The following is a 65,245-nucleotide window of genomic DNA, read 5'->3' on the forward strand; positions in this document are numbered from 1 at the left end:
AATTACATATAGAATCAGTCAGAAATCAAGAACCAGAATGTCTGAAAAGATGGAAGTGGATTTATTATATAAATAAATAAAACTGATGAGTCCAGCCCTGAAGAAATGTTTACTAGATCTTCAAAGAGAATACATTTGTGTACTGTATTTTTGTCCTATCTTATGTTTTTTTTTCTTCAACAGTATTTGTCCCATCTCTTTTCCCTCCCTTTATTATTATTGATATTCATTTATTATTATCTATTTATTTTTTAATTTCTTTTGATGTTTTTCACTACAAATAGCATAAATGTTGTAGGAATGCTCCAATGACTAAAAAGATATGTACTGGAACATGAACTTGTGCAATCCTGCAATACTATATTTAAAAAAAGTATAAGTAAAGCTAAAAAAAAAAATAAAAAAAATCTTACACTGCCTTTTGAGTCTTTGGCGAGCTCGCGCTTCCCAATCTGTTTTACTTTGAAAATCTGCGCCGGAAGCTGCGCTCGCGCCGTCCAGCTCGACACCGGTAAATGCTTCATTCCCTCCATTCATTTCACTGGCACACAGTCGCATCCCAGCAGCGAGCCCTCCCCTCCCCTCCTGCTTCTCTCCGGCTGAAAGATGGCTGCTCCGGTGGTGGTGAGACGCTCCGGCCCACCGCTCTGCCCCAGCTTTGCGGAGGTCTGCTCGTTCCTGGAGCGATACGGAGCGACGCTGGATCTGCCCGAGATCACTTTCCCACTGATGGAGAAGTATCTGCGGGACACAACGACAGGTGAGGTGTCGGTACAAGTGCTGCTTGGTACTGGGGCCAAGAAGTGGTGGGTAGCTGCGACACTTGAAACCGAAAGAGAAGGGGCTACCACTACCACCACCGCCGCCACCACCACCACCACCATCATCATCATCGTGATGATGAGGATGACGAAAAATGTTGTTCGTGTGTGTTCGCGTGTGTGTGTGTGTGTGTGGGCCGACAGAGCAGCAGCAGAGCGGGAGTTTAGTCCGCCAGCTCCTCCGCTGTCTGACCGGCTGTGTTGCTCCGTGTCACCCCGGCTCAGGCTCGCTGTTCCTGGAGGACAAACTGTGTTTGGTCCAAGTTTGAGCGGAAACATGTTGGCAGAGAAGACGTAGCTGCTAACACAGAGCTAGCCCCCCTCCCTCCCCTCCCCTTCCTCCAAACACCAACCACTCCACACTGTGTGCTGCGTTAGTGCAGAAGTTAGGTGGGAAAGATAGACACGGAGAGCAGGATGTAACACGGCAGCCCGTGGGGTCAGCGTTACAGTCAAGTGACAGATAGTCAATAATGTTGTCAGGTGTGGTGTTGATGTGTTAACGCCATGATGCAGCAGCAGCAGCAGCAGCAGCAGCAGCTAGCTCAAAGCTCCGGACTGTTGTCAGGTGTACATGTTACCGGCCTGGCCTCACAGCCAGCCCCGCCGGAGAGACACCAGAGTTCCCGGTGTGTGTATCATGTGTGTTTATCACGGACTCACGGCGGCAACCCCCCCACTCCCACCCGTGTTTTAGCCGGAGCCACTGGTGTTAGCTAAAAGCAGTGGATGTTATTTTTTGGGCTGTCAACTGTGCACAGGCGCAGTAGGGACTCCGGATGCTGCTGCTGCTGCTGCTGCTGGCTAACGAGCTAGCATCAGGCTAGCATCCAGCTTTCTGTTAACTTTAAGTTCACGTAAAAACACCGAGACCGACACGGAGCTGAGCAGTGTGTTGTGTTATGTTGTGTTGTGTGAGACTGTGTGTGACTGTGTGTTCACACCAGGAGCTGTCGAGTGAACAGGCCGTCCTGTGTGTTAGCTCAGTAACGTTAGTTTTCTACCTCCGTTAGTTGTGTTGCTCACCATAAATTCACTTGTTAGTCATTCTGGCTGATGTTACCACTGTAGCTAACTGGTGTGTAGCTGACGGGTGGACTGGGCCAGGGTTCAGCAGCTGTATGTGTTGTGTTCCTGCTGGAGCTCAGACTGGACAGTGTGATAAAGTAGAAAGTTCTCCCAGCAGACAGACCTAGACCTAGACCTAGACCTGGACCTGGACCTGGACCTGGAGCTAACGGCTCCACCACAGTCTCACCTCCAACACTCCGGTTTAAGTGTCTGTGGCTTTTTCTCTTTTGAAATAATGAAAACAAAAAACAAAATACAGATCACACATGAGGTTTGAATATTACTGAAATTTATTTTATCCTTTGGCTACTCGGTCACTTCTCTACTTGATGACTTAAGTTCACCCAAAATTCAAATTTCACTCATTATCTACTCACCCTCATGTCGACTAAGAGCTGGGAGAATTTTCATAGTCCTCCGTTCCTTCTCTGAGTTACGGGGGGGTCTCGGCATAGCAGTGCATTTCCATATAATGGTTGTCAATGGATACCAACTTTCTTCATCCAAAAAGACACACCAAAAAACATCCAAATACCTCCATACTGCTCGTCTGTAATGTCCCTCTTGTATTGAAGCCCCGACATGAGAAATTGTTCCGCCGGTCACACAGGAAGAGCAGTGAACTGAGACACTGGGATCTTCCGCTACAAACAAGCTTAAAATATAGACTTATTTAATTTCTTTCGGAACAATTACTCATGCCGGGGAAATTTGAATTTTGGGTGAACTATCCCTTTAAACCTAGAAAATGTGAAAAACATGTTTAAAAAAGTCTCACTATTCCCTAAGCAACATTCTCCAAATGCTTGTTTTGACCAACCAACCCCTCCACAAGCTAAGTGAATGTCAGTCAGTTGTGGGAAGCACCGACATAACAGGACATGTATTTACCAGCACTGGGTGAGCAATGTAAGGTATTCATATGGAAAATTAGATCACTGACTGCATTTTAGGTGCACCACTCCTGTCATCCATAAGCCCCTAAAGTTACAGCAGTAAATTCATCTATTACACTGATATTAGTTTGAATAGATTCCAGTCAGTATTAAGACATTTTGCCTTCACATGTGGCATGGTACATTTTCTATTCATTCAGCAGTGGAAAGCTGGTGTAGGACCAGTCTTAATAAAGTAAAAATATAATTAAAAATTTGAAAGGTGTTATTGTCTAGTTGTGTATCTGTTCTTACAAACTATTTTTCACACAACACTTATGTTTCCCTCAGAATTTTTTTTATTCTATTGAAAAGTAACTATTTCAGTTCAAATTCTTGTAGAACCCCCCCCCCAATAGAAAGAATCATACATGAAATTTCAATAAAAATGCAAAAATATGTTGGATGATGCCCTTTAATCTCAAGCTAGAAAGTGGTTTCGGCTCAAATAAACAAAACAAAAGTTGTCTCTTGGTACATGCTGATACTATGAAAAGTGTTGTGTTTCTAATCATCATGTGTTGTGTTTGCTTTCAGTCCCTAAACCCCTCGTGGAGCTCCATGTGAAGCTGCTCAGAAAATTGGGGAGGTCTGTGTCTACTGATCGCTGGGAAAAATACCTGGCTAAGGTGAGGCCTCTGTCTGTCTGCGTGTGTGGGGAGTTTGTAACTAACGTCAGAGTGGGAGCTGTGTTGCTATTCAAGAGTAAGAAAGCACTTCTATTAGAGGAGAAGTGACTGTATGTGATGGTTTTGTCCCGTAGGTTTGCCAGGAGTTGAACAGCACCTGGGCATGGGAGCTGGACCAGAAGGGCTACCAGGAGATGTCCATGGAGTGCAAGTCCAGCATCCTCAAAGTATGATGATGTGTCTGTTTTTACTTCATGTATTTATCCAAAAGGTGAAACCATCACTGTTCGGGGTCTGTTCTTCCATACGCGCATACCAGACTTTCAGATTCACTAAATGATGCAATTTATAAATCGACGGTCGTATTTTGATCAACATTACGTCTCAAATAGATGATTTCACTCGTAAGCCGTGTAATAAGCGGGATGATGTAGAGTTAGTTGGTTGTTATGGAGAAATAAACCCCAACATACTTCCTGTGGGGCTTGACAACACAACACATCTCATGCAGGGGAAGCTAACTAAAAGTAAATGACTAGTTGTAGAGAGCTGCAGCCCAGAAGGAAACAGTTGATCTTCATTTAAAGGTAGGGGAGGGGATTCTTTTCTTTTCTTTTCTTTTTTTAAACTTTCTTTTTAATTTCACATTTTTGTTTTGCGACAGCAAGACAAGCTCATCAGAAAAGTAACACAAAATCCCAGCCTTCCGCTGTCACAAATCCCAACATGCAACACAAGATAATACAACATAACACAAGAAAAAAACACAAACAAAGGACAAAAAGAAAATAAAGAAAAGAGATTATTTTCTAGAGCTTCTTTTACTGGATCGCTTGAAATCCTCTTCACACCCCGATTGTAACCAATTAATGACATTTTTATTGTATTTTTTAGTATATTTTTGGGCTTTTTCACCTTTAATCAATAGTCGATAATCGATAGTATAGGCGTCGCGCTGCTCCTCTTTTCACACAGTCTCGTTGTTTTCCTTTCAGTATCTCTGCGAGTGTCAGTTTGATGACAATCTCAAGTTCAAGATGGCGGTCAACGAGGAGGACCCGGAGAAGATGCGGCTGCAGCCGGTGGGTCGGGACCGCTACGGTCTGATGTACTGGCTGCAGCTGGACCAGGAGCAGAACATCCGGCTGTACACGGAGGAGCAGGACGACCTGGACGGATCCACATGGAAGTGTATAGTCAGGTACTACCTGCCTGAGGAAAAAAAAACTATTTGGCTTTTATTTTCTCTATTTATTTTCCCAAAATGTAGTTTGATTAGCGATTGATCATTCTATTGCTTGAATTGAAGTTGCAGTGGTGTCCTCCCCTCTAAATACCCAGGGGGCAAAGCAAAAAAACAGACACGGAGCTTTGTAAAAGGTTTGACAGCAGAGATGATATGTAGGAACTTGAAGGATTAAAACCTGGGTGGACAACCTGGTCAACTAGCTGCTGGAAAGCTACAGGGGCCAAAACCCCTTTCTTGGGTAGTTTTGCTGGCGAAATGATGTAAATGCAAATATTTAGGTACTACAATGGCATTAATAGTCATACAACTATAACATTTGGCAGAGAGTATCTTGACACATAGGGGGAGGCATGAAAAAAAGATTCTGGGGTTTGTTGCAACTCGATTTTAAGATATCACCCTCAACATCCCAAAAAAGACAAAAAAAAAGTACTGTTCGCCTGACAAATTCTCATGAAATGTATTATTTTTCAGCACTTTATGGAGAATATCTATGCCTAACATGTATATAGAAAACTTCCTTAATTCATAAGCTTCCATTTGAGTCCAAGATAGCCTTTCTACTAGCTACTGGAAAGCTACAGGCTGGCTCCAAACAATGAAACACCTATTGTGAAACAGTGAACAGATAGATAGAGAAGACCGTTGGCCACAGCAAGTGGGGCTTTGGAGATAGAAAGGCTATCTTGGACTCAAATGGAAGCTTATGAATTAAGGAAGTTTTCTATATACATGTTAGGCATAGATATTCCCCATAAAGTGCTGAAAAATAATAATTTTCATGAGAATTTGTCAGGTGAACAGTACTTTTCTTTTGTCTTTTTTGGGATGTTGAGGGTGATATCTTAAAATCGAGTTGCAACAAACCCCAGAATCTTTTTTTCATGCCTCCCCCTATGTGTCAAGATACTCTCTGCTAAATGTTATAGTTGTATGACTATTAATGCCATTGTAGTACCTAAATATTTATATTTACATCATTTCGCCAGCAAAATGACCCCAGAAAGGGGTTTTGGCCCCTGTAGCTTTCCAGCAGCTAGTTGACCAGGTTGTCCACCCAGGTTTTAATCCTTCAAGTTCCTACAGATCATCTCTGCTGTCAAACCTTTTACAACGCTCCCTGTCTGTTTTCCAAAAAACTGTGATTTTGCCCCCTGGGTAAAAGGAATTGTACGGTACTTGTAAAGATGAATTGGTTCCCATTGTTTGAGCCCCTTATCAATCTGTCTTTTCAGGACTCGTAATGACTTGGCTGAAGCTCTGGAGCTGTTGAAGGCTCAGGTTGATCTAAACCAGAATCAGGACAAGGATAAGGACCAGAATCAGGACAAAGACCAGATCCAGGACCAGAACCAGAACCAGAACCAGAACCAGAACCAGAACCAGAACCAGAACCAGAACCAGAACCAGAACCCAGCTGGATCTAGGAGTGCCAGCCCCACAGAGAAAGATGCAGGTATGTCAGGCCAATGAATCCATGTTGCTACATTATGGATGGAAAAAGAATCAGTGCATTGTGGGCCTGTGAATACATGTAGGTATTAAAGCAGATATCAGCTTCACGGCCGTTTCGGCTAATGCTGCGTTCAAGGCAGGCTTTTGAAACCGTAAGTTACAGCTTCAAGTCACAACTACGACTTGGTAGCGTTCCAGGTAACCCGTAGCTCGTGTTTTTACCATCCTGTTGTCTGTGAAAGTTCCCTATAACGGCCACTCGTAACTTCCGACCCGTGAACTCGTACCAGATCGAACTGGTATGACTTCACAGGAAGGAAAAACACAAAGTACGAGTTTCTTTGAACGCACCATGAGTTAGCAGCCCCCGCCCTTGTCAGGCATCAATTGTTCCTCGTGCTACGTCACCACATTCACGCGCATCCCTTGGCTGCACACACAGCCCTTCATGCCGTTCTCTCTCCTCATTGGATAACACTTGTATCCCATAAGGAAAATTTTCTCCTCGGGTTACAGCAGAGCAGAGTGACGGAGAGACTCGTGTTTAGGCTGAAATACTTCATGTAAGTGATTGCTGACGGAAAATAGGACTATTTAGGACTTATATTAACAAAAACATTCCACTGATATCTGCTTTAATGCTGCGTTCATAACAACTCGGAGGTCGTAATTCCCAACTCGGAAATTTCCGACTTCCGACATCATTGCGTTCACGCTGCAGGAACTCGGAAGAGAAAAAACATGGATACCTGAAGGAAGTTTGGCGTATTGTGGCTCATCGCTGAATACGAAAATTCAATGCAGCAGTAAATGATGTTTATTTTGGAGGAGAGGAGACGCTGCAGACGAGTGCACATATAATGTTACAGCCTTGATAACAGTTAAACGTTATTTCCGGAACACAATTTCACACCATACAACAATCACAGCTTAATATAAACGTATTTCATATAGGCTACTGCAATATTACACAAAAATATGCATTCAAACTTCAACAAATAACTTAAAACGTCTAAATTCTAACCGTTTAAGACGAGGGCTGCATGTTTTGATGTTGTTGTGACGTCAAGTCGGAAAGTCGGAGCTCTGATATGATACCCGAGTTCCCGACCTGTAATTTCCGAGTTCGACGCCGTTCAATTCATTTTTTTTTTACAACTCGGAGCTGGTTTTTTTCCAACTTCCGAGTTGTCTTGAACGCAGCATAAATGTACAGTGAAAAGAAAGCAGACATTCTAGTAGTGGTCGTCAAAGGCAACCTGAGTGTAGACAGACTGAAGAGGAGAGGCAGCCGCCACAGCCACTCAACAGTTATTATTATTTATTCCATGGCTCATTCTGATTGGTCTGTTACAGAGCCTCTGACCCGGTGTCAGCTCTCGTTTATGCGACTCCACGACACGAACGCGCCCGTAAACCGCAATCTCTTGTTTATGACAGATACGACTACACAAATACACACATGGTAACATGTGTATGATAATCCATCGATCCACTGATTGATTATCGAAAGCTTCGTTGAAAACAAATGCACATGACTAGATGATGCAATTTATAAATCAACGGTTGTATTTTGATCAACATTACGTCTCAAATAGATGATTTCACTCCTAAGCCGTGTAATAAGCGGGATGATGTAGAGTTAGTTGGTTGTTATGGAGAAATAAACCCCAACATACTTCCTGTGGGGCTTGACAACACAACACATCTCATGCAGGGGAAGCTAACTAAAAGTAAATGACTAGTTGTAGAGAGCTGCAGCCCAGAAGGAAACAGTTGATCTTCATTTAAAGGTAGGGGAGGGGATTCTTTTCTTTTCTTTCTTTTTTTAAACTTTCTTTTTAATCTAAAAAGACAAGCTCATCAGAAAAGTAACACAAAATCCCAGCCTTCCGCTGTCACAAATCCCAACATGCAACACAAGATAATACAACATAACACAAGAAAAAAACACAAACACATGTAAAGGACAAAAAGAAAAAAAAGAAAAGAGAAATCCTCTTCACACCCCGATTGTAACCAATTAATGAAATGTTTTTTTTTTTGTTTTTTAAAGTATATTTTTGGGCTTTTTCACCTTTAAAGGGATAGTTCACCCAAAATTGAAATTTCACTCATTATATCATATCTACTCATCCTCATGTGGACTAAGGGCTGGGAGAAGTTTCAGAGTCCTCCGTGGCTTCTCTGAGTTACAGGGGGTCTCGGCGTAGCAGTGCATGTCCATATAACGGTTGCAAATGGATACCAACTGTCTTCGTAACAAAAAGACACACCAAAAAACATCTAAATGCCTCCATGCTGCTCGTATGTAATGTCCGTCTTGTATTGAAGCCCCGAAATGCGAAATTGTCCTGAAAAAAATTAAATAAGTCTATATTTCAAGCTTGTTTGTAGCGGAAGCTCCTCTTGAAGAATAGACTTATTTAATTTTTTTCAGGACAATTTCGCATTTCGGGGCTTCAATACAAGACGGACATTACATACGAGCAGCATGGAGGTATTTGGATGTTTTTTGGTGTGTCTTTTTGTTACGAAGACAGTTGGTATCCATTTGCAACCATTATATGGACATGCACTGCTACGCCGAGACCCCCTGTAACTCAGAGAAGCCACAGAGGACTCTGAAACTTCTCCCAGCCCTTAAGCCAGGAACACACCGCCACGACGCTTCCCGACGCGTCCCGACGCCGACGGCTTTGGCCGACGAGTCTGTCGCCTCTCGTCGGGAGAAAGGAAAAAGTGAAACACACTGCCCCGACTGCCGGCCAGAGCGACTGAGTGGCGAGGACTCCCCCATAGAAATACAGACCAATACAGACCAGGGGCAGCCCTGCTCACTTTTCATTCAAACAAACTAATGCCACTGCCACAGTTAATTTCATCAATGAGACCAACATTTACCTCCCCAAAACAATTTAACCAGCCACGTGTTAACGGCGCTAAAGCCGAAATTAAAACAGTTTTTAGCAGCTTACTGCTGTGGCTCGGTTGCCGCGAATTGGCGATAGCCGATGCTAATTTCTGTTAGCCCGTCTATGGTGTTTTACATTACACGTTAGCATTAAGCTAGCGGGCTTTATATGCTTAGTTGTGAGCTGTGTGTGTTTTGAACGTTGTTTCAAACTATGTGGGTTTGATTGAACATCTTTGATGTTTAAATATATATATATTGCCGCTTAATATATTGCTTTACTCCTCTTTTTATTTTGTATACCATTTTTACTGTAGCACAGGCTAGGACACAGTTTGTTTACTGTGGTCACTTCCGTTCCTCCCACACACCGCGCTGATTCGCTTAGGGCACCGCCAATCAGAATCGCCATAGCTAGCACACAGCCAATCAGAGTACCTGACGAGTCTACTCTCCCGACGGCCGACGAGTCCCGACTGAGCATGTTCAATCGGCCCCGACGAGACCCGACAAGACCCGACAAGACCCGACGCTCCCCGACGGAGAGGAACACACCAAACAGACGAGCTGCCAACGCCGTCCGACGAGGCCAGACGCCCGGCGGTCGGCTCGGTGTGTCCCTGGCTTTAGTCCACATGAGGGGGAGGAGATAATGAGTGAAATTTCACTTTTGGGTGAACTATCCCTTTAATCGATAGTATAGTGGAGAGAGAGACGGGAAAATGAGAGGCAGAGAGAGGGGGGATGACATGCAGCAAAGGGCTGCCTGAGAATTAACTCAATGTTTTTTCACAAAAATGTCAAGTCACCTGTGGAACGAACACCATCCAATCATATTGAACGCTACAAACCAATTCATTGGATTGTGATGTGTCTATCAAACTTTCAAAACCAATAGTGTATTTTCCTGCTCCAACTTCCTACTTCTACCTATCTCTAAATCTCATCTGGTCATTCTCTGTATCTTCCAGCATCAGTAATAATGTCGTTGTGTGTGTGTCTCCTCTGATGCTTTAGGGGACGAGGCCACAGGAAGCAGCAGCTGGAAACCCAAGGCCTCTGATGATGAAGTCACCATGAAGGATGAGCCTGTAGAGCCTGTAGAGCTTGGAGAGCCTGGAGAGCCAGAGAAAGCCACACAGCAAGGTGGGTACCTGTATGGAAGTTCTTATCACTTGTTAGTGAGTCTAACAGTTAAGCCAGGGACACACCGGCCCGACCGTCGGGCGTCGGGAGCTCGTCTGTTTGGTGTGTTCCTCTCCGTCGGGGAGCGTCGGGTCTTGTCGGGTCTTGTCGGGTCTCATCGGGGCCGATTGAACATGCTCAATCGGGACTCGTCGGCCGTCGGGAGAGTAGACTCGTCGGGTACTTTGATTGGCTGTGTGCTAGCTATGGCGATTCTGATTGGCGGTGCCCTAAGCGAATCAGTGCGGTGTGTGTGTGGGAGGAACGGAAGTGACCACAGTAAACAAACGAAAATGGTATACAAAATAAAAAGAGGAGTAAAGCAATATATTAAGCGGCTATATATATATATATATATATATATATATATATATATATATATATAAACATCAAAGATGTTCAATCAAACCCACATAGTTTGAAACAACATTCAAAACACACACAGCTCACAACTAAGCATATAAAGCCCGCTAGCTTAATGCTAACGTGTAATGTAAAACACCATAGACGGGCTAACAGAAATTAGCATCGGCTATCGCCAATTCGCGGCAACCGAGCCACAGCAGTAAGCTGCTAAAAACTGTTTTAGCGCTTTAGCGCCGTTAACACGTGGCTGGTTAAATTGTTTTGGGGAGATAAATGTTGGTCTCATTGATGAAATTAACTGTGGCAGTGGCATTAGTTTGTTTGAATGAAAAGTGAGCAGGACTGCCCCTGGTCTGTATTTCTATGGGGGAGTCCTCGCCACTCAATCGTTTTGGTCGGCAGTCGGGGCAGTGTGTTTCACTTTTTCCTTTCTCCCGACGAGAGGCGACAGACTCGTCGGCCAAAGCCGTCGGCGTCGGGACGCGTCGGGAAGCGTCATGGCGGTGTGTTCCTGGCTTTAGACGGAGATCACTAAATAAAGTCTGGATGGATAGAATCTGAAAGAAGAAGGAGTTTGGGCCAGTGTGTTAGTGTATTGGAAAGGCCACACCAGAGAGCTGGCAGGAAGTAACAACTGACACACAACAACCACTCCTGTTGTGTCTGTCACTGCACATGAGGATGAAGTATCCACCACTACTAGTTTATTCCACTGGTTAAGCTGCCAGATGCAAGAAGAGCAGAGAACTGGTGATGAAGGGATGGATGTGTTAACCCTCCTTATTGTCCTCCTCGGTGAAGGAAGGAAGGAAGGAAGGAAGGAAGGAAGGAAGGAAGGAAGGAAGGAAGGAAGGAAGGAAGGAAGGAAGGAAAGAAGGACGAAGGGAAGGAAGGAAGGAAGGACAAAGGGAAAGAAGGAAGGAAGGGAAGGAAGGAAGGCAGGAAGGAAGGAAGGAAAGAAGGATGAAGGGAAGGAAGGACGAAGGGGAAAAAAGGAAGGAAGGAAGGAAGGAAGAAAAGAAGGACGAAGGGAGGGAAGGAAGGCAGGAAGGACAAAGGGAAAGAAGGAAGGAAGGACGAAGGGTAAAAAGGAAGGAAGGCAGGCAGGAAGGACAAAGGGAAAGAAGGAAGGAAGGAAGGAAGGAAAGATGGACGAAGGGTAAAAAGGAAGGCAGGCAGGAAGGACAAAGGGAAAGAAGGAAGGAAGGAAAGACGGACGAAGGGAAGGAAGGAAGGAAGGCAGGAAGGACAAAGGGAAAGAAGGACGAAGGGAAGGAAGGAAGGACAAAGTGAGAGATGGGAGGAAAGAAGGAAGGGAAAAAGGAAGGTACAATAGACGGAGGGAGGGAACACCTTGGGTCAATTGGGTCAAGAAGTAAGGACGAAGGGAACAAAGGAAGGAAAGAAAAATGGAGGGAAGGAACAGATTAGGTCAAGAAAGGAAGCAGAAGGACGGAGGAAGGAAGGAAGGAAAAAAGCATTGTGGAAGGAAGGAAGGGAGAAAGGAAGGAAGGAAAGAAGGAAGGAAACAGGTTGGGTAAATTTGAGCCAATAGGACAACAGGAGGGTTAATAGTAAGGCACTACCACGGGCTGCATGGACCACATGGCAGCAGACAGTTTTCTATGTATAGTAAATGAGGTCCGGTCCACTAGGTGGCACCAGGAGAACACCACATCTGGCTGTGGAGCTCCACTCAAAGACAAGTCAGAGATCAGACAAGAATAAGAACAGAGATATGTTTCACTTTTCTCCAGCTGAATGCCTTTTATTGTTATTTACACCAGTGGTACGAATGGAATGAAGATTGCAAGCCCCATGTGGTTAAAGGAGACAGTGAAGGCTCCAACAATAACAAAGTAAACAGTCAGGTTATATATTGCACAGTCCTTTTTGGTGTAAGATCAGTGTAAGAGCAGCAATATGTCAGTCCATGTTTCTGTCCCGAGTAGGGATGGGCATGAATAATCCATGATCCATCATTGATCGTTAAGAATTTTATCATCATGTTAAATTTTTATCGATCTATCTAAAGTTGTCATGTAATTAGAGTGCAGAGATTGTTATGGAGAAATAAACCCCGCTTTTATTTCTTCATAACAACCAACTAACTCTACATTATCCCGCTTATTACACAGTTCACCAGTGAAATAATTCATTTGAAACGTAATGTTAATGAAAATAGACTTTTATGGATTTATAAATTGCATCATTTAGCGCATCTGCAGCCTCCTCCCTTTATAATCAATCAGTAGATGGAACGTTATGAGACAGAGCTGTTTTGGAGGCAAATGCGTAGCCACAACTATGGACTGTATTTGCTTCATGTGTCGTAATGTTACACAATTAGACGTTATTATCTCGTAGCGTGGTGAATGTGCAGGTCACAACTTGTCCACCAGAGTGTTTTGGAGTTGCTGGATTGTGTATTTGATGAAGGAAACCAAAAAAATCCCATGAGCCTCCGTAGCCTAGCTCTGAGCAGCTCGCGGCTCTTTGATGGTAATCGATCATGAAGTCCGTGATCGATTGTTTTGTTTTTCTTCCTTTTTTTTCCTTTTTGACACCGGTTCTCATCGCCTGATTTTGGAGATATGCAGTGTTTTTTTGCCATTACTTTCATTATTTCCGCTACAATCGCGGGATGATACAGGAGTTACGATCGCGCACCCCCCCCCGGCCGCCGAAGCTTCGATTTTGATCGATTTTATGTGCGCGAAGCTTCGATTATCAAAATATGATAATCGGGTCAGCCCTAGTATTTGATGAGTTTGATGAGGGAAACGTAGAAATACCGTGCTGCTCACGTCTCTGCTCCGCCGATCTAAAAATAGCTTGCACTGACAATAAAGGTAATGAACCTACTGCTATGACTAAAGGGATTATGGCAATAGGCCATTTTGCCAAAATGTTGAAATATCCCTTTAAGATGAAGTGTTCGGAGGTCCTCCAATCACAAACAGTGCCTTAAGTGAACATTCAAATCAAAACGGGTAACTTCCTGTTGGGTTAAAGGGATAGTATTATTATTTTTAAAGTGGGGTTGTATGATCTACAAATAGCCCCTAAGTACTTTAATTGCAGTAGAAGACTCTCTGCACTCCTCCCGTTAGCAACGCCAGCCCATAGCCCTGCCCAGAGATTTACAACATACAGTGTTGTGAACAGACCCAAAGAAACGGCCTATTTTCACGGCCTAAAAGAGGTTTTTACCTAAAAAAAAAAATACACAGTTCCATTGTTCGCTATAATATAATTTTTTCCAGCCCTTCAAAGTGCAGGAAAAACACAGTTTTTATTTGGACCTAACCAACTGCTGATCAACAGGCGCTAACCCTGGGCCGGAGGGATACGTGAGTTGGTTAACTCCAAATAAAAACTGTGTTTTTCCTGCACTTTGAAGGGCTGGAAAAAATTATATTATAGCAAACAATGGAACTGTGTATTTTTTTTTCCAGGTAAAACCTCTTTTAGGCTGTGAAAATAGGCCGTTTCTTTGGGTCTGTTCACAACACTGTATGTTGTAAATCTCTGGGCAGGGCTATTATGGGCTGGCGTTGCTAACGGGAGGAGTGCAGAGAGTCTTCTACTGCAATTAAAGTACTTAGGGGCTATTTGTAGATCATACAACCCCACTTTAAAAAAAATGCTACTATCCCTTTAAGAGTCAGACTATGGTGCATCTCAGCACCCTTCACTGTGCTAGTGTGCTCGTGCTGATGATAGTTGTGTATGGGTCAACACATTATCAGCATCGGCCTTTATCATTGATAACCTGCATCAGCTGTTTATGTTTCACCAATAAAATCAATCTATGTTAAACCGCGCTCCTTTGGCTCTGATGCAGTCACCACTCTTGGCCCACAGCCATCACTGATCCAAGATCTGTGTTGGAGTTGGTGTTATTGTCTGAACAGAAAGTCTACTTAGTGTTGTGCGCTCTGTGTGTAGCAGTGTTAACCTCTCACTGTGTTTGTGCGTCTTGTAGTGCTGAAGCAGGAGGCGAGCATCAAGCAGGAAGCGGCCGAGGCCCCCCGGGTCAAAGAAGACCAGATCCCCCACAAACCCCCCGTCTTCGATAACCGCGTCAGCACCATCACCACCGTCCTCAAATCAGAACCCAGGGACGCCGACGCGCCCAAAAACGCCGTGTCGGTCGTCATGGCGCCCAGCGTGACGGTGACGAGACAGGAACCGAACAAGGAGGACGAAGCGGGCCGGTCGGTCGTCAGGAGCAACCAGCAGGCCAAGATACCCCTGAAGAAGAGGGAGCTGAAGCTGGCTGAGAGTTACCACAGCAACCACCTTAACAACAACAACAGCAGCAGCAGCAGCAGCAGCAGCAGTAGTAGTATTATTGTATGCAACCCCTCAGTGATCCAGAGTAAGGACAGTCACCAGCAGCAGCTAGTGGTCACTGCGTCCAGACAGGAGCTGACCAATGGGAGGCCGTCTCTCCTCCTGCCTCAGAAGGAGGGACAGAACGGTGTCCTAGGAGTCCTGGGCCCCGGGGCCACGGTGGGACATGTGGGGGTGATCCGCAGCCACAGGGCCCCGGGGGCCCCGGGGGCCCAGCAGCAGGAACACAACGGACCAAAGCTAGACCACTGGGGGGCCCGGGCCGGGGCCGGGGCCGGGGCCGGGGCCGGGGCCGGGGCCGGGGCCCCCGGGGACGAGGACAGGGACAGGGAGGTGAGCAGGCAGTCTGTCCTGGTGAAGAAGGCTCCTTCTGAAGGAGACACCACCGCTGTCCCTGTCCCTGTCCCTGTCCCTGTCCCCCTCCCTCCTCCTGCAGCCAAACCACCCCCCCACCACCCCCCCTCACTGTCCCAGTCCACACAGGACCCCAAGAGACCGACAGCGGAGGAGCAGGGGAGACGGACCACTGAGGAGACGCTGATTGGACAACAGAAAGAAGAGGACGTGGACGGGGAAGGAAGCAAAGAGGAGCATGAAGACGACAAGAGCACTTTAAGGAAGGGGGGGCCAGCTCTACCAGAAACACTAGAGCAGAAGTCTGAAAAGGAGCACCAGGACCAGCAGGACCAGCAGGAGCAGCAGGACCGGCCGGGAGACGGGGTCAACGGCGGCCTGGCCGTCCAGGTCAGGCTGAAGGACAGCGGACAGACTCGCCTGGAGGAAGCCTCCTCTGAGATCCAGAAAGAAGGAATCCGGCTGAAGATCAAGATCCCCCCCCACCGGAGGAACCGGTTGAAGGGTAAAGCGGTGAAGGAGGAGGGGAAGGAGAAGGAGCCGGACCAGGACCAGGACCAGGACCAGGAGCTGCAGCTGCAGGAGGAGGGCCGGCCGCTCCGCAGGTCGGCCCGGATCTGCAGGTACCTGCATCATCCAACTCATCAACAGTAGTCCAGTCATTTTAGGCCAAAGAAGGGGTCAACCTTGAACAAACTGCAACAGAAGCAAACTCAACTGGTTTTGTATCCTCAACATGTCCTGAGTGAGGGAAAAAAAGCCCAGAAGAATCTCATTAGGGGAAAGTTTAGAAAAAGACCCAAATATAGCCCATTTATACGCATATTCATTATTTTTCTCACGTGAATAGGGTCAAATTTTTAACCTTTAGATATCTCCATGAAAATTACTGTGTTGATTACTTACATTAAGACAAACAAAAAATATATTACAAGTTTTTTGAATTTTCATGCTGGTACCACCACAGCACCTTTATATATACATATGCCGTCAAAATTTATGCAAATCTTCTCATGTTAACAAAGAATTTCAAAAAAACTTGTAATACATTTTTTGTTTGTCTTAATGTAAGTAATCAACTCAGTAATTTTCATGGAGATATCTAAAGGTTAAAAATTTGACCCTATTCAGGTGAGAAAAATAATTAATAGGCGTATTATGGGCTATATTTGGGTCTTTTTCCAAACTTTCCCCTAATGGGATTCTTCTGGGCTTTTTTTCCCTCACTCAGGACATGTTGAGGATACAAAATCAGTTGAGTTTGCTTCTGTTGCAATTTGTTGAACCTTTTTTCATCAAATGACTGGACTACATGGGGTTTCCATTATAAATGTACATGTTTTTGGTCCATTGTCATCTCAAGTCCAATAAATTCAGTCCCATCTACACCTTTTTTCTTGAAGATCATCTGCTTTGCCAACCTGCAGGCCAAGCTTGAAGGTAGCCGACAGCCAGAGAAAGAAACCGCAGAAAAAACAGGCGGCGCCGAGCAGAACAAGAGGGGAGGAGGAGGAGGAGGAGGAGGAGAAAGAAGAGGAAGAGGATGAAGAGGAACAGGGCGCCACCGCAAAGAAAGACAGGAAAGCAGAAGCTGTCGGACAAGTCAGGAAACGAAGGGTAACTAGTCTCTGAATGTGTTGTCCAGTGAGTGTGAAGAGTGATAGCTGCTTTTTTGTCTCTTGACGGTTGCTCTGCTGCGTTTCCAGGGTAAGAGGAGGCACCGCCGCCCCCGATGGTCCAACATTCGCTCCAAGAGACGTAAACTGGGCGAAGGAGGGGAGGCGGGGGACACGGGGGGGAAGCCGGGGGAGGAGGAGAGCGACGGAGGGAGCGACTCGGAGGAATCCTGTAAATCGGAGGAGATTCCCAGCGAAGATGCCTGCACACACTGTGGCCTGCCCAACCACCCGGAACTGGTACACCCGCCTGAGACCCCCTAGAGACTGACTGTCCTCTCTAGAGTGTCCACTATGACTCACTAACTGTGTGTGTGTTGTGTGTGTGTGTGTGCTCAGATTCTGCTGTGTGACTCCTGTGACAGTGGGTACCACACCGCCTGCCTGCGCCCCCCACTCATGCTGATTCCAGATGGGGAGTGGTTCTGTCCACCCTGCCAACATGTAAGTGTGTGTGACAGAGACACAGAATTTTTTTATTTTTTTATTCTTTTTCTTAAATATGTTTATTGATTTTCAAAGGAACGAGATTTTTTTTGGGGGGGGGGTATATCACATAACATAGAGAACAGAGCACATCTTTGATTGTAGCAGTAGTCCTTGATGATGGTCAGGACAGGTACCTTTACATCACATATTCACATGAGCAGCCTCACTGTTAAAGGGATAGTTCAACATTTTGGCAAATTGGCCCATTGCCATAATCCCTATAGTCACAGCAGGAGGTTCGTTAGGATTTCTTGGTTTCCCTCATCAAACTTCTAAAACAACTCTGTGTGGTAACGTTGTGTTATTATCTCATAGCGTGGTGAATGTGCAGGTCATAACTTGTCCACCAGAGCGTTGTGGAGTTGTTGGATTGTGTATTTGATGAGTTTGATGAGGGAAACCAAGAAATCCCATGAGCCTCCATAGCGTAGCTCTGAGCAGCTCACGGCTCTGCTCCGCCGTTCTAAAAATAGCTTGCACCGACAATTAAAGGTAACAAACCTACTGCTATGACTATAGGGATTATGGCAATGGGCCAATTTGCCAAAATGTTGAACTATCCCTTTAAAGAAAAACATCACATACTCATATGCAGCTTCACAGTTAAAGGGATAGTAGTATTTTTTTAAAGTGGGGTTGTATGATCTACAAATAGCCCCTAAGTCAGGGCTATTCAATTGGCGAACCAATGTCCGAGTGGCATGGCTCGTGGTCACCCCCCCCCCCCCCCCCCCCCCCCCCCCCAAAAAAAAAAGACACAGAGGGGAAACACGTTTTGCGAGAACTCAAAATCCCCACTGTAGTTCAGACTGTGAATGCACCACTCAACGTAGCCTAGCAACACACAACCCACCCACCCAGTTAGTGCGTTGTTTTGAAAGTTACCGGTAGAACCGAGGCTTGGTCGGTCAGCTGCTCTCCAGAAACACCGTGTCGGGCCACAGCTGCTCGTCACGGAGCGGGAGGCTTCGCCGCGGCGGACGTCCGGACGGCCGAGGCCGAGGCTGCCCTCTGTGGTCCTGTGGTGCTACAGGTCAGCGAAAGACAAGTCCCCGTCGGTCCGGGACCGACGGTCACACTCCAGACACGGTGTTTGTGGAGAGCAGCTGACCGATCCTCAGCCCTCCCATCAGCCAACAATAAACCTTGTTGGCTGGTTAATACTCCACCAGTCTCTCCACTCCTTTCAGTCACACATGAGCACCGTTCGTCCACGCAGTGACAGCACGCCACGCTCCGCTGTCCTTTTTTTTTCTCCTTTCTTTTTGAGGGAATGAAGTACCCAATATTTAAATTTTAACGCAACTAAATACTTGCAATGGAATCAGAACAGTAACTTGATTAGGATAGCTACATTTCAAAGGAATAATCCGTAATCAAATACTTTCCCAGAGTAATTTGCCCCAAATGGCTTTTTGCTCCTTGTTTTTCACCAATCAAAATATGTTAGAAAATAAATCTTTGTTCATCTAGGCCTAATTTTAAGACTACGCTACATTTAGTGATTTACATAACCCCCTGCTGTAAACCTCAGTGGAAACTCAGACAGTAGGCCTCATGAAACTCCTAAAAAAAAAAAAAACTCATATTCAAAGCATTAACAGCTACACCTTTACTACTAGGTAGGCTAGTACTTTTATTGACTTATTCTCTTTTTTCTGGCTGTGTAGATTTGTTTTTAATAGCTAATTCTGGGTTTTAAAAATGCCCCTCATTTGTCATAACCTTCTTATTGACAGCTGAAAATGTCCGGCCCAGCTTAAGGTCTCGGTTTTAAAATCTGGCCCCGCTGAATTTGTAATTGAATAGCCCTGCCCTAAGTGCTTTAATTGCAGTAGAAGACTCTCTGCACTCCTCCCGTTAGCAACGCCAGCCCATAGCCCTGCCCAGAGATTTACAACATACAGTGTTGTGAACGGACCCAAAGAAACGGCCTATTTTCACGGCCTAAAAGAGGTTTTATGTGAAAAAAAATACACAGTTCCATTGTTCGCTATAATATAATTTTTTCCAGCCCCTCAAAGTGCAGGAAAAACGCAGTTTTTATTTGGACCTAACCAACTCACGTATCCCTCCGCCCAGGGTTAGCACCCACTTTAAAAAAAATGCTACTATCCCTTTAAGGTAACACAGTACAGGGTCCCATGTTTTATCATAGAGTCTCAGTTAGACAAATCTCCCAACCACAAATTCTATGTAGGCACAAAGTCCAGCTGTATTGCAGTCACCATCCTGAGCTGAATAACCACTGGTCATATTTACTGGCAGAAAAAGGACACTTGAAGCTCCCAGGATCCCAGTTTGCTCTTTTCTTTTAAGGAAATGTCTAATCTGTAAGGATCAGAAACAGCTTGAGGTGGATCCTCTAGATTTGGCATGTAGGCACACTTTCCCCCGATATACAAATAATTCCTGTATGTTACTAATATCACACCTATTGCTAAGACTGGTGTCACACAGTCTTGAGCCTTGGAGCTGGTTTTGGTTCTCGGACAGGGATAGGCTGTATAGGCGTCATTGAAAAAGAGAGCTGGCTCTCAATTGACCTTCCCTGAATAAATGAAGGTGAAATGAAAAGCTACAAAATGAGAGAGATAGCAGAATGTCATGTTCAACATGGGATGGAAGGCAGCTTACTGAAAGATGAACAGTGCTTCAGTCTTTGAGAAGAGAGTTGTGGTCTGGTCCTCCTAACAGAAGCTGCTGTGTGAGAAACTGGAGGAGGAGCTGCAGAATCTGGACAGTGCTCTGAAGAAGAGAGAGAGAGCAGAGAGGAGGTACGACAACAACACACACACACACACACACACACACACACACACACACACACACACACACAGTTGGTGTGATGGACTGTTGTGATCTTGAGCCTCCTCTCTCTGGTTGAACAGGAGGGAACGTCTGGTGTATGTGGGGATCAGTGTGGAGAACATCATACCTGTGAGTAGACACAACCAGCAGCTATTCACAACTATCAACTAAACACATGCTTTAGTTATTAGATTAATTGTGAGATGTTAGAACTATAATACATATATATATATATGTATGTATGTATATATATATATATATATATATATATATATATATATATATATATATATATATATATATATATATATAAATAAATACTCCGTCTGACTCGTGTTGATATGTTAAAGGGATACGCCAACATTTTTTTTTCGTGTCTTGCCTCACTCCCGAGTCCATGACCAGCAGATAGACACCATCCTTTCCACTGTGCGTGCAGTAACAAGGGAGATAGAGCCGTATCGCCCGTAATTAGCTTAGCTCAAACACTGGAAGTGTATAGGTAGTGTTAGCCTGCCTCCTACCCGAGCTGAAATCAGCAGTCAGAAGCTGATTTCATTTTAGCTCTAAACTCTGTAAATATATCACTTTATCAACATTTCAAACATGTTTAGGCGAGAAAGTAGCCGTTTAGATCAGCAGTGTGTCGTTAATTTGTCTAAATACCAGCTGTTTACTATTTTGTTCGGACGAATTTGGCGCTACTCAAGCTAGCCGTTGTGACCAACGCACTTCTGGTTACTTTCACAAAATAAAACACCCATTTCCCTTTACATACAGGAAACCATGACGATAGAATTTGTGCTTTTACTTTGAAATAGGAAGCTAACCTACCCTCGATGTAGCTAGCTTGAACCAAAATAAAGCGTCTTTGCTTGAACCCTCCGTTTTGACCGATCAGCACCGCCTGCAGGCAGCTGTACTTCCTGTTTTACTGTGTGACGTCAGACTAACTGAACTGTTGTGTTGTAGGAAGGAGATGGGGAGGAAGAGGAGAAGTCGCCCAAGAAGAAAGATTCCAAAAAGACTAGAAATCTTGGAAGGAGATCAACTCGAACCAGGAAACACATCAGCTACAGGTGGGTGTGGCCTAGCAGGGGTTAAATGTGCTGGGGGAGGGGTCTGTAGTTTGCTAATCACTGAGACAGACAGGATAAGGCCAGCATGCAGGTTTCTAAATAAAGTCATTGTATCTTATCTATTGTACACTCTAGAGCACTTTCTCTCCATCTGAGTGGGAAAACTCTAACTTTCCATCTGCTGCCATCACATGACAGAAGAATGATTCAAGCTGCTGTGCTGCAGTGGTCGGACCAGGCAATTTTGGACAAATTTAGGCAATTCAGAGTAACAAGAGTAGGAAGAAAGAACATCAGCATTACAAAGTCCATTCTGCCTCAGCTGAGGTTTGAACTCACAACCTCTGACACCAAGACCCAGCCCCCAGCTCATTGAGCCAATTGGCTGCATGTGAGACCTGGGGTGCAGCTTCACAAATGGACTAAGCCAGTCACCATGGTGACAGCAGTTGTCAAGGTGTCAAGTGTCAAAAATTCTGTTATCAATACAAAAATCTGATAATACATAAATTGCATCTAGACAGCAGTTTGTTTTATAAGAGAAAATGTTGTTTAAAATGCCACTCTTAACATTGACTGCAGTTGTTGCCATGAGCGCAGAATTCAAAATGTTCTAGAAAATTCAGTTTTTGCCAAACTTCATCAACCACAACTCCAAAATATTATCAGTTGTTTTCAGGAAGATTGAAAATGTATCAAGAATTGGTTTTCATGCACTGTAGGCTCAAAAATCAATCAATCAATAACTTTGTGGAGACAGTCTGAGGATGTAGTGGAGGAGAAAGGTTTAATACGTTTTATATAGAGTGATGGACTTTGTCCAATTTGTACTGAGTTTAAGTGAACAAAGTTTCAGCCGTATTGGGGCGACATTTTGGTGGAAGTTGCAAAACTGTAGCATCTTCTCTTGCTTGAAGACGTTTCACCCCTCATCCAAGAGACTAATGCCAGAAACCCAGGTATTTAAACCCCACAAGAATAAGATGACCTGGATGACTGAGAACCTTCACGGACATAAAACTGTAGCAGTTACTGTTGGTTTGGTAGCCCCCTCCCCCATGATGAATACTGACATGTCCTTGGAGTTGAGAAAATCTGCCATGGGACTGGACCTTTGTGCAAAGTTTGGTGATTTTTCATGTATGGGAAGTAGGATTTCCTCAGAAGAAGAAGATCCCAGCAGCCTCGGCTGCCTGGCTCCTATATATGTCAAAGTTGAATGTACATATGGAAGGCTTTCTGCTGGTCTCCACGGAAACAAAGCTGACGGTGTGAACCTGGTGACTGCTGCTGTTTCTGATCAGAAGAATAGCCTTGAAGCTTTGTGGCTCCACTGGATTTATTCCCTGCTGCCACATACAGTAGATGGCTGCCTCCCCCACTGTTAATACTGAGAGTTGATAAAACAGATCCAGAGTCTGTTGAAGTTTTCATATGAACAGAGTGAACTCACAGCTGATGCCTCTCACTAAAACAAAAGCACAGCAGTAGAATACATATGAACGTCTCCAGGGCTGACACTAGTGGTGTTGTGTTGGCTAGGTGTGCTGCCACTCTGCTGCCTCCTACAGGTGATGAGAGGAATGTCAGTCCTATACCAGAGAGGAATGTCAGTCCTATAACAGAGAGGAATGTCAGTCCTATACCAGAGAGGGAATGTCAGTCCTATACCAGAGAGGAATGTCAGTCCTATACCAGAGAGGAATGTCAGTCCTATACCAGAGAGGAATGTCAGTCCTATACCAGATAGGGATGTCAGTCCTATAGCAGAGAGGAATGTCAGTCCTATAGCAGAGAGGAATGTCAGTCCTATAGCAGAGAGGAATATCAGTCCTATAGCAGAGAGGAATGTCAGTCCTATAGCAGAGAGGAATATCAGTCCTATAGCAGAGAGGGAATGTCAGTCCTATAGCAGAGAGGAATGTCAGTCCTATACCAGAGAGGGAATGTCAGTCAGTCCTATACCAGAGAGGGAATGTCAGTCCTATACCAGAGAGGGAATGTCAGCCCTATACCAGAGAGGAATGTCAGTCAGTCCTATACCTGAGAGGGAATGTCAGTCCTATACCAGAGAGGGAATGTCAGTCAGTCCTATACCTGAGAGGGAATGTCAGTCCTATACCAGAGAGGGAATGTCAGTCCTATACCAGAGAGGAATGTCAGTCATATAGCAGGAGGGAAAGGCCTCAGGTCATCAGCATTACAGTGATGATGATATCTCTAAATAAGCCCAGAGTTTTCTATGTGATGGGATCATGAGTCAGCCTGTGTTTGCATGTGTGTTGCAGGTTCGATGACTTTGATGATGCCATCGATGAGGCGATAGAGGAGGACATCCGAGACCTGTGTGGGGGTGAGTGGGTGATGTGGGGGTGGAGGAGGGTCTGCTGAGGCTGAAGCAGACAGGATGACATTATGGGCTGGTGGTGAGGTGTTCGTATGGAGAGAAGAGATGGAGCTCTCCTCTAACCCAGTGAGATGAGCTTTCTCCTTCTCTGACCTTCTGCTGTAGGAGCGGGACGGGGCAAAGCCCTCACCACCATCCTGTCAGACGACGGCAAGGACAGCCAGCGGCCAATCAGAAGCCAGTCTCTTGCTGCCAGGAACAGGAAGAAACGGAGACTGAACGACCTGGAGAGTGACAGCACAGCAGCAGAGAGCGAGGACGAGTTCATGCTCAGCAACAGGTGACTGACACACACACACCAAGGTTGTAATAGTTTGGGATTTTCAATTATAGTTTAGTTTTATTTAGTTTTGACTTCTTTTTCTCTAAATCAGTTAGTTTTAATTAGTTTTTAGAGCGGGTTTGCTAGTTTTAGTTAGTTTTTATTTTTTTCTAAACACTTAGTTTTAGTTTAGTTTTTATTAGTTTTAGTATTAGTTTTAGTTTTTTCATACTTTGGGTTATTTGTTGGTTGAAGGATTCAAAAAGATCAGAGCAAGTATTGTGTAATAAAACTCAAAAGATACCATTTAACAAATGTATTCAGTTACTGCAGTTTTTTGACATACTAGTGCAGTAAAGTAACAATAGGCAGTAGCCTACCTCGCATGCTGTATTGTATTTAACATAAAGTAGCATAAAGTGAACACAGCAAATGTTTTGGACATTTCAAGTGCACTTTTAGTGCACAGAGCCAGACAGCTGATAATATACTTCTCCACCTCAGCTTGATGCTGATGTGCTTAGCTTTTCTATGTTAACCTTACAATGCCTTCTGTCCATAAGAACGGGTTCAGGATGAGGCATTTGTATTCGAATAAAATTCAAAATAGATGTAATAATATAAAATCTCACTCACTCACACACTGCCTCTGTCTTTCCTGTTCGCTCCCGAGGAGTGTGTCCTCTCACACTCGCGCACACACACACAGTCTCTCTGCTCTCTGAGTGGGCAGCTTGTCTGTTCTTCTGAGCTCCCAGATGTTCACGGATCTGTATGGGCTGCTACATTTCAGTTCTCAACGGGCCTGTCAGGTCAACCTAATCGGTCGCGCGGGCTTGGACCACGTCTGGCCGCGTCTGGTCCGGGCTTCAGCACGCGTGTCGGACCGCGTCTGGTTTAATCAATACGAGGATAAACATCGCACACGATTTCAACCATAGAGCTCTAACCGATCCCGAGTGTCTTTCTAGGGACGTTTGGTCACGGGAAGTGACAGACCGTGAGGTGCCGTGTGGTGCCAGCTCACGTACAATTGCTGGAGTGAAATAGCTTGAATCGATTTCATATCAATCCAAAATTGACAAAGACGAAAACGAAGGGAATTCTATCTATAATTTCAGTACGTTTTAGTTAGTTTTGTAAACACACAATACAGTTTCAGTTAGTTAACGACAATGTTTTTTCAATTCTAGTTTTCGTCATTTCGTTCGTTTTCGTTAACGATAATAACCTTGACACACACACACACACACACACACACACACACACACACACACACACACACACACACACACACACACACACACACACACACACACACACACACACACACACACACACACACACACACACACACACACACACACACACACACACAGGGGTCACCCGGCTCAGTCCTTTCCTCCTCTTGCAGCTCAGAGGATGAAGATTTCGGTGGATCAGGGGCAGAGGATGACGAGGAGGAGGAGGATGAAGATCCTGGCAGCGAAGTGGGCAGCTGGGACAGCGGGACTCGTCCCAGACGGCCAATCAAGAAGCTGCCCAAACACCGACACAGCAAGACCCAGACCCAGACCCAGAGCAGGGGCAGGAAGCGGCTCAGACGGAGGCGGAGACACTCCTCAGAGGAGGAGGAGGAGAGTGAGGAAGACATGGGTGAGCTTACTTCATTTAACCCTCCTCTTGTCCTCCTGGCTCAAGGAAGGAAGGACGAAGGGAAAGAAGGAAGGAAGGAAGGACAAAGGGAAAGATGGGGGAAAGAAGGAAGGAAAGATGGAAGGAGGGAGGGAACAGATTGGGTCAAAAGGAGAGGAAGAAGTAAGGACGAAGGGAAGGAAGGGATGGAAAAAGGATTGTGGAAAGAAGGAAAGAAAGATGGAGGGGGGCAACAGATTCGTTCAAGCAAGAAGGGAAAAAGGAAGGAAAGATAGAAGGAGGGAGGGAACAGATTGGGTCAAAAGGGAAGGAAGAAGTAAGGACGAAGGGAAGGAAGGGAGGGAGGGAAGAAGGAAGGGAAGAAAGATGGAGGGAGGGAACAGATTCGTTCAAGAAAGGAAGAAGGGAAATAAGGAAGGAAAGTTAGAAGGAGGGAGGGAACAGATTGGGTCAAAAAGGAAGGAAGGGAAAAAGGATTGGAAAGAAGGAAGGGAAAAGGGAAGGAAAGATGGAGGGAGGGAACAGATTTGTTCAAGGGAAGAAGAAGAAGGAAGGAAGGACAGGAGGGAGGGAAAAAGGATTGTGGAAAGAAGGAAGGGGAAAGGAAAGATAGAAAGATGGAGGGAAAGAACAGATCAGGTCAATTGGATCAAAAGAGGAAGGAAGAAGAAGGGAAGGAAGGAAAGGAAAAAGGATTGTGGAAAGAAGGAAGGGAGAGACAACAGGAGGATTAATGGAGCAATCAAATGTATCAATTAATGAATTTTGATGATTAAAAACTGAGCAGTGAAATTGAGTTTGCGCTTGTTAAAAGTTGTATTGATAACATAGAAGCAAGAGAGGGCAAAGAAAAATGGATTCAAATCATAAACTGAGTGTGGGGGAAAAAAAGAGAAATGTTATTTCTAGGCCGTATTAAGTAGTCTTACAGTTGAGAAAGGCCAAACATGAATCACAGTATGTGTCTGTCCCTCTTCTCTGCCTCCAGACTCGGATCAGTTCAGTGACATGACTGACAGTGACGCTGACAGGAAGAGGCGGGGCCTGAGGCGGGGCCAGCTCCAGCAGGTCAACTACCGCGAGACGTCCGAGTCGTCGGACAACTCCCGCTCCTCGGCCAGGAAAGAGGCTAAAGCCCCAGGAAAACCCCGCAAGGAGAACGTGTCCAGCGACTACAGTGATGGTGAGCTCTTCTTGTTTTCTATGTATACCTGACACAAGGGCTCTGATCCCACCGGCCATCCCATCATCCACTCTCTGCAGAATAAGAGATGGAAGCGCTCTGACTATATGAGGCTGCTCACTGCTGCTCAACAGCTGCTTTTACATAGAAAGTCTTTGTTTTCTAATCGTTTTTTAATACAAACACAAGCAGTGCTTAAAGGGATAGTTCAACATTTTGGCAAATTTGCGTATTGCCATAATCCCTATAGTCACAGCAGTAGGTTCGTTACCTTTAATTGTTGGTGCAAGCTGTTTTTAGATCAGCGGGGCAGAGACGTGAGCTCTGCACGGCGCGCGGTATTTCCACGTTTTCCCTCATCAAACTAAATACACAATCCAACAACGCCAAAACGCTCTGCTGGACAAGTTCACCACGCTATAAAATAATAACGTATAATTATGTAACATAGGAAGCAAATACTCTACTACTTTTGCTCGTGAAATCACTTCGCCCAGCAACCGTGTCTGAAATGTAGTTCCGGCTGCATTTCCCTCTAAAACAACTCTGTCTGGTAACGTTGTGTTATTATCTCATAGCGTGGTGAATGTGCAGGTCACAACTTGTCCACCAGAGCGTTGTGGAGTTGTTGGATTGTGTATTTGATGAGTTTGATGAGGGAAAGGCAGAAATTCAGAGCTCACGTCTCTGCCCCACTGATCTAAAAACAGCTTGCACCAACAATTAAAGGTAGTGAACCTACTCCTAGTCCTAAGACTAGACTCATGTTGTTATCTTATCTAACTGTAGAATGAAATGAGTTGATTCGTTTGGGTGTTTAAACTCTTTTCTCTGGAGAGGAAAAAGATGCAAATGAGACAATGAATCAACAAGAGAAAAAAGGGCATGACTTGATGATTAGTGGACCAATCAGATTTGACTATGAACTCTCTTAGTTGGGGACAGCCCTACTCAAGCTGGTCAATACTGTAGATCTCTGCACTGTCACGTTCATCAAGTTCACCTCAGCTCCATCTGTCTTTCAGTGCCGCCTTCTTCCAGAGACTCAGAAGAGGAGGATTATGAAGACGAGGAGGAAGACGGCCAGAGACGGAGAGTGAACAGGAGGAGAAGACAGGAGGAAGAGCTCCACAGAAAGAGGATGAAGGAGAAGCAGAGGAGACACAAAGGCCAGGAAGACGACAGAGAGAGAGGCAGGCGACTGAAAAGGCGGCTGTCGGAGAGGGAGGACGACAGAGACAAGCGCCGGAGGTTAAAGAGGACAGAGCGGGACGAGGAGGACCCGGGCAAGATGGGCAGGGGGAGGAGGAGAGAGATGTTGTTGGAGCAACGGCGCAAGCGGCTGGCTCAGATGCTGAAGAAGCGGCGGCCTTCCACGGACGACGAGGACGAGGACGAGTCGGAGGAGTCCGAGTCGTCCTCGGAGGAGGACCGTCCCATCCGCAAGAGACTCAACCGCATCGACTCTGACGACGACGAAGACGATAACGATGAGGACGACGACGACGATGAGGAGGAGGAGGAGGAGGAGGAGGAGGGAAGACGGAGGACGACGACGACCAAGAAGTCTTCGGCGGTGGAGAGGAGGACGGACGGCGACGCTCAGGAAAAGGGAAGGGGCCGCAGCCCGTCTCCGTCAAACAGACATAAGACCTCCAGACTGTCTCTGAAGCCTGGGAGTCCCACCGCACCCAGGGACAGCAGCGCAGCCTCATGCAGGCAAGGACGGCACAACGGTCCATTCCACCCAGAGGTGGGGGGCGATGAGGAGGAGGAGGAGGAGGAGGAGGAGGAAGAGGAGGACCAGGACCAGGTCCAGGTCCAGGCAGACTCAGTAAACTGTGTCCAGAGCAGTCAGCAGTCATGATGGCTGTCAACAAGGCTTCATTCTTTCTTTCAGTTTTTCTTTGAAACTGTGGCACACAACCACCTTCCTGACTGGATATATATCTCTCTCTTCTTCTTCTTCACACTCCCCCCCGTGTGCCCCCCCCCCACCCCCCCACCCCCCCTCCCCCGCTGTGGTATCGTAGTAGGGTGCTGTCCAGTCCACCATCACACACTGACACTGTACAGGAAGCCGTGACCGCCGGTGGACACTGTGGTCCCGTCGGACGCAGCCGGAGGAGGAGGAGTCCTCTGGACTGGTGGAGGAGGCCTTGTAGTCTTAGTGTGGCTCCATGTGACAGTAAAGGTGGTGGCTTGTCTGGAGTCTGTTTGTAGTGTACCTCATCCTAAAGCACTTCATCATTCTCATAGCACTTAATAAGCCGCCGCCCACCAAGGTGAGGCCAAGGGCCAGGGTCAAAGCCAACACCGCCGCCACACGGTCTCATCCCCAACGCTGTCCATCCACGCACATGCTCGGCTTTTAGTCCAGTCATTTTAAGCCACAAAATGGTTGAACAAATTGCAACAGAAGCAAACTCAACTGATTTTGTAACCTCAACATGTCCTGAGTGAGGGAAAAAAAGCCCTGAAGAATCCCATTAGGGGAAAGTTTTGAAAAAGACCCAAATATAGCCCATTCATACACCTATTCATTATTTTTCTCACCTGAATAGGGTCAAATTTTTAACCTTTAGATATCTCCATGAAAATGACTGTGTTAATTACTTACATTAAGACAAACAAAAAATGTATTACAAGTTTTTTTAAATTCTTTGTTAACATGAGCAAATATGCATACATTTGCATAAATTCCACCGTTTTGACAGCAGATGTTTATATAAAGGAGCTGTGGTGGTACCAGCATGAAAATTGGAATGAGTTGAATCGCCCTAGCTCATTAAAGCTACAGTTGGTAAGTTGACGAAAGTGAAAGTAAGCACAGGTCCCTTTATGAACCAGTCAACTCATTCCAATTTTCATGCTGGTACCACCACAGCACCTATACATGTGCCGTCAAAACGGTGGAATTTATGCAAATGTATGCAAATTTGCTCATGTTAACAAAGAATTTCAAAAAACTTGTAATACATTTTTTGTTTGTCTTAATGTAAGTAATCAACACAGTAATTTTCATGGAGATATCTAAAGGTTAAAAATGTTACCCTATTCACGTGAGAAAAATAATGAATATGCGTATAAATGGGCTATATTTGGGTCTTTTTCGAAACTTTCCCCTAATGGGATTCTTCTGGGCTTTTTTTTCCCTGACTCAGGACATGTTGAGGATACAAAATCAGTTGAGTTTGCTTCTGTTGCAATTTGTTCAACCTTTTTCCATAAAATGACTGGACTATTTTACTGGTGCAGGTCTTGACATTCCTGCCTCCCAACACTATGGAAGTTCATGGAATTGTGTTGTTTGTGGGTGATGGATCCAAAAACAGAGTGTGTGTGTTCGTTGAGCCAGTAGCTGAAGGCTTAGTGTGTATTTCAGTGTCTTCAGTGAACAATGTTTGACCACTGTTGCATGCCCCCCCCTCTCTCTTCTCATGTTTCCTGTTTCAAAAAGCCAAAAAAAAATCTGAAAAAAAAGTAACAGTTAGTGTGTTGACAGTAGGGTTGCAAAGGGGTGGACAATTTCCAGTAAATTTCCGGAAGATTTCCAGGAACTTTCCATGGGAATTTATGCGAATCATGGAAATGTATGGGAATTATTGGGAATTTATGGGAATTCACTGGAAATTGGGGGTAATTAATTTAAACAAACTGTATCATATCCAAACATAAATGTAAATATTTAGTTTTGTCATAAGCAGACATCCATGCAACATAATACAATTAAAAAAACATGACATTTCAACAGATTTATTTGTGAGTAGAACTTTATAAAGTTTTTATTCTTGTATGAACAATCAATTCTTTTACTGAACCACAAAAACATGAATGTTGAGTCAAATATTACTCACCCTCACCAATCAATTTTGTAAATTTCGGATTTATTCCCGTTTATTCCCATATATTCCTGTTAATTCCCATGGAAAGTTCTTTTTTTTTTTTTCTTTTTCTTTTTTATTAACCCCACCACCACCACCCCTAATGGGGACCTTCTTTCTTTCTTTCTTTCTTTCTTTCTTTCTTTCTTTCTTTCTTTCTTTCTTTCTTTCTTTCTTTCTTTCTTTCTTTCTTTCTTTCTTCCTTCATTTTAAAAAAAGAAAAAAGACAACAATCAGGTGGCAGTAACATAAAAACCCATCAACATCACAAAAACATAGGGACGGACAAAATACAAACAAAAAAACAACAAACACAAAAAACAAACAAACAAAAAATAATAATAATTCACTCTACAACAGGAAATCAACAACAGGCACAAAAACATACAACACAATTTCCCATGGAAAGTTTCCAACTTTGAAAATTCCCAGAATTTTGCAACCCTAGTTGACAGTGTTGGGTTTGTACCAGACACACAACTCTGTGAATCGAAGGAACATTGAAGACATTTAGTTTTATTCAGTCTAGAAGAATCACCACTTGCAGCTCAACATGCAAATCTATGATGATGTAGAAACCTGGCCACCAGGCGTTAGCTTCTTTTTCTGAAATGTGGTTTGTACAACAGTACAGACAAAGGAGCGACAACATTAGTGTGTGTGTGTAAATAGAACTACTACTAATCCCCGGCCGTTGTGGATGGGGCCGTCAGTGTGTGTGTGTGTGTGTGTGCTTTCAGGCTGGCCTCAGTAGTTCCTTGGTGGGGGCGGACATGTTTGCTGTACATACTTTGCCTGTATGCTATTCCTTGTAAGATAATAGATGTTCTGTTCTTAGTCCTCTTGTAAAATATAGTGTTATATTTTCTATATGAAGGAGAGGGGTTGAGATGCTGCTCTGGGTGATGTGTGGATCAACGGGCTTTCATTTGAACGGGGTTTTTTGCGACGGTTCCAGTGACAGAATCCTGCTCACGCTCACACCTCAAAGGTTTTTAACACTTCCTACGCCTGGTGGGGAACCCTCTGCGTTTTTAAAGGGGGAATAATAAAGCTTTATTTTTTTGATTAAGGCTCAGGGGTGGAAAATGTCCGTCAAGTCAAAAATCAAACAAGCTGAACTTTGTTTTCTCCACCATCTCAGCCATCTCAGCTTGTGAATAAGCGTCACTGTCAGAATCCACAGGGCCTGTGTTTATCAACCCAGGTTGGGATGGAAGAAAGAAGTTACTGACTGAGCAATAAAGCACTTTGAGCTCATTTACTTTATAGCTCCTGCTTTAACCCACTTCTGTCTGAGCAACTTCCTCAACAACTCGTCTCCAAGACCAAAAGCAGGATTTTCTTTTCTTTTATCTCCTCCCTTCAGTCCAGAATTCGACTTTTATCCTCTTGTATGAATTCAGCTGCAGATCAGATTGATCTTTCAACTTTATTTTTGTTTTCACATCTGACATGAAGAGAATCTATGACATGTTGATTTCCTTTGTAGCCTGGCCTTTTTCTACTGAACGTCACATCACATAATAATAAAAAGAGTTTATTTGAATGAGCCCTGGTTCCAAACAGAGAGCAGAAGCACTAACCTGAGCCCCCCCCCAGAATATCGAGTTGTTCTTCATCCTAGTTGCTAAACCCAGTTTACTCTTGTTCTAATCAGAAGGGGATGGGTTTCTTCAGCCTGTCTGTCACTAAACAAACCCTGAAAGCTGTGGAACTATATATATATATATATATATATATATATATATATATATATATATATATATATATATATATATATATATATATATATATATATATATATATATATATATATATATATATATATATATATATATATATATGCACACACATGTAAGAGCCAAGATGACTTTGTAGATTGATTTTCATTCCATTTTGAAAGTGACATGTGAGTTATTGTGTGTAAGCTGCTGCATGATGTGAAGAAGGTCAACAACTGGTCCTTTCTGTAGCTGAGTGTTTATCAGTGACCTTATTTATTAGCTCATATTCTGAACTTTTAATTTATGACAAATGTTTATTTACAATAATCCTATATAATCATTTGAAAGAACATTCTGTAACCATTAAAAAAAACCCAAAACAAAGATCAAGTCTATACTAGTCAAACGTCAGCTTCTCTTGGTGGTTTACATGGAGCGTATGAAGAGTGGAGGATTGTTGTTTCTGGAGTTCCCCTGCTCAACGGCTACATGTTGTTTCTGTTGAGCAGCATCTGGAACACCAGCAGTGATTTCTGGCTCTCACATTAGACCTCTGCAGGACCAAAAAATGAGATATTTTTGATTCTTTTCTTGTTCTGGTTTGGCCCCCACCATCAGCAGAAAAGGGAGATTAATGTTTGGTTTTTTTTGCCACCAGCCCCCAAAACCAGTCCAGGGAGCCTGATGTGTATCTGCTTCTGCCACTGTGGCAGAGTGTGTGGCTTTGGGAACGGCACCACTGGATGTGACTGCAGCTCCTTCCATTTCTCTGTTCTACTGTTACTGTAGTATCGCTGTAACATACATGTTTTCTATGTTATTAAAACCAACATCCCAGGCATCTCCTCAAACACACACCCTGTCTGTGCCCTCTTTTTATTTCCTCAAGTGATTGGTTGGTAGAAATGTTTTTCCATCTGGCAGGAGAGGATGCTGATGTCTCTTTTCCCTATCAGTAATATTACAGCTGTCTGTTGGAGTAGGAATTCCAGTGAATGGTACTCTAAAGCAGTGCTTCTCAACCTTTTGTACATCAAGGACCCCTAAATTAACACCAATTAGACCACGGACCCCCATTGGACCAAATTTAGAAGTAAACACCACAAATACACAAATATTTGTTCTGAGACTGAAGAACATTACTTTTTTATACTTTTAAATTGGGGCCAATGGTGTGAATTTTTGGAAATATTAGAGAGAAATTTCTGGAAAAACGTGGTCCAATTTCTCCAAAAACATTTAAACATTTCTAGGAAGAAGTGGTAAAAATTCTCAAAAAAAAAAAGTAAAAATGTTCTAAAAAAAAACGTAAAAATGTTCTAAAAAAAAAAGTGATAAAATTTCTCATAAGAAATGTTCAAAATAAAAGTAAAAAAGTGGTAACATTTCTAAAACAAAAAAGTAAAAAAAAAAAATCTAGTAAAAGTGGTAAAATTTCAAAAAATAAAACTTCTAGAAAAAAGTGGTAAAATTTCAAAAAATTAATTGGGGACCCCCTTCAGATCTCTCAAGGACCCCTAGGGGTCCCCAGACCCCACGTTGAGAACCACTGCTCTAAAGGACACTTCAGTGGTTTTAATCCATCTGTTTGCTTGATTTCTTGTGGATGTGATATGTGTAGTTATATGATTATTAATAATATTGATATATGTTTTCCATATTGCCACTTCCAGCCTGTCCCTGTGAAGTGGCAGCTGTCTGCCACAACTGGCTGATGTGTTGACACATTAACAATCATGGAAACAGATCATCTACCTCATTATATGAACATATGGTGGACTATGGTGAATCTAGCATTCTGATTCTATTATATATCTATTAAATAATTCTATTGCTTATTTATGAACGTGAAGATCTTGAAACATGCTCTCTGGTTGGCTGGATTTTCCATTCCATACAAACTACAAAAACCAAACGGATTTTATTTTATAGCGATTATACACTTATACAAATATATTCATTGGTAGTAGGCTATATTCAGATTTTGCCAATAAACCTTGACAAATATTACACACTAGACCTTTAAGCTGAGGCTGGCCCTAATATGTTGATCAGATGAAGTGAAGAATATGAAGTCTGCAAATCACACAAATGGAGCAAAAAATGATCAGCACATTCTAAACTACTGACTTGCTGTTTGTTGCATTCAGACATTTGTTCTTTAGCATTTACCTTATTTTTCTTCACCTCCATTTAGACACAAAAGACAGATACTGAGGTATCTCGATTCAAGTGCCCCCCCCCAAAAAAAAAACACAAAAAAACATAAATAAATAAAATATAATTATATACAGTATGTATATATAAAAAAAAAAAAAAAAAAAAAACATATTTAACCAGAAGTCCGATAAAAGATTAACAATAACATTCAATAGGAAATGAGATCTACTGAAGCATCTTCTGACACATCATGGTGGGACCTATGGGTGGGACATTGGCGCATAAACATGCTGTAAACGCCACTAGTGTGGCGCAGAGCGGCAGAGCCATACATATCGCTCTGCTGTGGCGTATCAGAACGTTTTGTTACGAATTATGGCCCTTCCGCTTTTCCATACAACATACGTAACAGGGTCGTAGTCACGTGGTGTTTTAGCGTGGTGAACGTCTATGGTGGTGAAGCCATTGAAGCTCTTTGGTCTGTTGCCGCGGTATTTAGTGTGGAAGCTGGGAGCTGTTTATCAGTGGTCAGCCTGACCGACACACTGTAGACTACCACACGTGGACCTGGACCTGGTCCTGGACGGTTCGGCCTGGTTCGGTTCACCTCGGAGAAGAAACACAAGAAGTTTACCCGCCTCCATCTGTCACTCCGCTGAGAAGAAGTTCTCCCGGGTTTTGGTGGCAGGAAACAGGTCCCACGGCTCGGGTGCAGACAGGGTGCAGACCAGACTTGGTCCACCATGGTTCTACTGAAAAACCTCCACCCGCCCACCGAGGGAGTGCGGCACGAGCAAGCCGAGACCACGGCGGTGATGGACGGCCAGAGGCTGGGCTGCGGCACGCTCTACGTGGCGGAGACGTAGGTGCTAGGCTAAAGGCTAAAGCTAAAGCTAGCTGTTGTTGTTGTTGTTGTTAGCTCTGCTTTGTTTCACCACACGTCTATCTGTGTGCGTGTGCGCGTGTGTCTCTTCCATAGACTGTTACATTCAGCCCGCGGTAAAGGTTTGTTCAATGTGCAGGTTAGAGTCAGTGCAGTGGAATCACAGACATTCATGCTAAACACTTCCGGTGTTGTCTCTTTCAAAATAATAACCCGACATTTCTTCCGTTATCATCATTTACAGAGGTCAATGAGTTGAATCATCATTAGTTGATCAATACAACAAAAAGGAGGGTTGAAGAGTTATTAAGGGTCCACTTAACCTTCCTCTGGTGTTCAGGTTTTAAATGCATAGAACTAGGCCTGTTTATAGCATCAAGGCTTTTTGAGTTTGTCAGGAACCTCTATTTAAACAAAATAAAACTTATTTTTTTCCCAGAAATTTCAAAAATGCTCTGGTTAAAATTATGACATTTGTGGTGTTTGGGTCAGTTTTGACCCGGACCCGGTTATAATGATAAGAACAATAATTAGAGTTCAAACTGAAATCATAAGTGCAAAACCAACCTTTTCATGGATAAGGAGCCTCACAACGTAACCAAGAGATGAGAAACTAATGGGATGATAAATAATAGTTTTAGTGTGTTTTACAGCTGATTTAAGACTCGAGTCAAAACCGAAACAACACCATAGATGGAGCAGAAAGCTGACAAGAGGAGGTTACATTGAAGACAAGGGTCATACTGACAAAAAAAAAGGCCTAGAGACCCACATCAAAAATATTAAAACCAACATTTTCAAGGAAAAGGAAGCTTAACAATGTAACCAAGAGAAGAAAAACAAATTGGATGAAAAAGAAATGTTTTTAGTGAATTTTGATTTAAAACACAGGTCAAAACTAGTAGAAAGCTAACACATGACGAAGGTTAAATTCAACTGAATGTTTAAAGTGTGTGTTGTTGGTTGATGTATTGTTAGCAGATCACTACTGACCCCAGACAACCAGCTGTTTCCAGAGAGGTCATCCTAGCACCTTAACCCTAAACTAAAACACTCAGTTGTGTGTGTGTGTGTGTGTGTGTGTGTTTCCCTCAGCCGCCTGTCGTGGTTCGACGGCTCTGGGATGGGTTTCTCTCTGGAGTATCCCACCATCAGCCTGCACGCCATCTCCAGAGACGTCAACACCTACCCACAGGAACACCTGTACGTCATGGTCAACGGCCGGCTGAGTGGTGAGGAAGCTGTTACTATGGAGCTCTATGTGTTTGACCTGAAACTAGAGAGCCTTTGTTTAAAGGGACAACCAGGAGTTTTGGAAAAGCGAAGCGTTTTCACACTACATTTATGAGCCTCCGCGCACCGTGAAATTCTTTGACCGGCGCAAGACGGACTCATGTTTTCATTCATCAAGTATTAATGCCGCGTTCAAAACAACTCGGAGGTCGGAATTCCCAACTCAGAAATTTCCGACTTCCGACATCATTGCGTTCACGCTGCAGGAACTCGGAAGAAAAAAAAACATGGATACCTGAAGGAAGTTGGCGTATTGTGGCTCATCGCTGAATACGAAAAATCAATGCAGCAGTAAATGATGTTTATTTTGGAGGAGAGGAGACGCTGCAGATGAGTGCACATATAATGTTACAGCCTTGATAACAGTTAAACCTTATTTCCGTCACATACGAGGAACACAAATTAGCATCGTTAATTTAATTCTGGTTTTAGCACTGTTAACACGGCACAACATGTGGACCAGCTGGGCAAGCGCGACCTGTCCATGCACCCGTGTGTGTGTGCGCACCAACATTAAGGTGCATTACCGCCACCTACTGTGTTGGAGTGTGAACGAGAGTCACCTAGGACAGAAGTGCTGGAGCGGAATAATGGACTGCTTTTATCGGAGCGTTTATATCGGAGATTTTAGATGCAGTCCGATATAATCCCATATTTGTTTTTTTGGCTGATATCGGACAAATATCCGATATCAATATCGGATCGGGACATCCCTGATAGATAGATAGATAGATAGATAGATAGATAGATAGATAGATAGATAGATAGATAGATAGATAGAATCTTGGTGTGAGTTTTGACAACTGTGTGTGTGTTGTCACCTTCATCCTCCCAGGTGAGAACGAGGCAGACATGGCGGAGCGAGCAGCCGAGGATGAGGAGGAGGAGGATGAGGGCAGCAGCAGCAGCAGCAGCGGTGCTGATGATGCTGATGAAGGAGCCATCACAGAGATTCGCTTCGTGCCCAGCGACAAAGCAGCATGTGAGTGAGCACACTGATGCTTTGACGGGGAAGTGGCTATCGAACGTGTCATCATTTTTTATCAGTAAATTTCTTTCTTTTTTTCATGTTTTTTTTTTTCTTTCTCTTTCCAATGAATCAGCGCAAAAAGACAACAAAAATCATCCTGATACAATGCACACATATGTTTCATTCCATATATAATTAAAAAATGAAATATAAGATTCATAAACATATTTCCGATGCACACAGAAATATAAAAAAAATCAATATATATGCATGTAAAAGTCTACATTTAGTAAAGCTACCTACTTGGAGCTTGTTACATTGATATCTGAGCAAGCTCACAGAGCTTTAGACTGACCTGGGATCAGCAGCTGAACGATGAGTACTGGATGCGTTCAGTACTTAACCTTCCCCGCTGCGTCTCACGTTGGTGTGATTGTGTGTCTGAGCTTGTGTGTTTTGGTGCGTTTACATGGACACAAATATTCGGAATAAAGGGCTGATCCGAATAAAAATGTGTCATGTCAACACGTCAGTTGAAAGATTCTGATCGGATTCGGCTCGATCCGAAAGAAATTGTGTTCAGATCGAGAGGGGTGGTTTATGCCCATCGTTATATTCCGAACAACGTCCACGTAAACGCTCATTCTGATCGTTACTTCCTGTTTGGGGGTTATTGGGGTTGTGTACGCACGTCACGATCGGATTATTTGATTTTGTGCCCATGTAAACGGTGGATTCTGATTTTCCGATCCCTCACATTTTTAAACCGTTGAAGAAATGTTGCGCATGTAAACACAGCTACTGTCTCTGTGTCTGTGTGTTGTGCGTCTTGTTCTCAGTGGAGCCCATGTTCTCAGCCATGTGCGAGTGCCAGGCTCTGCACCCCGACCCCGACGACGACGACTCTGACAACGACTTTGAAGGAGAAGAGTACGACGTGGAGGAAGCAGGTGAGGACAGCACACGTTGTAGCATCACCGGTCAGAGGGAGATTCAGACACCCTGCTGAAATCTGCTTAACATTATTGAATTTATTTATTTGTTTATTTCGGGCATGTCAATTAAATCATCATCATCACATTTCATCTTAGTTCAAATAATACAATACACATGGCCCAAAGGGAAAGCTGATCTAGTCCCGCCCCCATTACCCACAGAATAAACATCTTTATCATAATCTTTTCTTTTCTTTTGCTTTTTACATTTTGACATAACATGTTCCAGCAGTAGGTCGTATACAGAGCTGAAGCTTAGCTCTAGACAGTACATACAGCGGGTAAAAGGCCTGAGCTGCTGTTTGTCTCTCTATAGAAGACTTAGAGCATCCATCATGATGCCACTACACTGTGCTAGAACTAGACAGTGTTTTTGTTTATGTCATTACTTTAAATACAAATCCATAGTGGAAGCAGGTTTCCACCAGAAATGCAGAGGACTGATGTGAAAATGCTGACTGGTGTTTATTTGTCCTTGTCCCTGTGCTCCGGCCTGTCTGCTGGTCTGCTGGTCTGCTGGTCTGCTGGTCTGCTGGTCTGGTTCTCTGGTCTCTGGTCTCTGGTCTCTGGTCTCTGGTCTGGATGCAGAGGCAGGTAAGACGTCCAGCGCTCATCACTGCACATTTCCACAAATGAATAGTTGTTGTGAGGCTGGTGACTGCAGCAGTACACCACATGTTGTGTGTGTTGATGGACAGGTGGTCCTGACTAGGAATGTCACCATTACTTGTTCCCACAATTAATCGTGGTATTAAACGCCACAATGAACTAATTGCTGGGAATGTAAATGTTAGCTTGTCATTTGTATTTAAAGAAAGAACAAAACAAAAAAAAAAGATGATTCAAATAAACATAAAAATTTGGTATAGGTGAACTAATGAACTAATGAACTAATTGCTGGGAATGTAAATGTTAGCTTGTCATTTGTATTTAAAGAAAGAACAAAACAAAAAAAAAAGATGATTCAAATAAACATAAACATTTGGTATAGGTGACAATATTTCAAAGCTTTCCCCTGGGGGATTAACAATGTATATGAGGAAAATGATAAACCTTAAAGCCCTAAACGGGTTCAAGTGAAGTGTTGATGACGCCCCCCCCCCCCCCCCCCACACACACACAGAGCACGGCCACGCCGACATCCCCAGCTTCTACACCTGTGACGAGGGGCTGTCTGCGCTGACGCAGGAGGGCCAGGCCACGCTGGAGAGACTGGAGGGCATGCTGGCCCACAGCGTGGCTCAGCAGTACCACATGGCTGGGGTCCGCACCGAAGAGAGCAAAGCTGACTTTGAAGGTGGGAGCTCCACACACACACACACACACACACACACACGCTGCTCTGGCTCTGGCTCTGGCTCTGGGTGCTGTAGTGCAGCTACAGTATGCAATAAGCATGCAATAAGCATCCTTTACTTAGTTTACAACCACGGAATGTCACAAAACTATAACCCCATTGATTTATTCGTGGCGGACGTAATTCTTTTGTGGCGGGCTGCCACGAATAAATGAATGTGTGGGAAACACACTGGAAAATTCAGGTGGCCACTCCCGACTCAAATGTCCACCAGGTAAAAAAAATCCAATCAAATTTCATGGCTGATTCTTGTTCAGATATTCATAAAAATGTTTTATGTGTGTTTTTGACAAAGGTTTGTAACAGTAACGGACAGTGGACAGAGGGACTTCATTATGTTGAAAATGTCAATATCTTAGCATATTTGTGAGTAACAAAATGTTGGTATGAAAATGCAGTTTGGGGAAATGTAGGTAGAAGACAATAGTTTATAACAGCAGAAACAGAAATGCATTGTTTAGAAATAAATCTACGTGGGTTTTTATTAGATTTTTCCTCATCATTTTATTCTGGAGTGTATTTCTCTATCCAGAGAAAAGTGGATGTTGGGGACAATTGTTGTAGACAATTTAGAGGTGGGAGATTTGTTTGGGATTGATTGTCCTGTGGGGGATGTTAATTATCACCCCCCCACCCTAAGTTTTTTATACTTATCAGGTCCCAATAAGCCCAAATAGCAATGAGAAATAAAAAATGCACACCAGACCAGAGCTGGGGTCTCTAGAGGATCCAGTGAGATCCACAAGTCAAGATCCAAACATGATTAGTAGTGAGGGAGACAAAGTGATGAAGCATTAGTGTAACTGGATGGTTCTTCTGCTCCAGGTTCAGAGCTGTATGTGTAATCCTGATGACAAGCAAACAAACACAAAACTAGCAGAGGTGTTAAAGGGTTATTCCGGCGTAAATTTAACCCATGGTCTAACATCAGACAACAACAGAGGATGTGACATCACAGATGAGTCAAAGGTCAGACTGTCAAAACAATATAAAGGCTCCCATAGAAGCACGTAGAACACATGGAAACATTAGAGCCAACAACAAAAGGAAAACAGATTTCTAGTGAAATAAAATGAAAAAAAGAACCCGTTGGTTACATGTGCACTTGTATACTTTACAGTTCTTGATTGCATAAACACTCAAATCAAAGATATTACACACACACTCAAGGAGCAGAACATGGGCCCAGATTTGCACCACTATAAGCACATTGTCAGCCTCATACATGCAGCCATTCCAACTGAAAGAAGTTTCTCTGTTTGTTACCTTGTGTCATCTGTGCTGCACTGATGATGCCGCTGGTTGTTGTTGTTGTTGTTGTTGTTGTTGTTGTTGTTGTTGTTGTTGTTGACTCAAAGGCTCAGTCATTCATGTGAATTATTGGGAATGAAGTTGAAATGGGTGGTAACTGAAACAAACTGAATCATATGTCACAAGCAGACATCCATGCAAAAGGAAATGCTAAAAACCCTGACATGTCAACAGAATGATGGGTGAGCAGGACGTTAACACTTGAATTATTGTATTAAAGGGATAGTTCACCCAAAATTCAAATTTCATCAATCTCATTATCTACTCCCCCTCATGTGGACTAAGGGCTGGGAGAAGTTTCAGAGTCCTCCGTGGCTTCTCTGAGTTACAGGGGGTCTCGGCGTAGCAGTGCATGTCCATATAACGGTTGCAAATGGATACCAACTGTCTTCGTAACAAAAAGACACACCAAAAAACATCCAAATACCTCCATGCTGCTCGTATGTAATGTCCGTCTTGTATTGAAGCCCCGAAATGCGAAATGGTCCCGAAAAAAATGAAATAAGTCTATATTTCAAGCTTGTTTGTAGCGGAAGCTTCTCAAAGCTCTTCTTCCCAGTTCGTCAAATTTGGACGAACTGGGAAGAAGACGGACCTTGGTTCGTCCAAATTTGACGAACCCAGAAAATTAAAAAAAAAATTGAATTTTGGGTGAACTATCCCTTTAAACAATCAATTCTTTCATTGAACAACAAAAACGTGAATGTTGAGTCAAATATTAGCAGTAGTTTTGGGTGCATGTGATGCAGGAATGCAGTGTGAGTTCACAACCTTCTCTATCCTAGTTAATAGTTGTAAGTCATTGATGAGTGTGTGGAATCCTCTCATTATGCAGAATTAGAGCAGCATGGCTGCTTGTGGGAACAGGGAACAGGGCAGCTGGCCTGCTGCCAGGGCAGAAAGATGGAGATGAAATACTGCACTCAGATCTGTTCATTATATTCCTCATCAAGTGGCCAGCAGTGACATCAGTCTTTTAGCTGTGTTTTCTGTTGTAAAGGTTGTGTATGGGATCTTACAGGGAGTGTGTGGTTGTGTAGAATGATGTTAACAGAGTGTGTGTGTGTGTGTGTGTGTGTGTGTGTGTGTGTGTGTGTGTGTTGACAGACGGTATGGAGGTGGATGCAGCAGCGATGGAGGCCGGTCAGTTTGAGGATGCAGACATCGAACACTGGTGAGTTCCTCTCTCTCTCTCACTCTTATCTCTAACATGATGATGATGTCCAGCTGGGATCAGTCTAACAGACTGACGGTCACCATGGAGATGTCCACCAGCTGTGTTGTTTCCTTCTGGTCACGTGGTTCACTGTGTTTATCGGTTTCCATCCTCAACAATGAAGTTTGTTGGATTGTTGTTAGTTGTAGACACCTGTTAAACTCTTTGTGGACAGAGCTGTCCCCTTTTATTGTGTTTAGTCACCGTGGTTACAGCTGTCCCATCCTTGCCCACTGCATAGAAGTGAATCAGGAGAGGAGAGGAGAGGAGAGGAGAGGAGAGGAGAGGAGAGGAGAGGAGAGGAGAGGAGGAGGGCAGAGGAGAGGAGGAGGACAGAGGAGAGGAGAGGAGGAGGACAGAGGAGAGGAGAGGAGGAGGACAGAGGAGAGGGAGAGGAGAGGACAGGAGGAGGACAGAGGAGAGGAGAAGAGGACAGAGGAGAGGAGAGGAGGAGGACAGAGGAGAGGGAGAGGAGAGGACAGGAGGAGGACAGAGGAGAAGAGAGGACAGGAGGAGGGCAGAGGAGAGGAGAGGAGAGGAGAGGAGAGGAGAGGAGAGGACAGGAGGAGGGCAGAGGAGAGGAGAGGAGGACAGAGGAGAGGAGAGGACAGGAGGAGGGCAGAGGAGAGGAGAGGAGAGGAGGACAGAGGAGAGGAGAGGAGGACAGAGGAGAGGAGGACAGAGGAGAGGAGGACAGAGGAGCGGAGAGGAGGACAGAGGAGAGGAGGAGGAGAAGAGGAGGACAGAGGAGCGGAGAGGAGGACAGAGGAGAGGAGAGGAGGACAGAGGAGAGGAGGAGGAGAAGAGGAGGACAGAGGAGCGGAGAGGAGGACAGAGGAGAGGAGAGGAGGACAGAGGAGAGGAGGACAGAGGAGAGGAGAAGAGAAATGGTTAATAAATGGTTCAGAGCTAGTTCTTAATTTTTTCAGATAGGAAGGAGCTTTATCATTAAGAGCCTTATAAATCAGCAGAAGGATATGAAGTCTATTCTATATCCTACAGGAAGCCAGTGGAGAGAAGCTAAAGTGGGCGAGATGTGCTCTCTCTTTCTAACTCCTGTCAAAACCCTTGCTGCGGCGTTCTGGACCAGCTGGAGACTCTTTAGAGAGTTTTTGGGACATCCTGACAGGAGAGAGTTGCAGTAGTCCAGCCTAGAAGTGATAAATGCATGCACCAGTTTCTCAGCATCACTCTGGGAGAGGATAGCCTATTCCTAATCTTAGTGATACTGGGCAGATGGAAGAAGGCAGTCCTAGTCACATGTTGTAGAAAAACACAACATTTTACTATTTTCAAATACTTTTATTGTCATAAACTGTGTGTTGTTGTAGGGCAAGCAGCATACCACTATATCTAACATAACATAACAAGCCCCTTTAAGATTTAGTTAAAAAAAATAATAAAGTTCAAAATGCAAATCTGTGGGAAGTGAAATAATGAAAGCCATTGGTAAAACAAATGACATTTCCCTCAGCATCATTTCTAAGTAAACAGTCATCTTCCATGCACTCATTAGTGAAAATAAGTGTTTTAATTGATAGTTTTCATGTGACGTCACGGCCCATATGGAACGCCCCCCTGGCGGTCAAAACAATCCACTTCCCCGCTGTCCGCGGCTTAGGACAAGGCAGAAAAACACACACTGCTCCCCGCTGCTTCAAAAATACCGGTGTTATGGCCCAACTGGTGTCTGGTTTAACTGGTTACCGTACCGAACAACAGCTGTGCTGCACTTCCGTCCGCAGATTTGTCACAAATTCACAAATCAAGCCACAGTTCACATGTTACTGCAGCCATATGCTTCTGTGAGTGAGCCTGGCTTATTCCTCCATACGGACAGTCAGCACCACACTACTCTCACTCTGCACAACACTGCACACTATGACAAAGCCTGTCATTTTAAAGTTACGAACTAATGGCTGAGCTCAGCGGAGCTGCGGTACCAGGACGGTGTTCCCACACAGGAAACTTACAGGTACATTTCTACCACTTCAATGAGTTCAGAAACATTATTTTAAGATCAAAAAACTACAAAATGGGGCTTTTAATCAGAAACCAGTTGAGCCATAACACCGGAGGTATTGGTTGCAAGCGGTGGAGGATGATGGCTTCTCCACCAGGTAAATGTAAACATCGCCCAACTGGAGCTTCGGCAGGGAACTGGTCATCTTAAACAGCTGGTATACAGCAGCTGGTGTTGAATATGGGTCACAAGTGCCCAAAACTTCAAAGTTGTTTTTATATCTTTCTTTCTCGGCTGCTGACAGATGATTTAAGTCATTACTCGGTTGTTTGTCCATAGAGAGTCTGTTGCGCTGCCATTTTGGAATGTTGCTTTTGACCGCCAGGGCCCTGGGAAGTCACGTGACTGAAAGCTATCAATAGGCCAACCTCTGTCCCGTTAACCATTATTCTCTGATGGCTATAATCAGCCAATCAAATGTCATCTATATGTTGATGAACTGCTCCTGTGCCTCTCTGTTCACCAACATGACCTGGACCGTGTGTTGTCTAACTCTTTCTGTAGATGAAGCAGCCAATCAAAACACACTGGAACTGCATCATGGGATTGGAGAAGAGGACCATGGGAGTTCTTCAAGGCTATCAGCACTTACTTGTACTTTGTTCCAGCCTTTTCTGGCGTACTCCTCAGTAGTCCCCTGTTGTGTATTGTGTCACATAGTGGTGGTGTTGTCTGTGTGGGTCTGTCCAGGTGTTGTGAACTCGACCCAAAAGGCAAAGCAAAAGCCTCTCCTCTTTCTGTTTTCTATTGAAAGACTTTGATATTTGATCTTCCCGACCAGGAGAGTTGCTGTCTTTGTATCAATTTGTCAATAAATGCATAGTTTTTGTATGTTGTGTTCCTTTTGCTTCTTCTAACTGAACCGTGGTCTTTCTGTAAGCAGCTCCTGCATTAAAAAGTACTTGGTAGTCCTGACTGTACTATTATATTACTGCTTCACTGAGCCCAACTACCATGACTACCTGCAACAGCTGTGATGTCGTCACCGTGACAACATGTTACCATAGAAACACTGAACACATGAGGGGATTATATATAAATATATAAATTAAATTAATTAATTAATTAATTATATAAATAATCTAAACCAATAGGGGGGAGAAAAAATCGATTCACATAAATATCGCAATATCTTTTTTGACGATTTTTAAATCGATTTTTTTTTTTCAGAAATTGATTTTTTTTTTTTTTTTTTTTTGGAAAAAAATTTAAAATATTGTGCAATGTGCATTTGTTAACCTTTATTACATACAGAGAGTCCAGGTTTTGAAAAGGGTTTAAGTTCACTTTATAATGGATATATGTTAATTTATAGGCTCCTACAGTGTTTGTGTGCAGATAAATGTTAAAATGCAGACTAAAAATCATAGAGAGAATCGGCAATATCGTAGAATCGCAATTTAAATCGAATCGCCATCCAAAAAATCGTAGAAGAATGGAATCGGGAGAAAAGCATATCGTCCCCAGCCCTATAAACCAACCAAACAGTTAATAAGTCAGTCAGTTTTATTCCAACAAGTCAATCAGTTTGTACAGAAGATACAAATGCACCTGTTACATGGACACTCTGCACTGTGCTTGGCTCTGGAATGTCACATTAAAGGCCACTTTTTTCCGAACGTCAAAAACGTAAGTCGGTTTTGCCGGTTTTGCTCTTCCGGTGGAATTTTATGTTTACGTTTCGATAGTCACGGTAAATGCATGGATTTTTTTTTTTTTTTTCCAATGAAAATGTGTAAAACGCATGGATCATCACAGCAGCTTTTAACAGTGGATATCACACAAATTGACATCCGTGTTAAAAGCCAGCGTTAATAGATCCATGCGTTTACCGCAACTATGACAACGACTGAAAACCATGGAAACGTAAACGTACAATTCCACCAAACCCCCATAGATGACGTTCGGAAACTTGTGGATAAACATAAATTATACAAAGCACAGGACAGTGCTGTTCAAATAAACTTCATGATCATATGATTTCACATCAACTTCCATGATTGATTTTCCTGTTATTTAATTAATTCATTATAGTTTAAGTAAGTGTTCTGTTACACAAAAATAAAGATTATTGACTCAATATACAAGTAGAAGTTCAATACTTCTGCAGGAAGATGTTTTCCAGTCAGGAAGCACAGTTATTTTCCATACCCTATTTTCTATGGTTGATTATTTATTCAAACTTGTCCTTTTTCTGAGTTGTGACAAGTCAAAAATCACCTATGTATGTCCCTGCTTTACAGAATCTGAGATGAGTGTCTGGAGATAGAAATATGTGCTCTTGGATAATGACAGAACTGCAGTCCACTGTTCTGTTCCTCTCTTGTGTGCATCATCATACCTCAGTGACACAAATACACACAACATGGTCAACAACAGTTGGACACTTGTGAGGGATAATAACAGTGACTAGCTGCAAAATAAACTCAGTAAACTCAGTCTTTCTCTCATAATGAAAAGCAATGACAAAATCTATATAGGCTACTAAACATTGTTATGTTCATAGTGTTTTTTCTGTGCTGTAAAACAGGCAAACAGTGAGGAAGGAGGCACATGGTTCTCTTCACTCATGTGTATAATCCAATTAAAACAAATATCTCATCAGTCAAATGAAATACATTTTTCTATAAAGTCATTTATTTCTAAACTCTGCCTGTTTGAAGGTAGTGCAGAGCAGGCTCACAGTCCTCCCGTCCTCCCTGCAGCGCTCAGATCTTCTTCTTGGTCTCCAGAGGGAGGTGAGGAGACGGTGGTTTCCCAGACAACAGAGGAAGGATTTTATCAAACAGAAGCACTGAGGTCATCATACCTACAGCAGCAACAACAGGAACATGGCTTTAATATTCCATAAGAAGTCAACAGCATCACCACATCCTAAGAATGTCAAGAAGTAAAGATGTAAAGATGGATTATTGTCACACTCCATTGTGTCTTTACACAGCCTTTGACTCATTATTATGTCACATGAACCAAACTGTTCAAAAATACAAGTGGAGCAGAAATATATTTACAAAATAAAGAATCCTCCTACTGTATTTATATAAGAGATGATGTAAAAGATAGAATACAACATGATACTTATCAGATGTGTCAATGGTTTCAACAACCAGAAATGTTGTTTTGTGGGTGAGTCAACATGTAGAGGAGAATACAAACAGGCATTATACAATCATAAAGTTAAAGGGATAGTTCAACATTTTGGCAAATTGGCCCATTGCCGTAATCCCTATAGTCATAGCAGTAGGTTTGTTACCTTTAATTGTCGGTGCAAGCTGTTTTTAGAACGGCGGAGCAGAGCCGTGAGCTGCTCAGAGCTACGCTACGGAGGCTAAAGGAATTTCTTGGTTTCCCTCATCAAACTCATCAAATACAAAATCCCAAAACTCCACAACGCTCTGGTGGACAAGTTGTGATTGTTGTCATTCACCACACTATGAGATAATAACACAACGTTACGAAACGGAGCCGTTTTAGAGGTAAATACAGAGACTGCTTGATGAAAAACTGTCCCTGAAGGCAACCAGAGGGAACAGTGATGATCTGCAGAGGACTCAGCTCTCAAAGACTCATCAAATATTCATCAGAGAGCTCTTTAGGGTCCGGGCAGCACAGCTGCCAGGACACTATTGTATTCCTAGGAATTCTTCTTCTTCTTCTTCTTCTTTAGGGTCCGGGCAGCGCAGCTGACAGGACACTATTGTATTCCTAGGAATTCTTCTTCTTCTTCTTTCTTTCTTTCTTTCTTTCTTTCTTTCTTTCTTCTTCCAAGGAAGTCATACTTCCCATGGGCGAAAACTCACCAAACTTTGCACAAAGGTTCAGTCCCATGCCAGATTCACTCAACTCCAAGGACATGTGCCCCCCCCTCCTAGGGGGGGCACAATAAGCGTTTAAATTTAAAAACTTTAAAAATTCCTACCAAACCAACGGTAGATGCTACAGTGTTGAAACTTCACCACAATGTAGCCTCAATACTGCTGAAACTTTTGTCCACTTAAACTTATTACAAATTATGAAGTCCATCACTCTGTTTTTTTCAATAACTGTAAAACTTTTAAAATGTATCTCCTCCCACAATTTTTGCTCAATTGACACCAAACTAGCTACAGAGCATCTCCAGACCGTCCTCCACAAAACTTGTTTCTCGGATTTTTGATTAAGCAAAAATTGAGCCAACAGTGCATGAAAACGTTTGACTGCAAACAGTACTGTAAACATATACCATCAAATTCTTGATAAATACATTTTCAATCTTCCTGAAAAAAAATGACAATATTCTGGAGTCATGGTTGATGAAGTTTGGCAAATATCAGAATTTTAACTCAAAAACTGAATTTTTGAGAACATTTTGAATTCTACTCTCATGGGAACCACTGCAGTCAATGTGAGAGTGGAATTTATAAACATCAGATTTTCTCTTATGAAGCAAAACACTTATCATTAAAAACAAATCACCAACATTTCCATGCTGTCAAGATGCAATTTATGTATTATCAGATTTTTGTTTAGATGACTGAATTATTGACATTTTGACCATTTCATCACAACAGCTGCCCGGGCACTGGCTCACCTGAGTGGATAAATGAAGCTACACAGCATGTCTCACTACCAGTCAATTAGCTCAGTGAGTTAGGAGCTCGTTCTTGGTGTCAGAGATTGTGAGTTCAAGACCCAGCAAGGGTGATGATGATGATGATGATGACGGATCAAAATGTCACATGTCCTTAAGCTGTTTTGCTGTCTAAATGCAATTTATGTATTAACAGATTTTTGTTTAGATAATAGAATTTCTGACTTTCTGAAATCTGCCTTGACAACAGCTGCCTGGGCACTGACTCCCTGAGTGGATAAATGAAGCTACACAGCAGGTCTCCCTACTAGCCAATTAGCTCAGCGAGTTAGGAGCTGGTTCTTGGTGTCAGAGGTTGTGAGTTCGAGACCCATCAAGGGTGATGGTGATGATGACAGATCAAAACGTCAGTTGACCTCAATATGAAACACAAGACAATTGTCCTAATGGTGGCATCACAGCAAGCCTCTAAATTAAAAAAAAAAAAATAGCTTGGACTGGTCCATGCGCGAAGGCTCCTAACATCTTAGACTCATAGTAGATGTTTGACAAATATCATTATTTTACCTCAAAAACTGATTTTTCTTTTTACTGTGGTTTCAAATCTGCCTACACGACAGTGAATGGCTTACTCAATTTGTGAAGCCACTGTTGATCTGCCACTTGTCAATTAGCTCAGTGCGATAGACAATGGTCTTTGGTTCCTGAGGTTGTGGGTTCAATCCTCAACTGATGCAAATTGAACATTATAAGGTCAACTGTCTTGCCTTCCTATTCTCCTGTTTGTTGCTCAGAATTGCCTAAATTTGCCCAAAAGTAGCCCGGACCCGACCCATCGCTGCGCAGCAGCTATAATCTTCTTCTTCTTTCTTCTTCAAAGTCATACTTCCCATGGGTGAAAAGTCACCAAACTTTGCACAAAGGTTCAGTCCCATGCCAGATTCACTCAACTCCAAGGACATGTGCCCCCCCCTCCTAGGGGGGGGCACAATAAGCGTTTAAATTTAAAAACTTTAAAAATTCCTACCAAACCAACGGTAGATGCTACAGTGTTGAAACTTCACCACAATGTAGCCTCAATACTGCTGAAACTTTTGTCCACTTAAACTTATTACAAATTATGAAGTCCATCACTCTGTTTTTTTCAATAACTGTAAAACTTTTAAAATGTATCTCCTCCCACAATTTTTGCTCAATTGACATTAAACTTGCTACAGAGCATCTCCAGACCGTCCTCAACAAAACTTGTTTCTCGGATTTTTGATTAAGCAAAAATTGAGCCTACAGTGCATGAAAACGTTTGACTGTAAACACTACTGTAAACAAATACCATCAAATTCTTGATAAATACATTTTCAATCTTCCTGAAAAAAAATGACAATATTCTGGAGTCATGGTTGATGAAGTTTGGCAAATATCAGAATTTTATCTCAAAAACTGATTTTTTGAGAACATTTTGAATTCTGCTCTCATGGGAACAACTGCAGTCAATGTGAGAGTGGAATTTATAAACATCAGATTTTCTCTTATGAAGCAAAACACTTATCATTAAAAACAAATCACCAACATTTCCATGCTGTCAAGATGCAATTTATGTATTATCAGATTTTTGTTTAGATGACTGAATTTATGACATTTTGACCATTTCATCACAACAGCTGCCCGGGCACTGACTCACCTGAGTGGATAAATGAAGCTACACAGCAGGTCTCTCTACCAGCCAATTAGCTCAGCGAGTTAGGAGCTGGTTCTTGGTGTCAGAGATTGTGAGTTCGAGACCCAGCAAGGGTGATGATGATGATGACAGATCAAAATGTGAGATGTCCTCAACATGAAACACAAGACAATTGTCCTAATGGTGGCATCACAGCAAGCCTCTAAAATTAAAAATCCAAATAGCTTGGACTGGACCATGTGCGAAGGCTCCTAACATCTTAGAGTCACAGTAGATGTTTAACAAATACATATCATTATTTTACCTCAAAAACTGATTTTTCTTTTTACTGTGGTTTCAAATCTGCCTACACAACAGTGAATGGCTTACTCAATTTGTGAAGCCACTGTCGCACTGCCACTTGTCAATTAGCTCAGTGCGATAGACAATGGTCTTTGGTTCACGAGGTTGTGGGTTCAATCCTCAACTGATACAAATTGAACATTATAAGGTCAACTGTCTTGTCTTCCTATTCTCCTGTTTGTTGCTCAGAATTTGCCAAAATTAGCCCGGACCCGACCCATCGCTGCGCAGCAGCTATAATCTTCTTCTTCTTCTTCTTCTTCTTCTTCTTCTTCTTCTTCTTCTTCTTCTTCTTCTTCCAAGGAAGTCATACTTCCCATGGGCGAAAACTCACCAAACTTCACAGAAGCATCCAACCCCATGCCAGATTTACTCAACTCCAAGGACATGTGCCTCCCCCTCCTAGGGGGGGCACAATAAGCGTTTAAATTTAAAAACTTTAAAAATTCCTACCAAACCAACGGTAGATGCTACAATTTTGAAACTTCACCACAATGTAGCCCAGATACCGCTGAAACTTTTGTCCACTTAAACTCATTACAAATTATGAAGTCCATCACTCTGTTTTTTTCAATAACTGTAAAACTTTTAAAATGTATCTCCTCCCACAATTTTTGCTCAATTGTCACCAAAATTGCTACAGAGCATCTCCAGACTGTCCTCCACAAAACTTGTTTCTCGGATTTTTGATTAATCAAAAATTGAGCCTACAGTGCATGAAAACGTTTGACTGTAAACAGTACTGTAAACATATACCATCCAATTCCTGCTAAATACATGTTCAATCTTCCTGAAAAAAAAGAGAATATTCTGGAGTCATGGTTGATGAAGTTTGGCAAATATCAGAATTGTATCTCAAAAACTGAATTTTCTAGAACATTTTGAATTCTGCTCTCATGGGAACAACTGCAGTCAATGTGAGAGTGGAATTTATAAACATCATATTTTCTCTTATGAAGCAAAACACTTATTATTAAAAACAAATCACCAACATTTCCATGCTGTCTAGATGCAATTTATGTATTATCAGATTTTTGTTTAGATAACAGAATTTCTGACATTTTGACCATTTTCGAAATCTGGCTTGACAACAGCTTTCCGGACACTGACTCCCTGAGTGGATAAATGAAGCTACACAGCAGGTCTCACTACCAGCTAATTAGCTCAGCGAGTTAAGAGCTGGTTCTTGGTGTCAGAGGCTGTGGGTTCGAGACCCAGCAAGGGTGATGATGATGATGACAGATCAAAATGTCAGATGTCCTCAACACGAAACACAAGACAATTGTCCTAATGGTGGCATCACAGCAAGCCTCTAAATTTAAAAATCCAAATAGCTTGGACTGGACCATGTGCGAAGGCTCCTAACATCTTAGAGTCACAGTAGATGTTTAACAAATACATATCATTATTTTACCTCTTTTTACTGTGGTTTCAAATCTGCCTGCATGACAGTGAATGGCTTACTCAATTTGTGAAGCCACTGTTGAACTGCCACTTGTCAATTAGCTCAGTGCGATAGACACCGGTCTTTGGTTCCCGAGGTTGTGGGTTCAATCCTCAACTAATGCAAATTGAACATTATAAGGTTAACTGTCCTGTCTTCCTATTCTCCTGTTTGTTGCTCTCAGAATTGCCTAAATTTGCCCAAAAGTAGCCCGGACCCGACCCATTGCTGCGCAGCAGCTATAATCCTCATTTTGCTTCACTGGAATTCATTTACTTCCGTCCTGCTGTCTGTCTGAATCAGGGCTACAGACAAGGAATCCTCTCCTCCTTGCACTGCAAGGCAAGGCAAGGCAATTTTATTTGTATAGCCCGTTTTTACAAACAGTTTGTCTCAAAGTGCTTTACATGGCATCGTAACAACATCCTCTGTCCTTAGACCCTCACATCCACTGCAGTCCTGTCAAACTAAAGAACAATGCAAACCATACCATGTTAGACATATTTGCCTCATAAAGAGTGTCAGCGATGAACTGAGTTCCCAGGGTACTGACGGGCTTACTGGACTTGAAGTGTAGTAAATCTAAGTCCCAACCTGCTGCGCTGGAGAGAGGAGGACACAGACATTCTGGAGAGAAGTGAATGTCCACCCGCCTCAGTGCAGAAAACAACCTTAATACACAACTAAATGGGATATATAGAGTTGTATTTAGAAAAACAATCCTCTAAGTGGACACAGCACTGACACCATCACTCTGTTTTTCTTGGTATCTTTTCTGTGTAGGAACAGCTGCAACAGCTGTTCTATAATAAGTGCTTTTGTGTCTGATACTAATGTGCTGGAACTGACACAAGGTTGCAAAATTCTGGGAATTTTCCAAGTTGGAAACTTTCCATGGGAATTAACGGGAATATATGGGAATAAACGGGAATAAATCAAAAAATTACCAAATTGAAGGTTGGCCCTTAACAGGGAACTTAAATATAGTTGGGGAAAATATATTGTAGCATAATCTTGGCTAAAACAACCAGATTTAATGCAAGTAGCCTACACTTGAATATCTATATGCTATTCCTCAATCACATGCAGGGGGGGGGAGTAATATTTTACTTAGTAAAATTAAAACTTGATAAAGTTCTACTCACAAATAAATCTATTGAAATGTCATGTTTTTTTAATTGTACTATTTTGCATGGATGTCTGCTTATGACACAACTAAATATTTACATTTCAATTCAATTTTAATTTATTTAAAAGGGACAGTGTACAGTTCAAACATAAATGTTGCCATTTGATGCACTGCACCAGATTATAGCTTTAAGATCATTTGCATCTGTAGTCCCTTGGCAGGTCACATTGAAATACAACGCAATAACAGGACAGATCAAACAGTATACAGCATTTATACATATATATATATGTTTTTTTTATTATTATTATTATTTTTTTTTTATATAGTATTTATGTTTGGATGATACAGTTTGTATAAATTACCCCCAATTTCCAGTTAATTCCCATAATTCCCATGGGAAGTTTCCAATTTGGAATATTTCCAAAAAAAATTTGGCTAACTTCATTAGTTAGCAGCCCGCGCCCTCGTCATGGATCTATTGGTCCTCGTCCCTACGTCACCACATTCAGGCGCATCCCTTGGCTGCCCCTTTATGCCGTTCTCTCTCCTCATTGGATAAAGGTAGTAGGATACAAGGAAAGTTTTCTCCTCGGCTTACAGCAGAGCAGAGTGACTGACAGACCCGTGTTTCAGACCAAACACTCTATGTAAGTGATTGCTGTCGGAAGATAGAACTATTTAAGACTTATATTAACACAAACATTCCGCTTACTTCTGCTTTAAGTTCCCATGGAAAGTTTCTGGAAAGTTTCCGCCGCTTTGCAACCCTACACAAGAGTACACACTGTGCAAAGTGCATATAGTTTGTAACTAAAGGTATTCTTGTTCTTTCTGATTGGAGGAAACACATGAGTAGTCTCACCCAGCAGCGGGCCCAGCCAGTACACCACACAGTACTCCAGGAAGGAGTGTCCACTGCACGGGAACTGAGTGGAGAAGGCCAAGGCTGGATTAAACACTGCTCCGGTCACACTGCCCCCTGGACACACACACACACACACATGGTGAAACCACAGCTACATGTTCACATCATTTTGCAGATGATTTGATCAAAGAGTGACTTACATAGATGTATTTATTTAAGACATGCAGAGAGACTGTAGCAGCCCCTGGTCTCCTACTGACTGTCAAATGGTTTACTGGTCATCTATTGCTTATATACATTTTGCTGGGCATTGGTTGAGCATTTCAATATTCAGCAAAGACGAATGAAATATCACCAATATCCTGTTAACTGTTAGTAGACAGACTGTACAGATGTAACTGATGGCTTTAGTTGATCTGTTGACTGGTAGAGCAGAGAAGAGAGGTGTGGTTTTATACTGAAACATCACTCTCTCCGTCCTATCCTATAGTTTTCAGCATCGGTAGGGTGGAGTGAGTATAGTTGAGACATAGTTGAAACACCCTTAATATCTTGCCAGCACTGCAAGGCTGAGCCACCATTTTTACTCAGCACATGCATGTTAGCAGCATCCTCTTTGGTTGTGGAAAATTTGAAGAGTTTTAGCTTCTCCAGTCAAAAGATATCAGCAAAAGTCTTTTTACTAGGGTAAGGATTTCACTTTACCATGTCCCTTCCACAACGAATATCTTATTATCCTTTTGTGACCATCACACATAACTTACATCATTACAAACGTTATTTTGTGCCCTAAAAACTCACATATTTCATGCTATCCCAACATGTTAGGTCACTGCACAATCTAGAGAAATACACAAAGTGGTCAGCGGGGTAGGCTACAGTTGAGACACAATGTACCCTGATAGAGTTCTATTACATCACATCACTGCAGTGTAGGCTAATAACATGTTAGAAGTCATAGTAAGACCAAAAAACAAAGAAAATGGGGAAATTGAGATACCTGAACAGTGTTATATTAATATTATTAATATTATAATAATAATATTTATATTACTGTAATAATACAATAATATTCCATTGTTTTAAATTTTAATAAAGAGGAATTAATTTATATTTAAATATCTTCATTTTTTTTTTTTAAGTTTCTTGCATTTACAATTGATGTTCAGTCATCATGGATTTCAATAGGTGTCTCAACTGTACCATGTACTGTGGGATATGGTTGAGACGGGACCATGGTAAAAACACACCTCATGTTTATAGGACCTGATCGTGGAATGATATTCATCAATAATAACTTAGTATACAAACAAATTAAACAGCATATGAAAAATCACTTATTTTCAGTGAATTCTTTTTTTTTTTTTTTTGCAATATCTGTTCAAAAATGGAAAAGCAAAAGTGCCCATACAAAGGCAAAGTGCAGTATCTGTTAAAATGGCAAACTGAGAAAAACAGCTTTTTGTGTTTTTCATTGTCAGGTTTAAGCATCAAATGATGAACTACTATAAAGTCTATAACTGATTAGATAAAGGTGGACTGAATTAAATGTATTTTGTAGTTTGTCTTTCTGACCAATTTTGACCGTTTTATGGCAGATACTGCACTTTGCCTTGGTTTTACTCCAATAGAATCATAGAGTAAATTATGGGATGTAGGGAGTGCAGTACTCTTTGCAGATACTGCACTTTGCCTTGGTTTCACAGACACATTTTAGCAGTACCAATATCAAATTCTACCAGACTGAAGAGAATATGCCTTTACACTTTTGATTGGTCAAAAAAAAAAAAAAAAAGGGAAAACATGCAGAGCGTGCACTTTGCCTTTGCAGGGCAGAAAAAGGTCTGGCCTACATGCTGTAAATAAAGGAGCAGTTACACTACACAGCTGACATGAACAACAACATCTCACCTGCATACACCACTGTCGCGATGACCGCGGCTACCACGTGCACGCGGTATTTCTCCTCCACCGAGCGCGTGTGCGTGACAGCAGTTTGTACCGCAAAGGCGCACGCGAGCTCCACGGCGGCGGCCTGCGGCAGCGGCGCGTGCACGGGGCTGACGCAGCGGTACCCCAGCAGCTTATGCCGCACGTGCAGTCTGGACAGTCCGATACCCCACATCAGCGGCACCGCGGCGCGCGACGCGGCGGCCGCGGCGAACTGGCACGCGATCCTGCGCAGGGCGCACCCGCGCGAGATCCTGGCGTGGTACGCGTGCTCGAGCGCAGCGGACGGGTTGCCCGTGGCGCCGCTGAAGGTGAGCGCGTGCACCACGGCCGCCAGGTACGTCAGCGTGAGCGCGAGACGGTACTCGATCCCGCCCACCTCCGACAGCAGCCGGAGCTCGTGAGTGCAGGTGCACAGCTGGAAGGTGGACACGAGCTCCACCGCGTAAACGGTGAGGCCGGTGCCCGCGAGGACCCTGGACGACACTCTGCGGGTCACGTGACTCAGCCCCACGATCCCCGCGAGCAGCAGCAGAGACGGCGCCACGTCCGCAGGCTGCATCATGTCGGGACTGGGGGGTCTGGGAGCCCCCCTGCGGTACTGGACTGCCTCTCGCTGCCTCTCGGTGTCTGGCGGTGCGGGTGGAAGCGTCGCTGCCGCTGCTGTTAATGCCGCTGCTGCTGCTGCTGCTGCTGCTGCTCAGGGATGCAGGATGCTGCTCTGGAGCAAATGAGCTTCAGTCACAGCGGCTCACATGGTGCGGAAGTAGCGGAGCCCCTCACTTCTCCTCCGCCTCTCCCCCCTGCCCCATTCTGCTCCCAGCTCTTCTCCTCAGTCCACTTCAGTCCCTTGTCCCGTAGTCCTCCAAATCAACCCTCCTGTTGTCCTCCTGGGTCAAGGAAGGAGGGAAGGAAGGAAGGAAGGAAGGAGGAACAAAGGGAAAGAAGGAAGGACAAAGGGAAAAAGGAAGGAAAGAAGGAAGGAAGGAAGGACGGACAAAGGGAAAGAAGGAAGGACGAAGGGGAAAAAAGGAAGGAAAGAAGGACGAAGGGAAGGAAGGAAGGATGACGGGAAAAAGGAAGGCAGGCAGGCAGGCAGGAAGGACAAAGGGAAAGAAGGAAGGAAGGAAAGAAGGATGAAGTGAGAGATGGGAGGAAAGAAGGAAGGGAAAAAGTAAGTTAGATGGAGGGAGGGAACAGATTGGGTCAAAAAGGAAGGAAGAAGAAATAAGGACGAAGGACTGAAGGAAGGAAAGAAAAATGGAGGGAAGGAACAGATTAGGTCAAGGAAGGAAGGAAGGAAGGATTGTGGAAAGAAGGAAGAAGGAAAGGAAGGAAGGATGGAGGAAGGAAACAGGTTGGGTCAATTTGAGCCAAAAGGACAACAGGAGGGAACTGCAAGATAGAAGTTATACATGTGTGAGGTCAGCTGGCTGCACTGAAGCTGAGCTACCTACCACATGTCTTACACATACACTTCATCCACTATACAGGAGACTGGGGTAATTTGAGTATATGGCAAGTTGAGCCACCCCTTGTTGCTTGGAAACCATAAGAAAAATTGAACATGTGACCAAATATTTAGGAGGAAGACATCATTTCATGGAGTCTGTGAAGGTTCACAACAGCGACTCTCAGGTAAAAACACTGCAGGACCAAATCCACATGCTCGCCTCGCATCTAAAAAGTGTCCACAACCTCTCATATAACACCCAGCAGTGTTTGTCCTCTATAGTCTGGCAGAGTCTGGTCCCCATGCAGCTCTCCTGTAGCTGCAGCATCTCAGGCCAGTACCAGGGTTATTATAGTCAAGACTATTTAGTAAACTGAAATAAATATAAAAACTAAATAAAATCAACAATGGACAATGTAAAACTAACTCAAACTAAAGTTCAGTCAGATAACAGCCGCTTAGTTAGAGTTTTCTTGTCGATATCTAAAGCTGCAGGAAGAAAAGGCCACAGCTCAATATGGGACCACTTGGAGTACGACCCACAGTTAGATAAGAGTGAATGGAACCCTATGAGGACTGATGGGAACATTATGGGATGCAACTAAAAAGGAAAAATCCCACTTAGTTCATCTTCAGAGGTCTGACAGAGGTTTTCTCCTAAATCCTGAAGACTAAAGAAAAGGGCCGGATTGGAAGGTTCTACCATTTCTACTGTTTTTATTTTTGTTGACAAGTTGCCACTCTGTTTCTATGTACCACAGGAAATAGGTAAATATCAGCAAATGCTTTTCAAAAACAAGAGCCCACATAAACAAAGAACAAAGAACAAAGAAACAGTAAAGTAGGAGGGATAGTAACATTTTTTTTTAAGTGGGGTTGTATTATCTACAAATAGCCCCTAAGTACTTTAATTGCAGTAGAAGACTCTCTGCACTCCTCCCGTTAGCAACGCCAGCCCATAGCCCTGCCCAGAGATTTACAACATACAGTGTTGTGAACAGACCCAAAGAAACGGCCTATTTTCACGGCCTAAAAGAGGTTTTACCTGAAAAAAAATACACAGTTCCATTGTTCACTATAATATTATTTTTTCCAGCCCCTCAGAGTGCAGGCTGGCGTTGCTAACGGGAGGAGTGCAGAGAGTCTTCTACTGCAATTAAAGTACTTAGGGGCTATTTGTAGATCATACAACCCCACTTTTAAAAAATGCTACTATCCCTTTAATATCAGAAATCACAATCAACAGAGTAAAAAAAGGATATATATACCTATAGCCTATATATATGATTCAGACAATTATATATCAATGCAGCACTGTTACCTCCAATTAGCTGACCTATAGCTGATAATAAATAAAATCAAAAGTGAAAGTGAAAGCACTGATACAAATGTTCCAGAACATCCTGCTGGAAGAGTCCAGGTGCTGCCCACACACAGCAGAGACACACAGCAGAGACACACAGCAGGGACACACAGCAGAGACACACAGCAGAGACACACAGCAGGGACACACAGCAGAGACACACAGCAGACCCCACAACAGGACAAGACGGGACGAGGACATCTGGACACTGTTGGGATCATCATCTATACTGTTTCCTTCTTCCTCTTATTATTATCTGCGGATTTTTGCACTTGTCATAGTAAATGTTGTGTACTTTTTGTGCTAGTGGGCCAAGTCTATGTAGTTCTTCACTCTCACCACTAGATGCTGCTGTCCCCATGTGTTTAATATTGTTGGGTTGGTCCTGCTGAGGCCATGGCTGTCCACCCTGGTCCTGGTCCTGCTCCAGGTCTCTGCCTGTCTTGGTGGGCTCTGTTGGCTCTGTATGAAGAGGTCTACACTGTCTCTGTTTGTAAAGTGCATGGAGATCATTTAATAAGTGTGCTGAACACAAATCCCACACACTTCTCCTCCTGCAGCCTTCTGATTATCATTTCAAGTCAGTTTCTCCACCCACACTCCTATTTTCTATACGGTGCAGATATTTGCACATGCCAACATCTTACCAAAGGAACAAAGATAAGCCTACTTGTGCACAAGGTTGTAATTCAAGGAAATGTGTGATTTGGATCTAAGATCCATGCAGGCAACATTGTGTATTTATTTTTACAGTGAAGCCAAGATGCAGAAGGAACAGTTTGTTGTCTTTTGGCCCAGCAAATGTGATGTTGGCCATCTCCAACTGGTTGTCTTTATGAGTTACAACATCATCATTTAAGAGAGAGCTCAACTCTGAAAAACATTTTTACTTCCTATTTATTTACTTATTTTCCTTGTTTGTTGTTGGGCTTACTTCTGCTGTAATTAATAAACAAAGCACCATACACATGAATCACTGTAGTAATTAAAGATATATAATTTTTAATTACTATAAAAAGGCTGTCAAAACACTGAAACATAGCCTTTGTTGCATGTCCCCAGAGCCAAACGCTATAGTTTACCACAATGCATAATGACTAAAATCCTTCTAAAATCTAGTTGTTTTTTTTGCATATTAGTGTAGATGCTATTTGGCTAGATTTCACACAATTGCTGATTTTATGCTAAAAACTCATTGCTGTTACTCATACTTCAAAAATACAATGATAAAAGCAGCAATAAATTAAATCAAGTAGCCTGAGATTGACCAGTACTCATTTTGAATGAGTAAATGTGTATATTAAAAAATTATATACTGAAATGGAATGAAAAATGAAGTTTAATTTTTAAGAGTTACAATGAGCAAATGGCACTCTTTTGGCGGAATGACCCGGTATTCCCTGTTTAAAGGGTTTTCAATGGAGTTTTTCCTCAGTGGATGTGAGGGTCTAAGGACAGAGGATGTTGTTATGATGGGATGTAAAGCCCTTTGAGACAAACTGGTGGTAAAAACGGGCTATAGGCCTACAAATCAAATAGCCTTGGGTGGTGAATGGGTGAAGCCGGTCTGATGGTTCAGTCAAAGCTCCGGAACAAAGATGGTAAGGCTCCGTGTCTTCTCCGGGATGGGCGTGGTCAGCTCATTCATCCCTTACCTGCCTGCCTGCCTCCTCTAACAAACAACACCTCATCACTGCACAATAAGCCTAGGCTACCTGTTTGTGCCATGATGGTGTTAAATAGCCTTAGCACATGTCCATGTTTAACTTTAGGCATATTAACCCGAGTAAAGCAGCTTGGTCTGCTCTCAGGCTTCGCTGCAAGATAGATTTCGTCATTTCAGTACGATATAGGCTACCGTAGCCTATATTAATGCACAGAGCAATAATATAATAATACTAATAATAATATTAGTTTTTTTTTTATTTTTATTTTATATGTTTTTATCACACTCCCTTCAGTCTTGGAAGACCACATGTTATGTAAAGTGGTGAATTCTTTCTGACTGATGAGCCTCTCTTTCTCCCAACCCGTGTTCTACCGGCGCGCTACGGCCCGCCCCCTGGACTCAGACGGACATCCACGCTGACCAATGGGCGACGGGCGAGGCTGAACACTGACCAATGGCGTGCGAGGAGCCGCACACAGAGGGGCGGGCGTCTCCGTGCAGCAGGTTTCTCCGTGCACGGCTAACAATAGCCGGGGTTCGGCAAGTTCAGTTCACACTAGTGTTTAAAGACTGGAAGGAGACGGAGCTGCGGAGCTGCGGAGCCAGGCTGTCCGCTACACCAGACCCTGCGTCCCGCTGCTGGAAGACTAGGAGCTACTAACCATCCGACTGTGGAAGTGACATTAGCCTCCAGATCAGAGGTGAGTCGGATCTCTAAAGCCCACATTCAGTCCTTTATGTCCGTCTGCAGCCAGGCAGGCAGCCAGGCAGCCAGGCATGGTGCGTCTGTGGCTGTGAAGGGGTTAATGGTGACTGTAGTCCGGGATCACACATTATTCTCTTAGTCCTCATGATCCACATCCACGTTGAACGGCCCCGGAGTCCGGATCCCGGATCCCAGAGTCCGGATCCCGGAGCCCGCAGGCCCACATCATCCCGCACACAGCCGGCTTGCAGTCCGCAGAGAGGATGGTGTGGTTATTATAGGATGTATTTTTATTCCATCGGGTTCCTCCCAGTTCACCGGCAGGCTGCTGAGCTTGGGGGAACTGTTACGACAGGATCAGTGGCTAATGAATGAATGAATGAATGAATGAATGAATGAATGAAGTCTGCCAGTTTCCACTTTTCCATCTTTGAAATCTCTCCAACATGATTCATCAGTTCGTGCAGGACAAGCCCAGAGCCTTTCTGTGTAGACGCTCCTCCTGCTGCAAGTCCAACTTCTACTGGAGGTTTCATCTGAACGCTGTTGTTGTTGTGTGGATCTGTCCTATGAGACAACACAACCCTGTGCTGTGCATGTTGGACTTGTCCTCTAGTTGTCTGTGGTCCGTGGTGAAGCTCTAGTTTCCACATGGCTCAGCAGAAACGTGTGGCCTCCCTCCTTGAGTCAGTGTGTCTCTGATGTAGGCTTTCTGCTTATTATTGACTGTCCACAACCAGATCATTCCCTCCATGCTTTCCTTCAAACTCACTTCAGACTGATCAGTGATCAGTGAGTGATCTTACCCTTTGCTCCCTGTCCTAATGGAAACTTTCCCCTTCATCTTACTGATCAGTTTCCCTGCAAATGAAAAGTGGTGAGTGTGTGGCGCTGATTAAAGTGTTTTGCCAACCAACCAGCTACTGTAGCACTCGACTCAATGTTGACTGTTTTACTGCTGAGATTCAGTCTGACTCTGGATCAGCCTCTTTCTGAACAGAGTTGGTGAACTCAGCAGAGTGTTAGTTAGCTCACATCTCATTTGATACCGTTTCAACAGACACTACACACTACACTGTCTGTTGGTGTGCACAATGTTTTGCATTAAAGAAAGATGCATTGTGGGTTTCCAAAGGAGCTGCATCCAGACTCTGCAGCATAGTGCAGCGCAGGAGTCTCTGGATCAAAGACCTCCACCAGACCGGTCCAGTAAAAGTCTTTAGGCCTGCTGACTGGTCATTCATGTGTATTGATGCACATAGTTAGCTCCCTCTGCTGTGAATTAAAGGGACAACAAGGAGTTTGTATTTGGTTGTAAAAGAGTCTCATATTAATGTGGATGAATCTACGTTACCACTTGTTAATGGCTCCATTTAGATAAATATATCGTTTTGTCTTTATAGTTATTTAGTTATTATTATTTAGTGGTCGACTCGCCCAGCATTTCCTACTTTCGGTTTCCCGGACGCTGCTCGGCGTGTCATGGGAATAATGCCACCGGATCGCCGTTTAAGGTCGGAACTACGACGGAATCTGATCGTCTACCAACCTCCGACAATGAAAACATTCTTTGCAAATATTTTCACTTTTGTCCGTCTTACGCCGGTACAAGGATTTCACCGTGCACGCTGAGGCTCATGGGAAATGTAGTGTGAAAACACTTTGCTTTCCGAACCTCCTGGCAGTCCCTTTAAAGTCCCACTCCCGCGACCCTTTTTGGTCATTTTAAAACCAGCTCATTAGCAATGCACCTCTGGAGGGTGGGCGGAGACTGTGCTGCTCTGCACCCGCCCAGCCACCTCCTCGCACCCCACCCCCCGCTTGCTGACAGCTGGACATTGTACAATTACAGATTCAGTGCGTTTAGCGTAAAACTCCACACTGGGATTCGATCCCAGACTGGAACATAATCCTTGCTCACAGTGCATGCTACTCTACCAGGTGAGCTATACCTGTTATACCTTGGCAGCTACACCGAGCTGTCAAGCCTTTCACCTCTGAGCCAGATGCAGAGCGGGGCGGGAGCTTGTAGCACTAGTGCCCTCCCCTGGAGCTGTGACACGTCAGCTCCAGTCTCCCTGAAATGGCCAGTTTGGCTGTCTTTACACTGCAGGCCTTGATGCCCAATTCCGATTTGTTGCCTATATCCGATTTTTTTGACTGTCTATTTACATATTCTACCAGAAGTGACCCATATCTGATAATTTGCATTTACACCTGCTGCTTGCATGAAACAACCCGCTGGAAATAAACTAGTGATTTTTTCTTTTTTAATAGGCTACAGGAGATTGTCACGTTATGATTCCATAATATTTTTAAACAAAGGTCAGCCCCACGTGTCAATCACGGGCTACAGAGGTTCAGCGAGACTTATCAGCTCGGTTCAGTTTTTGCCGGTGGGAAAACCTGAAATCTGGTGTTTATCTCGCGCGCTCTCTTTTTTCACACTCCCTCGCTTGCCCTCATATCGATCTGCATCGAAATGAATGTTACTGTAGGCCTATATGAAAACAAGAACTAGTGAGGGGGGAAAAAAACAGACGCGCGGACACCACAAAAATGAAACACTGTAATGCCTGTGACAGTGATTACAGCTGGCCACAGCTGGCCACAGCTGGCCACGGTAGTCCAGGTCAGCCCCACGTGTCAATCACGGGCTACAGAGGTTCAGCGAGACGCGTGAGCACGTGAATTAATATTATCATCGATGACGTATGACACGCATTGCCAGGAAAGATCCGATCTGTCTGTTTAGACTGCAGACGTATTGGCAGATATCCGATTTGTATCTGATTTATTTCCACATATAACGGGGGCCTGAATCTGATTTGACGATATCCGATTCAATGCGCATTTGTCCTGTTTACACATTCATGTTACAGATCCGATCTGAGCCACTTGAGAGGAAAAAATCGGAATTGGGCCACTTGAACCATGCAGTGTAAAGACAGCCTCTGTGTCTGCCATTGGTTCACAGCAGTTTGAAGGCAGAAAAACTCAGAAATGCAATTTTGCACTTCCTTTTCTGCTGATATGTCCTCTAACACAAGAAAAATGCCACAGGAACATGTGAAAAGCACGAAAAACACGATTTTCATGGGAGGGGGTCTTTAAAGCAGAAGTAAGCGATCCGGTCGTTTTGGCTAATGCTGCGTTCCAGGCAACCCACTCGTGTTTTTCCGACCTGTTTTACCTGTGAAAGTCACTATAACGCCAACGGCCATTCGTAACTTCCGACCCGTGAACTCGTACCAGATCGAACTGGTACGACTTCACAGGTCGGAAAAACACGAGTTACGGGCTGCCCTGAACGCACCATAACAGTCCTCGTCCCTACGTCACCACATTCACGCGCA

The 65,245-nt window shown here is 43.5% G+C and overlaps 3 protein-coding genes across 3 annotated transcripts; 2 read left to right on the top strand and 1 right to left on the bottom strand.

Moving 5' to 3' along the window:
* The first annotated feature begins 560 nt into the window (after positions 1 to 560).
* rsf1a (remodeling and spacing factor 1a) lies at positions 561 to 29,282 on the top strand. The gene is made up of 18 exons (XM_083984964.1): positions 561 to 760; positions 3,365 to 3,456; positions 3,591 to 3,683; positions 4,452 to 4,657; positions 5,941 to 6,161; positions 10,092 to 10,220; positions 14,614 to 15,961; positions 16,742 to 16,955; positions 17,045 to 17,254; positions 17,354 to 17,458; positions 20,201 to 20,280; positions 20,395 to 20,443; positions 21,287 to 21,393; positions 23,682 to 23,746; positions 23,906 to 24,080; positions 25,477 to 25,718; positions 26,707 to 26,901; positions 27,927 to 29,282. Exons 1-18 carry the CDS (start codon positions 607 to 609, stop codon positions 28,766 to 28,768), a joined length of 4,527 nt encoding a protein of 1,508 aa, XP_083841090.1. The 5' UTR covers positions 561 to 606; the 3' UTR covers positions 28,769 to 29,282.
* Positions 29,283 to 35,120: 5,838 nt separating this feature from the next.
* On the top strand, positions 35,121 to 42,659 carry clns1a (chloride channel, nucleotide-sensitive, 1A; the record flags this gene model as incomplete). The annotated part of the gene is made up of 6 exons (XM_083985039.1): positions 35,121 to 35,534; positions 36,651 to 36,787; positions 37,684 to 37,830; positions 38,658 to 38,768; positions 39,937 to 40,110; positions 42,589 to 42,659. The coding sequence occupies exons 1-6, from the start codon at positions 35,416 to 35,418 to the stop codon at positions 42,657 to 42,659; spliced, it is 759 nt and encodes a 252-aa protein (XP_083841165.1). The 5' UTR covers positions 35,121 to 35,415.
* Positions 42,660 to 47,428: 4,769 nt separating this feature from the next.
* Positions 47,429 to 57,263, bottom strand: aqp11 (aquaporin 11; the record flags this gene model as incomplete). The annotated part of the gene is made up of 3 exons (XM_083984872.1): positions 47,429 to 47,529; positions 54,746 to 54,862; positions 56,660 to 57,263. The coding sequence occupies 3 exons, from the start codon at positions 57,261 to 57,263 to the stop codon at positions 47,429 to 47,431; spliced, it is 822 nt and encodes a 273-aa protein (XP_083840998.1).
* Positions 57,264 to 65,245: the final 7,982 nt, after the last annotated feature.

This window comes from Trachurus trachurus (assembly GCF_905171665.1).
Source record: "Trachurus trachurus genome assembly, chromosome: 13".
In the NCBI taxonomy this organism is placed as follows: domain Eukaryota; kingdom Metazoa; phylum Chordata; class Actinopteri; order Carangiformes; family Carangidae; genus Trachurus; species Trachurus trachurus.

Coding starts and splice junctions, on each gene's coding strand:
- rsf1a (XM_083984964.1), top strand. CDS start 607: ATGGCTGCTCCGGTGGTGGTGAGACGCTCCGGCCCACCGCTCTGCCCC. Junction 6,162..10,091: donor CCCCACAGAGAAAGATGCAG/GTATGTCAGGCC, acceptor CTGATGCTTTAG/GGGACGAGGCCACAGGAAGC. Junction 26,902..27,926: donor GTCCAGCGACTACAGTGATG/GTGAGCTCTTCT, acceptor TCTGTCTTTCAG/TGCCGCCTTCTTCCAGAGAC.